Genomic DNA, 72,089 nt, shown 5'->3' with positions numbered 1-72,089 from the left:
ACTGTACCCCTGCTTCCTCATTGATCGATTTTTCTTTCGGAGTGGCACGGATCATCATCACTGTCTGTGAGGGTTTCTTCGGCTCCCCTCCTTCGTGCACAAGTTCGATCATGTGGGCTTCAGGGTGCTTTGGCAATGGGTTCTGGTTAATGTTGGGTGCCTCCGGTGCCTGTACCTCGATCTTGTTGGTATCAATAAGATCTTGTATTGCATGTTTCAGCCTCCAACATTTCTCGGTATCATGTCCGGGAGCTCCCGAACAATATTCACATCTTACCGAGTGATCCATATTTTGGGGTAAGGGATTTGGTAATCTAGGCTCAACAGGATTTAATAAACCCAACTGCCTCAATTTGTGGAACAAGGCAATATAAGTTTCCCCCAACTCAGTAAAAGTTCTTTGCCTCTGCAATCTTTCATTTCTGGCGGCCGGATTTCCCCTGAAACCCATCCCTGGAGGGTTCCTGTAGGCTCTTGGTGGTGGATAGGTGTTTTGTGGTGGTGGGTATGTGTTATGTGGAGGTGGGTATGTATTGTGGGGAACCGGCGCGCGCCATTGTGGGCGAACCGGAGGTTGGGTGTATGTCTGGGCTTGATGGACGGTGAAATGTTGTTCTTGTGGTTGGTAGTAGGGTTGTGGAGGGTAATTTGGAATGTGTGGGTAGTTTAGACGATGGGGTCTGGGTTGGTAATGAGGGGAAGGACCTCTAGATCTGGACCAATTGTCGGCCTCTAATGTCGTGACCTCCTCTCTCCTTTTCTTCCCTAGCGCACCTCCCGTGCCGCTCTGAATGGCCTGAGTTGTTGCCTTAATTGCCGAATAACTCAGGATCTTATTGGACTTAAGTCCCTCTTCTATCATACCTCCCATTTTCACCACTTCATTAAATGATTTGCCAACTGACGTCACCAAGTGACCAAAGTAAGTTGGCTCGAGAGTTTGTAAGAAGTAATCCACCATTTCTCCTTCTCTCATTGGGGGATCAACTCTGGCTGCCTGTTCTCTCCATCGGAACCCAAATTCCCGGAAGCTCTCTCCGGGTTTCTTCTCGAGCTTTAGCAATGTGAGACGGTCTGGGACTATCTCAAGGTTGTATTGGAAATGTCCTGCGAAAGCCTGTGCCAAGTCATCCCAGGTGTACCACCTGCTCGGATCTTGTCTTGTATACCACTCTAATGCCGACCCGCTCAAACTCTGGCCAAAGTAAGCTATTAATAGCTCATCTTTGCCCCCTGCTCCCCTCATTTTGCTACAAAAACCCCGTAGATGTGCCATAGGATCACCATGCCCTTCGTATAAATCGAACTTGGGCATCTTGAACCCTGCTGGTAATTGAACGTCAGGGAAAGGGCATAGATCCTTGTAAGCCACGCTGACCTGGTTACCTAACCCGTGTATGTTCCTGAAGGATTGCTCCAGGCTTTTAAATTTCCGCATCACCTCGTCCTGCTCTGGGCTCTTAGCCGGCTTTTCAATCTCCGCCGGGACCTCAAAGTGGGGATTATAGGTATGTGGCTCGGGTGCTTTGAATGTGAGTTCAGGGGGGTAATATTGTGTATCGTGAGCCTGAAACAGTGGCTCACTAGATGATCTGTGCAATGGGGCTGGGGGAGGTGCCACAAAGACGGGAACATTTGGTGGAGGAGGGTTTTGAGTGGGTGGTGGAGCTTGGGAATCATAAGCCTCTCTTCCCTGATAATAGTGATGGCTTGGGAAACTTGTTGAAGGACCGGGAGAGGGGTATTCCGGCGTGTGTGTTGGTTGGAGGGTAGGAGTAACGGGTAGTTCTTGCCCCTTCTGGGCTCTAGCTAAGGCTATCTGCATTTCATTCATTTCTAGCCTCATTTTTTCCATTTTCTCCAGGGCTTCCTTCAGCATCTGATTGGCCGTTTTTTCTGACTCAACGCTGTTGTCTGACCCAGTCATGCTTTCTGGTATAGGACCTTTTGATCTTGTCTGATAATGGTACGGTGCCAGTACGCTCTAACAACTAACTGATATTGATTGGAAAAACAACAAACTTGTCAGTGTTAGAGTCTTAACAGATATTGTAATTGCACGTTAGGGGGATGCAATGCTCCTAGGCAGTTAATCATTTCTAACATGCTTTTGCTCTGACCGCATGCATCATCCCGGCTTATTTTTGCTCTGACAAATATATATATATATATATATATATTTTTTATTTATTTTTTTATAATTACGGTCGAATCCTATAGAGATTGCCTACGTATCGTGACCCCGCACGAATCAGACCAAGCGTAGTTCGTGCCATAAGACCAAATATTTTTTTTTCATTACTCAAAATAATGCTATTACAAGCCATCACACAAAACAAAAAATACAGACTTTATATATATATATATATATATATATATATATATATATATATATATATATATATATATTTTTTTTTTTTTTTTTTTGAGAATGTTTGAAGAAAAAAAAACATATGGGTAGACAACAGACTCGAAAAACAAACAAGTGCAAGATTGAACTGGGATACATTAAAGCTTTGAATTTTGGTGCCCGCGAGGCATCATTCGGCCTTTCCGCGGGCTTGGGGGCCAGGCTTCTTTGCAAGCTTTTTAGTTCCTCCATGATCTGATGGACATAACCCATGATTGAGGCAAATAGGACATCACGAGGCATCTCTTCACATGTTAGGCACTTTGTGGTGATATAGCGCCCTATATCATTGATCCTACCCCTGATTCTATCCCTCTCTATGCACAGTTGTTCTATCCGTTGATTCTTTAGTCCCAATATTCGAGTATTGTCAATGAGCTGCTCTTGGAACCTCTCCATTTGTTCTTCCATCCGGGCTATCGACTCATAGCAGTGTTCTCTATATGTTCTAGCATCCTGGGCTTGTTTGAGGACCCGATTATTGAGAATGGAGTTTATCTCTCTCAATGTCGCAACACTCATTTCGTAGTCCCTTTTTACTTGCCATAGGTGCTCTCTCCGTGATGTTGTAACTGTAGCCCACCTGACCCGCATTCTTGTTATACAAGCCTGGGATCTCTCCAAGTCTTCTCGGCTTTGGCTGACTTGATTTCTCAATTCCGCTATCAACCTTTCATCAGAGCGACGTTTCTGTCGGTCGCTATCACTCTTACTGACTTGGCGAATTCGGGCTTTCAGTGCCTGGTTTTCTTTGGCTAATTTGTTCTTCTCACCCTGCTCTGAGGCTACTTGAACGTTGTTTTCAAACATAAGCCTTTCAATTTGTCGCTTCAGCTTCCCGATTTCAACCCGGTAGCCTTCCTCTCTCACTAACCAGCCCCACTGTTCCTGCGAATCATCCGTAAATTGTTGGACGTGAGCTCTTTTGGCAGGCCTCTGACGAATCTGGAACCTTTTCCCGAACCAAACATCGTATTTTGGGTCTACCTCACCCTTAGCCAGCTCTCGAACCATAGTCTTGGGTTCAAGGAATCTACATTCGTGCCACAGCTTTCTAATTTTTCCTTCGGGGAACACGACTCCTGGACTCAACTCAATGGCGTGCTTGCTTAGATCCTCATCAGTGGGAATTACCTGAAATCTTCCTAGTTGGCGCAGTACCCGATGAGGAGCATATGGCTGGATGCTACGAAGTCCCATCAAAAGAACATGACATTCCTCGGCCGCCATGTATATTACCTCAGTATCATTCAACCACCCAAATGCCCATTCAACTTGGTCGGCTGTTGTTGACCTCAATTGTGCAAGCCATGCTTCGACGCCTTCGGGAAATATGACGCCTGTCATTCGTTTCTCAAAGCCGCTAATGCAGTTTTTCTCAGTCAACCCGTGGTTCATGTATCCCACTCGGTGATGGAGGTGTTCTTGCATCCACAACTGGAGTAACAGATTGCATCCCTGAAAGAACTTGCCTCCTTCTCGGCATATAGTTAAAGCTCGGTAGATTTCAGACAAAATCAAAGGAACCACAGTACTGTCGGTTCTTTTGATTGCAACATCAGCTATCCCTACAAGGCCTATCTCTATTTTTTTATCTTTGCAGGGACAGACCACAACTCCCAGAAATGTTGTGATAAATGCCAAAGTACGTCTTGCTTCCCACTTGATTCTGTTCCCAGTGTGAATTAATCCGAGGTTTGGTTCTTCCAAACCCTGAGGAATTCCGTACCGTTGATACAAGAATTGGAGAGTACAACATCCCTTCGACAAATCATCATTCTGTACCTTCCGACTAATGCTTAGCAAATCCAAGAACGCGTGCGGAGATACTGGTCTTGGTGAAAGTAAATACTGCCCTCTTAGTTTCCCATTCAACCCCGCATATCCGGCGACTTCCTCTAGTGTAGGTGAAAGTTCAAAGTCAGCAAAACGAAACACGTTGCGTGTTGGGTCCCAGAACGGTATTAGAGCCTCGATGATATCTGTCCTTGGCTTGATATTCAACAGATCGACAAAACCTCCCAAAACTCTTTCCACTATCTTTATACTATCCTTTCCCATATCATTCCACCACATGTGGAGTTGCGAAGGGACCTCGCTACACACTGAGAATGGTTCATTTTGACTTGTGCTCATCCTGCACATTTATTATAGTGATTAAAGAAGGAAAAACTTTTATTTGACTTAAAAACTATCTATATTCTAAAGAAATATTTTTTGGATTTTATTTTTTTTTTAAAAAAAAAAAAAATTTTAAGGAAAAAGGAAATATTTTTGAACTAATATTCTGAAATTATGAAAGAAATACTACAGAAAAAATATTTTTTGAATTTTATTTTGAATATCTTTTAAACAAATAATTGGGATTTTGAGATTAAAAGGAAATATTTTTTTTTTTTAAAAAAATAAAATTTTGAGGTCTAAAAGAAAAACTTTAAAGAAGTGAGTCATGTTAAATATTTTTGGATTTTTTTTTGAATATGGTGAGCCGAAACCAAAGAGGTTTGCCTCTGATCTCAAATCCGGTGAGAATCATACCCGCGTAGTTCAGGCTATAAACTAACTAATTTTTGAAAACAAACAAATTTTTCCTTTTTCTTTTATATCAAAAAAAAAACTATTTTCCTTTTTCATTTTTTGTTTTTTTTTAAAATAAAGCAAATTAAAATAAAAGACTTATTCCTACACACTTTCTGCTTTCTAGGCAAACCAACAATTCTAAAAGTAAAATATATATGTTTTTTTTTTTAAAAATTCGGCAGCATTTCGACAGTACTTGGACACTGATTTTTCTAAATTAATAACTTTCCACTTGCTATCTTTATTTTATTTTATTTTTTACACTCCCGAGACTCAGAAGCCGGTCAACATGCAAGACCGAGCAAATAAATGCACATAAAACAAATAAGATGCATCAGGATGGTCATTTTCATTTTTGGTGCACCTGTCCTAGACAGACCCAACCCCTGTGTTGAGCCTCCAAAGTCAGATGCACGTGATGCAAACAAACGTTCCTACTAGGGATCCGACATGTGGTTTTGTTATACTAGGTTCAGAACCTGGGTGTTTGTTCTAGACCTGGCTTACCCGAGCGGACAGCTCGAGCCGAGGGGGGGTAGCGTACCGGGAATACAGAAGCTTCACCGGCTTAGCAACTTGTCCGAACCTCGTTCTAAATTGGGATTTTACACTATACAGAAAAGAAGTCGTACGAAGTACACCCTTCTTCATGATTTAGAAGACTCAGAGAGGAGATGGGTTTCGGCACAGTTTATACACAGTTCACGTAATATCAAAGCGGTAAAAGCAGCATTTAGCACATTAGGCTCAAACATGTAAAAATCAGATAAAACCAAATATGACAATTTATATGAGCTCGAATTTCTAACCCTGAACCACTGGTTCTGGGTAAAGTCCCCAGCAGAGTCGCCAGAGCTGTCACACCTCCTTTTTCCGCACCGCGAGGTGCGTAGGGAGTTTTTCCAATTAAAGGACAATCAAAACGGGATTTATTTATTCATTTCAGAGTCGCCACTTGGGAGATTTAGGGTGTCCCAAGTCACCAATTTTAATCCCGGATCGAGGAAAAGAATGACTCCATATTACAATCTGCGTACCAGAAATCCGGATAAGGAATTCTGTTAACCCGGGAGAAGGTGTTAGGCATTCCTGAATTCCGTGGTTCTAGCACGGTCGCTCAACTGTCATATTCGGCTTATTTATCTGATTTTAAATACAATTATGAACCAATGTGCAAATTTAACTTTTTACCACTTTATTATTATTATTTTTTTAAAAAAAAATTGTGAACATCGTTTAAAACATGTCTTTGGATTACGTCACATGAAATGCACCCGCAATCCGGAACACATTTTTATTCAATGTTTTAAGATTTAGATTTGGGTCGCATGAAATGCGCATCCGAGTTTAAGAAGGTAAAATTGATTAAATCGCGCCTAAAGAGTCTAGCGCGTCATTATCTTTGGGGAAGGAAGTGAAATTCACTAAACAATCCATCCCAAATTCTATAAAAAAAAATTAAATAAATAAATGAGATTGGAGAATCCTGTAAATTTTTGTATTATTTACATCTATTTATTTTTAGCGAAATCCTTCCTTATTTTAAGAATATCCTTTAATGACTACCTTTTTATTATTACTAAGTTTGTTTATAAATATAAAATCAATATCTACATTCTTGAAAATGACATATTAAATAGAAGAGAAAAACAAATATTAACAGAAAGTAATAAAATTATAATCATAAATACAACATGGAATTATCGAAAAGTAAAAAAATAAAAATAAAAAAAAAAACTAATTATCCCATAGTTGGATTAAAATTCAAATTGTTAGTAAGACTTAAGCTTATTGAAACTAATTATTTACAAATACTGAAAATTGAAAGAAATAAAAATAAAAACTTGAGTACTAAATCATATTTCTAAAAATTTAAACAATTTAACATTAACTAACTTTGTTTTAATTCATCATGTCCTAATACTTGTTCGCAAACTAATTCATGTTATAACTGAAATTGACTACATGATTCTGATTAACTTATCGTTGACGAAAAACCTTATGAATAAGGAACTTAGTTAATTTTTGCCAAACTGATTCAATAACGCCATTTTTACGTTATTTCTTCTATTTTTTGTTATTAAACAGTTTTAATTAATAATCAAGCTTAAATATATTTCCTAATAATCTGATTAAGGCGTTATTTAATATGTCGCTATAATATGCCTAGTTATGCCAAATGACAGTGATTTACAGAATAATAATACATGAATAACCTAAATACAATACAAAAAATTAAATTAAACTAAATTAAAAATTTAATACTCCATTCTTCATTTCAGCTTACAAAATGCCAAAATTACAGTTGTGTACCTGATATTGTCAATATAAGAAGAAGAAAGTCAGCAACGTAATACGTAACACAGCAACAGCAACAATAACCAGCAATAACCAGCCAACGAAAATCCCAGTGACAGCTTTGAAAAATTCAAAATAAAATCCAAGAATGCCGAAAATAACGGACAGAAACCAAGGGAAATTTTCAGATTTTTGAAAGGCTATTTAATCTTCAACCTTTAATTTCTACACCTGTATACCAGAATATTTATCAGGTGTGTACTACTTTCTCTTCTAATTTTCAACTCTTTTTTTTTTATTTTCTCTTTGTATGTTTTTCTTTTCTTGAGAGTTTGAATGTTTTTTCGGAATAAATGTTCAGCTCTTTTTTTTTTAATCTCTCTTTTTTTTTCCCCTCTGATTTTTTCAGACCTCTCTATATATAATCCCCACCCTTTAATCAATTAAATCAATACTTTTTCTCTACCCAACCCATTATCTTTCCACTCATCCCCATTACATTAAATAAACATATCACACCACCCCATTATATTTTGTCCCCCATGCTTTATTTAAAATAATGCAAGATTCCCCTTTAATTTAAATCTTGTCCCCCCTTTATATTAAATAATCATATCACAACCCACCCCATTTCATTTTGTCCCCCATGCTTCAAATAAACAATTTCAAAATGTACAATTCCTAAACTACCCCTTCCGACCTTACTGAAATTACCAAACTACCCCTGAACGTATTACAAATTTACCAAACTACCCATCAGCTATAACACATCAATTAATCAAACTTAACCAAAATATAGACAATATGATCAATTTCTAACAATGTTCAAACAACAATATGAACACGGATGAACATCATAACAACAATATCATATGAACATGATTTTAACAACATTTCAACAACAAATCACATGAACACAAATTGAACAACCAAGAACAACTAAAATTTGATTGAACAATATTTTAGCAACAAACAATCCTATTTTCGGATTCAACACCAACAACAAACAAAGTATGAAGATTTCTAAATTCAATCATATTGAACTTAAAATCAACTCTAACAACATTACAACAAACAATTCTTATATTAAACTTAAAACAAGATTATGAGACAATAATTCAAGAAATAATCATAAAGGGTAAACAAGAAATCAAACTATACAAAATTCGGATTCAAGATCATCCAAACAAAGTATGAACATGAGTGAATCTATTTTAACACAACAAACATGACGGATTAAACGATTAAATCAATATATTCCTTTAACACAACTAAATTCTTTAAACAAATAACAAGATCGACGAAGAAACAATTATTAACTTAAACTTGAACTTAACAATACTAACAATTTCTAACAATTCATAAACACATGAAACAAATTGAAGAAATAGTTAATTAAATTTCAATTTGAATCTAACAAACAACAAACTAACAAATATTCACTTAAACAATAATACAAACATGAAATAAACATGAAAACAACTAATTAATCGTTTATTTGAAATCTGAAAAATTAATTTAACAAAACATATGAACAAACTAAAAAAAAATTAATTCAAACGATAGACATGAACAAAACAAACATTTGCCGTTTTTAGATTCGAGAAATATCAAAACAAAATACGGATAAAATAAAACTCAAAATCTACCAACCGGATTGAAACGAAGGTGTACGGACTGTTTTGACAGACCTCGATCAAAGCTTGACCAAACGACGACGAACATGAACAAATGAAGCCGCGCCGAAGCAGCAACAGTAGTTGACGCGGCAGAAACGGAGGAAGCAACATCGCTTCACAGTAGAGCTGTTCGACGCACCTGTGCGTGCTCGTCCATGGCGGAGAAGCAGCAGCTCGGAGGAGAAGAAACAGCAGCAGCACGAGCTGAAGAAGCATGGACGCCGCTGGTCGTTTGGACGTGACGACGACGAAGATAACAATGAAGCTATACGCGGCCAGCAGTTCACGTAGCTCGCGACTAGCTATATCGCGTGACAGCAACAGCTCATGCGTGGGCGGTAACCTGGCGACTGGGTTCGTCTGGGATTCTGTCCGGCGATGAGGTCATCAAACAGATGGTCGTTCATGGGACGCAAGGGGGAGGAAGAAGAAGAAAAAAAAACAGCAGCGATGGAGTTTTCTTGAGGTCGTTTATGGAGTTTGAGGTCGTTCGTCAGTTCATGGGAGGTCAGCTTGGAGGTGTTTGGTGAGTATGTGTGTGAGTGTGATGTGGGGATAAAGGGAATGGGAGAGGGGCAGCCATGGTTGGAAGGGAGGGGAGCTTGAGGAAGAAGAAGAAGATAGGAGAGGGGGGGATGGTTTAGATTTTTAGGGTTTTCCTCTTTTATTTTTTTTTGTTTTGTTTTTGTTTTGTAAGATAGGGGTGTTGGGTTATGGACTGGGTCGACCCAGTTCGAAATGGACTGGGTCGTAGGGAAGATTGGGCCATTTTTTGGGCCTATGGCTTGAAATTGAAGAAGAGGCCCAATTCCGATTTTCTTTATATTTTCGCTCTTTTTTCTTCTTTTATTTCTCTAAAACTAAATTATAAAAATACTTAAACTATTATTAAGAATTAAATTAAGTTATAAAAGCGCAAATTAACTCCCAATAACAATTAACGCACAATTAAGTAATAATTAAGCATAAAATTGTATATTTGGACATTAAATGCTAAAAATGCAAACGATGCCTATTTTTGTAATTTTTTAATTTTTGTAAAACAAATTTAATTACGAACAACTATAGAATTAAATCCTACATGCAAAATGCGACATATTTTTGTATTTTTTATTAATTTATCAAATAAACACGCACAGACAAATGCAAATAATTATTCAAAATATCACAAAATTGCACACCAAAGAAAAATCATTTTATTTTTGGATTTTTTGGGAGTAATTCTCATATTGGGCAAAAATCACGTGCTTACAGTAGTCTCAACCGTAACCCCAACCGTGACGCACGGCTGAACCGTGGCGAATTCCACAAGCTTATTTTCTTCGGCTCCTCAGGCTCCTCTTGAACCGTAGCCAACGGTTGGTGAAACCGTGTCACACGGTTTAACTTGGGGTCTTGTTTCGTCAATTCTCAAGACTCCAAACATAGTATTCTTTGCATGAATCCTCCAAGTGACACTCCAAACATCTTCTAGTCAATTGTTGAAGATCATGTAGCTCCTTCACGTGCATCTCTTGGACGTTCTTGGACTTGGAGCGGGTCAACGGTTCACTAAATAATTTGGGGTCATTCTCAATATTCTCTGTTTTGTCCGGACTATCTAGGATCATATTATGCTGGCTATTTTTCAATTATCAGTTCGAAAATTGGCTAGCCCGTGTTATTTTTACATAACTTTTGTGACCCGCCCAATTATTGACTCAACCCATTTTGATCCGTCCAAAATCGATCCAACTCGCCTATTTGACACTCCTAGACGCGACCAAATAGGAAAGCCGTGCAATTTTTACTATCACAAGGTATCTTATTTCTGAGCTCAATGACCAAAGAGAATTAGTAGAAATGACACCTCTAAACTACCAAAAAGAAAAGAAAAAGATTGACGCTGATTTGAGGTCATATGTGTCCGCTAAAAACCCCACGCCGATTTGTTTTACTAGTCGAGAAAATCAATAGGCATGATTCATGAACAAGGATCAAATTGAGAAATGAGAATCCGAGAAATAGTTGAAGAATAATTATAAAACGACAGTTTAGTGTCAATGACGGAATTAAGAGAATTAAAATATAAAAAAGTAAATATACGAAATAGTTAAATGAACTCAACATATTTGCATATATACATAAAAAAATTACCTATATATCTACCATTCTACCTTGTAGTATTTTGGCAAGAGTTGGCTCCGCCACTATCCAGTGCTAAATCAAATGTATGCATTATGGAACCCATATTGGCTACTCGATACACAACAGCTTCCCGCCCGCCGGTTTATATGTAGGGATTTTTATCCAAATAGTCTGTCATATCCAATGTTTACTTTTTTAGCCTATATATATAAATTATACATTAATTATATATAGTTATATATATATTATATATAATTTATATATATATATATACTATATATTCACCGACTACTTTTAATTTAAGAGTTTAGGTGGGAGGTTAATTTTTCTTATATGTAAAGAGATGAAAAGCCCAACAAACACGTATTGATGCTTTCTCGCAATGCAGTCTTGTTTTCTTCAAGTAAATGAAGCTTTTTCTATAATTCTTTTATAAGAAACTTTCAGAAATCACTATGTTTTAGTGGTTATTAGCTAGTTGTAGCTACCATTTACTATATTACTTCCTATAGTTATATTTTAAAATTTTTAGAGTGTATTCGATGTATTTAAGTTACTGTATCCATGAATACAGTAGCATTTCTAGGCGTGAAACAGGGGATTACAGCTAGACAGATTTTTGTATTCGACTGTATTCGAGTGTATTCGACTGTAACGACCCGACTGGTCGTTTTGCTTTTTAGAACCAAGTCCTCCTAAATAAGACTTCTTGCGCTTGCTTTAACTAATTTACGACCTGCGGGGATGGTTGGTTCAGGATTTGGAAGAGTTTGGGTTGAATAGGCACACTTGACTCCCTAAGATTTTCTTAAAAGGCTAAGTTTGACTTTGGTTAATATTTCTAGTAAACGGACCAGGACTTGCGTTCCGACGGTCCTGGAGGATCCTAGGAAAATATGGGACATGTGCGTATGCCCGGAATCGAATTCCGAGGTCCCCAGCCTGAGTAATGAATTTTTGTTAGAAATTGTTATACTGAAATTCTAAGGATTTAATGAAATTGAATAATGCTTGATCATGTTGGTATCGGACCCGTATGTTGGTTCTAGAGCACGGTACAGGTCCAACATAATGTTTAAGACTTGCACGCAAAATTTGGTGTCAATCCGAGTAGTATAAGTACGTTTCGGTGCGTTAGAAGTGAACTTAAGAACTTGAAGTTCATAAGTTTGATTCAATTGGTTTTAGGGGGGTGATTCTTAGATTTAGCGTTGTTTCGGGCGTTCCGAGGGTTCGAGCGAGTCCGTTTTATGATTTCAAACTTGTCGGTATGTTCGGATGGGGCCCGAGGGCCTCGGGCGTCAATCAGACGAGGCTCGAGTGAAGTTGGAAAAATTGGCAAGGAGATGAAGCTCCAGCTATCTGTCATAACCGCACCCGCGATTTGTCAGACGCAGGTGCGAGACCACAGGTGCGGTCGACTCATCGCAGAAGCGGCCAAGGGGAGGAGTCTAGGAACCGCAGAAGCGGCTGCGCAGGAGTGGCTCCAATACCGCAAAAGCGGTCCCAGCCCCTGGCCCAATTTCGCAGATACGGACCTCCTCTCGCATAAGCGAGACCATAGATGCAGTCTCATAGCTGCAGGTGTGGAAATTGCTGAAGGCAGTGCCTTCATTTAATACGAGAATGTGTCATTTTTGACACATTTCCACCATTGTTTGGGCGATTTGGGAGCTTCCAAAGAGAGATATTCCATCTAGCATCTTGAGGTAAGTTCATCCTACTTAATTCTAGTTTAATACTTGAACCTTAGGTAGATTAACAAACAAAGATTAAGGAAAAATCATGGGGTAAAAGCAAAACCTAGAGTTTTGATAGAAGTTAGATTTAACCATGAAATTTGTTATGGAATGAAGTAGAAATCATATATTATTGATCCTTAGGTTATAAAGAACAACTTTCTTCAAAAAATTACAGAATCCGGGCGCGTGGGCCTAGGGTCGGATTTTAGGAAACTTGTGTTTAGGGTTGGGAAATTACGTTAATAGTTAGAATGCGATCTTGTGAGCTTGTATTAACTAGTTTCTACCTCATTGAATTAGTTTTGGATCGTTCGGCTCCGAAATTGAGGGTTTGAGCACATTCTCGGTATTGGAAGTACGCTTTGGAGCGAGGTAAGTCTCCTTTCTAACCTTGTCAGAGGGAATTGTCCCCATAGGTGAAATAATTGAATAAATTGCCATTAAATGTGGGGGCTACGTACGCACTAGGTGACGAGAGTCCGTGCATAGCTACTATTATATTAATTATCCAGGTAGATTAGGACTCGTATCATGCCATAATTGTGAATGTTTATATCCTTTTATGCTAATGAGATCACTTAGGATATGCTAGAAACTTGGGGAAAAAGAACATATGTGAACGTATACACTTGCTTGCACACTTGTATGAATTTATTTGAATATAAATGCACTTTTGTATACTTTTTTGATAATAATTGATATTTGTGGATTGAGCCGATCGCCTCGGTAGAAATAGATGCATCAATGGTTCGCGTCATTCGACCCTCTGGCAGTGCACAATTTCTTTTCTGTTGGACCGGGCCGTACGACCTCGGCATAACGTACGCATGATATCTACGTGAAACCTTATGCATGACTTACTTTGTTAAATACTCTGAAAAGTAAATGACTAACTGTGATATTATCTAGGACATGACTTATCACCTCTTGCTATAAATTGTTATTTATTTGTGACATCCATGCTTAGCATAATACTTTCTTATATTATTTGACCCTAGTAAGTATCAAGTCGACCTCTCGTCTCTACTTCTTCGAGATTAGACGGGATAGTTACTGGGTACATATTATTTATGTACTCATACTACGCTTCTATACTTAATTGTACAAGATCTAAGACAGGTACATCTGGCTACCAATCTGGTGCGCGTTCTTGATCGTAGTCCGAGACTTTCACGGTGAGATGCTCCCTTCCTATGCCGTTCAGCAGCATGATGGAGTCTCTTTGTACTTTTGGATATCTATTCTATTTCAGACAGTAGGGTAGATTTATTCTTTTGTATATTCTACTAGCTGCCCACATACTTGTGATACCAGGTCTTGGCACACACATTGGTAGACTATTCTTTTGGGGTTGTATAACTATTTTTGTACGTTACTAATTATCACTTGTTTTAAATTCAAATTAATAAATTGTTGTAACTGTTTTAGTAAAGTAAACCTAGAAATTATTACTACTTCCGCGTTGGCTTGCCCGACAATGGTGTTGGGCGCCATCACGACGTATAATGAAATTGGGTCGTGACAGCGTGAAACATGGGATTACATTTGGATAGATTATTGTATTCGACTGCATTCACGGCGTAAAACAGGGTATTACACGGCTTTTAAACGGAAAGTGAATCAATTAACATAATAGACTCCTAATATAACTCAACAAACTCAATTATAACATACAAATTTTGTATTTTCAGTTATTAAAAAGATTCTCAATCGAAAAACACCCCAAAAACATAGCAATCTTCAGAGAAATTATATAATTACATTGAATATAGTTAAATATATAATATTACATCTAAATACATGAAGTATAGCTTGATACATACTGCAGATACATTTGAATACATATATACATCTGAATACATAAATTATATTAATTAAAAAAAACATGTGAATACATTCATGGAATATAGCGAGACAACGAATACAATGAAATACAACGAGATACACTAAAATACAATTAAAAAAGACAATGAATACAATGAAATATATAAAAATACAGCGAGATACATTGAAATATACTTAAAGAAAAGGTAACAGAATCCTCAAGTTGCTCAGCCCCAAACTTTGTCGTCTTTGTTCAAGAACAACCTAATGTCGTCTCGTCGAGAGGGCCACGATTCTGACTCGAAATCTCATTTTTCCAGTTACTGTGATACTATTCTGGCCTCTCCATCATCTAACCTTTAATCAAAATGACCACACAGTAACCAAATTGCAGCTTTGCAGCATTTTCCCGAAATAGAGAGAATAAATAAAATTACCGTTGAAACTCTCCTAGAAGAAGACCTCAGCGGAGACGACAGCGACAGGCAGAGAGAATACAATAATTAGATGGAGAGAGCTAGGGTTTGCCCTTCGTTGAGTAGCCATAACCACTGTTGTGAGATCGAAATACTGACTCTCAAAGATCTCTGATGAAAGATCTTTTATACTAGCGAGAGGATTTGTTTGAAAGCTCTTTTATTCATACAGTATTTGTTTGGTTATATGTGGCAACAACAATGGCAACCCTTTGGCATGGCGTGAGAAGAAAGAGCAGAGAGAAGAAAGAGCGGAGATTCGCGGAATAGGGGAAGAGAATGACGTGTATCAAATGAGAGAGAGAGAGACCGTGGAGTGAGAGGTCTATATCAAATACGGTAATTATGTGAGAGAAAAATCTGAAAAAGGAGAGAGAAAAATAAAAAATAGCGTATATAGTGGCTTAAGGGTAGGAGGTAACCAAAAATAGATATTTTGCTATAAACATTAAAAGGTATCTATAGAATATAATTTTTTTAAAATGGTATTTATTTAAAATAAATAAGGTGTTAACCTTTGCTATAGGAGGTAAAAATTCCCTCTTTTATCTAAGTCTTAACGCATACATTAAACAACAACAACCTAGTATAATCCCACTAATGGGGTATAGGGAGGGTAGTGTGTACGCAGATCTTACTCCTACCCTGGGGTAGAGAGGCTGTTTCCAAATAGACCCTCGGCATCCTTCCATGCAAGAACTCCCCACCTTGCTCTTGGAGTGACTCGAACTCACAACCTCTTGGTTGGAAGTAGAGGTTGTTTGCCATCAGAGCAACCCCTCTTGGAAGTGGACTCGAACTCACAACCATAACGCATACATTATGGTTGTCAAATTTATCTCTTTTTTAGTTTATCTATTAGTGATCTTGATTAATGAATTTGTCGCACTAATAGCCACTTTTAAACCTGTTATTTAAAATATATCTACAATTTACAATGTATTTAAAGATTAACTAATTTTCCTAAACTTCAGGACCAAGTATCCTGAATTTTGTATCCTAAATTTTGAGCTGTTAATTTAAATTTCAGAACTTAGTATCCTAAATTTTTGAGTTGTTAATTTGAAATTTCGGACTAAGTGTCTTGAATTTCTAAACTGCTAATTTAAAATTCAGGACATAAAATTTTAATTTCTAGATATAATATTCGAAATTTAGGACATGATACTGCAGTTTGAACCTTGGCTATTAAATTTCAAGATATCGTGTCCTAAGCTAATCTTTAAATATATATCCTAAACTATGAATATATTTTAAATATCATACTTAAAAATGGTTACCGCTGTCATTTCCACCAATTTATAAGTGCGGATAATAGGTCCAATTGCATCCTTATTCGATTTTTTTCTCTTTTCTTTTTCTTATGACGGGTTTGTTTATCACATGTTTTGAACCGAAAACATTTTAGTTAAAAGGTGCTTATATCAATTAAGCAAATATCTTTTATTCCTTAGCTTAGTGGTTCCTCCGTTTTTATTTTATGTGTTTATTTTTTCTTTATTTTGCTTCAAAAGTACGCCATCTTTTTATATATGTTTAGTAGGTTTTTATTTAATATTTTTATTTTATCCTTAATAATATTCCCTTGTAAAAATAATATGGTACGTTTAAGATCATAATTTTCAAAGTATTTTCATAAATTATATGCACGTTTAGTTTAAAATTACAGGATTCAAAAAAAATTCTTAAAATTTGTAAAACTTTATGATCCAATCAAATTAAGACATATATATTTAAGGAGAGCTAGTAAGAAAGGATAACGATAAAGTAAATGAAAGTACCACACAAAATATAAATTTGCGATAAAGGATTGTAGTGGGTGTAGTGTAAGAGTGTAATATAATTGGGCTACATGCGATTTAATAAGTGGCCCATGCCGCTTAATTATGATAGAAAGGTAAGTAATCTTTCATTCTTAATCAGAAATTTTGAATTTAAGCTCTGAAAGTAAAATTATCTTTATTAGAAAATTTTTAGCCGAGACTTCGCAATATCTGATAAAGCTCAAATATAAACAGTGAATAACGAATGAGAAGCCAAACAAAAAAAGTGGCCCATGGCAATGTCATCTTTGGATTGCATCCCTCCAACTCCAGTTCAATAATAAATGAAATGACCCACCTTTTCCAGCACCCAACACCAACTGCTTTCTGTCCACTTCTCTGTCCCATATCAGCAAAAGAAAGTATATGACATAAATCTTAGGAAGATTTCATTTGTGGAATTAATCCGTAATAATTCCACTCCACAACAGCTTCTAAAGTTTGATTTCTCAAAATGGACTGGTTTTATTTTTTAATAAATTAGGTTCCATAATATGGGAACGCCTACATTTGCAATTTTTGTACCTATATAGATCAATAGTTGAGGAGAAAATATTGTGCATTTATAGGATCAAATATACTACTAATTTACATGTAATAATAATTTGAAAATGATATATACATTAATATGTTGATAGTGAAAGATTGACTGACTGTGTATGATGATGTGATGTCACGATACTACATTGATGGGCAATTTTTTTCCTTTGGTCTTTATATACTAGAGATAATATATAAGATGTTCCCTGAACTTGTCCCTAAAATTCAGTTTCCCATTCAACTTTGGTGTTTCTTTTCCATCCTATACTTGTCCGAAATAAATTTAATACCACCCTAAAAGCTGATATGGCAAAAAATTAAATTAAATTAAAGTGGAGGTGCGTATTATCAAAATTTAAAGTAAAAAATTGACTTTTTTTGACAAAGAATGCCATCCCCCTTTTCTCTTCATCTTCTTCGCCCTTCCGGCACCCGATCACTAAACATGACCGTGCGAACTATCTGCTCTTATCAGATCTATTATAACTTCAAATTTTATATGCCAGAAGGCAACTGTAACCAAATACTTTAATAGATTTAAATATCTAAAATAAACCAACTCCAAAACTTTATTCGTAATAACCAATGAAATACTGCTAAGTTATTATCAAAAACATCTGAATCTTAATCCAACGACTATGTCTATGAAACCTCTACTGATAACTGACGCACTACTCAGGACATGAGATTTCCTAGCCAGTTCTCTAAGTATATAAAGAAATAGCTAATTAAAGATGACTCTAAAAAATACTTCACGAACAAAAGCGGAGCTCACCAATAGCACTGCAAGAGAGGGAAGTCCTAATCCGTAGCCTGCTCGCCTGTAAAATCGGTTCTTATGTTGTACCGCAGACCAACGTATGTTCCCAAAAGAAAACATCAGTACCATCCATTGTACTCAGTGAGTCTCAACGACGGGGGACGAAACTTTAATAACATATATATTACGAGCAAAGATTCTAAATGCATGTAAAACAAAAGGCTTATAAGAACAATTCTAAAATAATTGCATAGTTGCAGTTTATGCATATTCTAAAAGAAATTTTTTTCTTTTTCTTTCTTAAAAAAAATACAGACTTTATACTTTGGGAGTTCCAAATATCCTGACCTATTTCTGTCTTAGTCACCGTGTGATCGGCATGGGTTCGATCCCAACCCGATCGAATAGGCTCAATCCACCAGGTGTCACTCGCTTCATAGTTCTCTGCACTCATGTATCATACCTTAGCCTGGCTAAGTAAATTCTCAGCACGAGACCCTCGGCTCGTGTGCTCCCTACTTTGGCACAAGTAGTTTCAGGAAGTCAACGCCTTGCTCAGAACCCTCGGCTTGGACGATGACCCCTTCTCAGAATAAAGGATACTCCCAAAAATCTTTTCTTTCTAAAATTTCTTCTTATGACTTTTCAGGTCTAAATATTGTTTGAAAGTGATCTATCAGTATTCACAATAATATTCTTGAGTGTATGCATAGCATAAGCATAAAATAAAATTACTCAAAGTATTTCTAAAAGTTCTATCTAACTCTTGAAACTTTAACATGTAAGATCATATAATAAAGCATAAATAAAATATGAAAAATAGACGATTATACTTTCCGAGTAAATATATAAGCTTTAACTAGAATATACTTAGTCAATATGTATTCACTCGTTTCAATTAAGCACATGTTGACTCTTTAAAATATTTTATCAAACACTTTGTGCGCATATTTTTGTGAGTAGAACTACTTTAACAAAGGGTTATATCCACTCACCTCAAAACTCCTCGAGCAACAACGTAGGCTCCAGTTCAATTTATACCCGTCAAATAATTGATTCTACAACAACTAGTGCATTTTAATTAATTTTAAAGTTTCACACCTAAACATGAAATTTAATGTTGATACAAAGAAAGAAGGGAATTAACTATTTAATTCTTACCTACACTACTTTAGGATAATTGATAATACAAAATTTTATATACCTGAGTTCAAGAATTAGTAATTTGTAAAAACTCCTAAAGCTTTCGTTGCCTGCGTGTGTAAGTTTCGTAGCCTTTGTGCTTGCTACGTGAACAACACAACGTTCTGTTTCTCTTTTTTTTTTTTTAACTTAACTAAAAATTAATGATACCCACTATTAATAATTAGTAATACTAAAATTATTAATATATTATTAATATTACCCTAATTGTATATCCATTTATTTTAAATAGAGAAGTAACTCAAAAATTAATCACTGGGGTTTAAATCCGTAATAGAAGTATAATTTTTTGTATGCACTTACGGCAAGATAAAAAATTTAAATTCTATAATTAGCGCGTGTTGAAAATTTTATAGATTTGAGGAGTGTTACAATCTTCCCTTCTTAAAAATATTCGTCCTTGAATGTTGCTAGCACTACTCACTTTAATTTCTTAAGTTTTCTTAGCACTACTCACTTTCCCACGGGACTCAAAATTTTGGCTAACTCCCTAAATTTTCAGAAATTTCGGCAGAGTCTCCCTGTAAATTGGACTATCCAAAAAATATCCTTGTCACCAATACCACATCTACTACAACAACAACTAAATATACCATAATAGGTCATTCATGGGGACCATACACAGCTCATAAACTTATTACTTACACTCTGTTAAGAAGGTACCACAATAGCTAACTAAAATCTAGAGCACAATACTTCAGCAAAAAGTAAATAACTTTAATGAATTAAATATACTCTGGCACGGCACTAAATTATTAAATAACTAAATATACTCTGATAGAAACTAAATTACTTCAACAACTAAGTATAATCTAACAAGGACATAAACACATGCTAACTTGTATTTAATAAATAAAATATAAATGTCAAGCCAAACCTAGGTTCACATATCTTTTTCCTCAAATAAATATGGATACTTCCTCCTCATATATTCATCGACCTCCCATGTAGCCTCTTTTGAATCATGATTACTCCACAAAACTTTTACCGATGCTATATCTTTTGTTCTCAAATTTCTTACTTGCCTATCAAGAATTTCTATAGAATACCTCTTCATAAGCCAAGACTTCTTTAATTTCTATGGCATCGGCAGGTATTAAATGCGACTCATCATGAATGTACTTCTTAAGCATAGACACATGAAAGACAGGATGAATAAAAGACAACTCAATGGGCAATGCAAGCTCATAACGTTTTCTTTCTTTTCTATAATCTCATAAGGTCCGATAAATCTAGGACTAAATTTCCCCTTCTTACCAAACCCCATAACTCCTTTTATTGGTGAAACTTTCAAAAACACCTTGCCACCAACCATGAACTCTGAGTCACGATGCCTCTTGTCAAAATAGGACTTTTGACGACTCTGAGTCGCTTTCAGTCTTTCTCTGATGAGCTGGACTTTCTTTAAGGCCTCACAAAAAAAACTCTGGACCAATTAGCGGCACCTCTGCTGGTTCAAACCAACCCACTGGAGACCTACATCTTCGCCCATAGAATGCTTTATAAGGAGCCATATTAATGCTGGCCTAATAGCTGTTATTATAAGCAAATTCTATAAGTGGCAAGTGATCATCCTAATTACCTTCAAAATCTATAACACATGCTCGCAACATATCTTCGAGAGTCTAAATGGTCATTTTTGCCTGGCCATCGGTCTGTGGATGGAAAGCGGTGCTCAAATTGACCTTGGTACATAATCTTTTCTGAAATGCCTTCCAAAAATACGTCGTGAACTGAGGGTCTCTGTCATATATGATTAAAACTAGAGTACCATGCAATCAGACTATTTCTTTGATGTACAACTGCGCATACTGCTATGTGGAATATGTCATCTTTACTGGTAGGAAATGCACCGACTTTGTTAGTCGGTCTACAATAACCCAAACTGAATCATGCTTACGGTATGTGCGAGGTAGACTTACTAGAAAATCCATATTAATAATCTCCCATTTCCAATGTGGTATCTCTATATCTTGAGCTAGGTCACCAAGCCTCTAATTCTCGGCTTTGACTTGCTGGCAATTCAAATATTTGGCCACATGATCTGTTACGTGTTTCGTCATGCCTTCCCACCAATACAACTCTTTCAAGTCCAGATACATTTTGGTAGCACCTGGGTGGATAGAGTACCTCGAACTATGAGCTTATTCCATTATGGCCTTCCTAAGACCATCTACATCAAGCACACATAACCGATCATTCAACTTCAAAACCCCATCACTTCCTAGGGTGAAAGTGTTGCGCCCCCTTTTTTTCCTTTTTGACGGGGAAGTCCGGGTTTCGACATTCATGGGGGAAATAACTCATTCCCTTTTGGGAATTGGGTATTTGAAGAGTCATCACCTAATGGATTATGGTGCTTTAGGGCACCTTAGATTGATTAACTCATGAACTAATTTGCATTATTAGAGATTAGGGTAAAGGCTCAAAATAACCTTGAGGGGAAGGTGTTAGGCACCCTTCGCGGTCCATAACGGTGGGTCCCGGCCGAACTTAAACTATGTGAATTAGTCATTTGACAAATAAACAGTTTTAACACATACTTGCAAGTAAAGACATGTTTTGTCATTTCTAAGCACATGTATGATTCAAGTAATGAAACAAGGGAAAAGGCTTGAACAAATTGTGCATATATAAAGAAAAGTAAATTTATTTAAACAACAGGAGTTGGGAAAGAGGGGTCTTAGGTTGGTTAGCCTACAGGACCATACCCACACAATGCCCGGTAATCACTCCTCAATGAGGGGCTATATGTGACACTAGCGCGTATTCATCATATCCTTAATACCCAATTCCCTCCCCTTGGTCATAGCCTAAAGTGTTCTAGCAACCTTGAGAGATATCTTATGCGTGCACTACCCGTCCCTTCCTTGTGGCCCTGGAGGTATTTAGGACCTCTAATTTAGGTAGTTCTAGACCATCCTAAGGTATTTAAAGGAGAAAAGTCTAAGCGTCAATCAAAACAATTAGGACTGCATTTAAAGAGAGAACGATTAAAGGTTCACATTTTTACCTCTGCAAACAGAACAACTTAGTGCACGTCTCAAACAACAGTTTCAGGGATTTAAGAGAAAAAAACCTTAGAATATGATATCTAGGTGAGCAGAGAGTATACGGGATTGAATTAGGACCAAAGTGTCAAAGAACTGAATCCTACTTGCCTACTGACTCTTTTAAACATGTTGAATGTGAGCAGACTCAAATAACAAGGCGCAATTTTATAGTTTGCAGAATTTTAATCGCCCTACAGGCTTTCCTAGGCGTATAACAGTGATGTCCTATGAGCATGGTTTCTATTATTGATCAGGGATGCAGTAAAACAGTAAACGATTTAAAGCGAACAACTTGAGATCCTATAGGCATGATTTCTAGCAATATTATTTAAGGCAACGTTGAAAACTTATTAAAGAAGCAGACAGATTAGTTAACTAAACTGATTCAGAATAAACATGAATTAAATCGATTTTCTAACCAAACTGGTTTTAAGTCCTATAGGCATGATTTCTAATCAAATATAATGTGAAGCAAGCAGAATTCATTTGATCAAAGTAAAACCCATATAGGCATGATTTTTATTAAAGCTGATTTTCAATCCTATAGGCATGGTACATAATTATTAAAATTTAATTTAGATCCTATAGGCATGGCTTCTAATTGTGTGGAAGTAAAACAAACAGAACTTATTTAAACCAAAGAAGATCCTATAGTCATGTTATCTAACAAGCACATTTGAATTAACATGGACCCTGTAGGCATGGTATCTACCCAATTTTACCCATAGTATATAACTACCCTTCTTTTTTACTAGTCACCCCGCTGTTTGTTTACAATAATTATTACAGACCAATGAATTAAGCAAAAATATATAAATAGAACAGAAATTAATCTATAGGGAGCCTGAGGTAGGCCTAAATGATTTCCAAGCCTCCAGTAGTCTCAAATGCTAAAGTTCCATACCCTATTTCATGTCTAGGTGTGTCAGAGTTCCCTAAGGACCTCGAAGATCCGGGGCAGTGCTCACACCTAGACCTTTCTCAAATAACAACTGATTATTGTGCAGTATGAAAGTGTCAGCCCTGATATGCCAGAGTTCAAAGAGATCTCAAGGGTCTCTAAGCAGTACACATATCGGAGGGGCAGGACCTAGTATTCTAGGAGTAAGTGAAAGTGCATAATGGTTTGAAAGAGTTTAAAAGAAAGGTCTTGTGACTGAAAAGAACTTCTGAAAACCATTAGTGATAAAACAGTTTGAGGAAAGTGTAAAAAAAAAATTTGCAATCAGAACACAAGTCATAGAACAAACAGTTTTAGGAAGTACTTTGGCAAGCAGCCTTCACACAAGGGAAGAGGGATTGGGAACATGGAGAGTATACCTTAATGGAGCATACAAACAACAGGATACATAGAGTTTTGAGGGGGTTCTATAGAACTAGTAGGTAGAATGCATGTCATGCAGCAAAGATCAATCAACTGATAACTGGCGCACTGCTCAGGACATGAGATTCCTGGCCAGTTCTCTAAGTAAAAAAAATAGCTAAGTAAAGATGACTCTAAGGAATAATCCACGAACAAAAGCAGAGCTCACCAAAAGCACTGCAAGAGAGGGAAGTCCTAACCCGTAGCCTGCTCGCCTGCAAAACCGGTTCCTACGTTATACTGCAGACCAACGTAGGTTCCCAAAAGAGAACGTCAGTACCATCCATTGTTCTCAGTGAGTCTCAACGACAGGGGATGAAACTGTAATAACATATATATTACGAGCAAAGATTCTAAATGCATGTAAAACAAAAAGCTTATAAGAATAATTCTAAAATAATTGCATAATTGCAGTTTATGAATATTCTAAAATAAATTCTTTTTTTTTTTCTAAAAAAAATACACACTTTATACTTTAAAAGTTCCACTATCCTGACCTATTTCTGTCTTAGTCACCGTGTGATCGGCACGGGTTCGATCCTAACACGATCGAATAGGCCCAATCCACTAGGTGTCACTCGCTTCATGGTTCTCAGCGCTCATGTATCATACCTTAGCCTAGCTAAGTAAATTTTCAGCAACGAGACCCTCGGCTCGTGTGCTCCCTACTTTGGCACAAGTAGTTTCAAGAATTCAACGCCTTGGTCAACACCCTCGGCCTGGACGATGACGCCTTCTCAGAATAAAGGATACTCCCAAAAATCTTTTCTTTCTAAAACTTCTTCTTGTGACTTTTCAAGTCTAAATCTTGTTTGAAAGTGATCTATCAATATTTATAATAATATTTTTGAGTGTATACATAGCATAAGCATGAAATAAAATTACTCAAAGTATTTCTAAAAGTTCTATCTAACTCTTGAAACTTTAATCATGTAATAAAACATAAAAAAATATGAAAAATAGACGATTATACTTCTCGAGTAAATATATAAGCTTTAACTATGTAATATACTTAGTCAATATGTATTCACTCGTTCCAATTAAGCACATGTTGACATTTTAAAGCATTTTATCAAACACTTTGTGGGCATGTTTTTGTGAGTAGAACCACTTTAGTAAAGGGTTATATCCACTCACCTCAAAACTCCTCGATCCAAAACGTAGGCTCCAGTTCAATTTATACCCGTCAAATAATTGATTCTACAACAACCAGTGCATTTTAATTAATTTTAAAGTTTCACACCTAAGCATGAAATTTAATGTTGATACAGAGAAAGAAGGAATTAACTATTCAATTCTTACCTACACTACTTTAGGATAATTGACAATAAAGAATTTTATATACCTGAGTTCAAGAATTAGTAATTTGTAAAAAACCTGGAAAAAAATTCGCTGCATGCCTGTGTAAGTTTCGTAGCCTTTGTGCTTGTTGCGTGAACAGAACAACGTTCTGTTTTTCTATTTGGAATACGGCTTTTTTGCCTTCCGCGTGAATGAACAGAAGTCTGTTCGTATAAGGCTTTTAAGCATTGAGCCCTTTTTAATTTAATTTGTTTAAGGTTTTAAGCCTTTTGAAAGCTTGTCCTCTTCTTTTTTTCCTTTTTTTTTTGTTTAACTTAACTAAAAATTAATGATACCCACTATTAATAATTAATAATACTAAAATTGTTAATATATTATTAATATTCCCCTAATTGTATATCCACTTATTTTTAAATAGAGAAGTAACTCAAAAGTCAATCACTAGGGTTTAAATCCGTAATAGAAGTTTAATTTTTTTTTATGCACTTACAGCAAGATGAAAAAAATTAAATTCTATAATTAGCGCATGCTGAAAATTTAATAGATTTGAGGAGTGTTACTCTCCCCTCCCCCCTCCCCACACACACCCGAAACCCCTCTTTCTTTTTCTATCTCAACGCTATATCTCTCTTCTCCATTTTTACTTCACTCCTTTTTAAGAGCAGATTTTCTTGCTCTTTTCACTTTCCTTTTCTTTCTCCAACTTTTCCTCTCTCCTCCTTTTATTTTTCATCAGTAAAACCTCCATTGCCGCTATCCCCCTTCCTTTTTCCGGCAGAAAATTAAGATGAAAAATTAGTCAGAGATTGTAAAAATCATCAGTTGTATTCTCACTTTTGACTATTGAAAACCCATAAAAATGCATTAACATGGAAAAATTTAATTAAACTATAAAATCCTACTGGCCAAATTTCGGTACCGTCGAGCTTCCATTTTCTTCCGTCAACCTCCAACCACAATCATTTTTCACTTCTCAACCCCTTTTCTATTGGTATTACAATGCAAAAAATCTCAATTAACTTGAAAACTAATTTATCTAAATCAAAATTTTGTAATTGGGGTGAAGGATTGCACTGTGGGAAAGGAGTCTGAGAAAAAAGATTTTCAGAACAAATATAAGGAAGGAGATGCAAATTTAAAAAAGAAAAATAAGAAAAAGGGCAATAACACAATAATATGCAAAATAAAAAGTAGTGTGAACACAACATAAACCGCTAGTAGTCTTAGACAAAACTCTATCAGACTATCAGTATAAAGAGGAAAAACGCTCGACTACCCCTAGCCACAACCCTAATGTTCAACCTCCACACCTTCATATCAAGAGTCATGTCCTTGAAAATCTAAAGCCGCGCTGTGTTCTGCCTGGTCACCTTGCCCCAATACTTCTTAGGCCGCCCTCTACCTCTTCTCGTACGTGCCAAAGCCAACCGCTCATACCTCCTAACCAGGGCATCTATGTTTGTCCTTCGCATGTGCCCGAACCATCTAAGCCTCGCTTCCCGTATCTTGTCGTCCACATGAGCAACGCCCACCCTCTCCCGAATATCTTCATTCCTAATCTTATCCAGCCTAGTATGCCCGAGCATCCATCTCAACATCCTCATTTTATCTACTTTCATCTTCTGGATATGTAAATTCTTGACTGACCAACACTCAGCCTCATACAATATTGCCGGTCTAACCACCGCTCTATAGACATTATCTTTAAGTTTCAGTGACATATTTTTGTCACACAGGACTCCAGACGCTAATAGCCATTCCATCCACCCCACCCCAATATGGTGTATGACATCCTCGCCCATCTCCCTATCTCCCTGAATAATCGACCTTAGGCACTTGAAACTTTCTCTTTTGGGGATGACTTGTGAGTCGAGCCTCACTTCCACGTCCGCTTCCCTCCGTCATGCCACTGAACTTACACTCTACATATTCCGTCTTAATTCTATTCAACTTGAAACCTTTGAACTCCAAAACCTACCTCCATGCCTCCGATCTCACGTTAACGCTGCCTCACATCTCATTAATCAAAACTTACTATAATAAAACACAATTTTTCAATATTTTGTTATGCTATAAGATAGTATAAATATTATACTGCTTGGTGTAACTAACTAAGGATTTGTAGCGTTGATGGACTCAATCTTAGTGAATTGAGACATTATTATATCTTAGTAAATTGACACATAATTGTATCTGTGAATTGAGACGTTTTAAACAATGCAACTACCAAAAAAATCTGGTGACAGTCGTAAAGTAGTTGGCACTTGGCATTACTTGCTTTCGTAATTATTATTATTTTTTTAAAGAAGGAGGAAGAGAGAAGTATCAAGGGCAGTGTTAGTGAACAAGTATAACAAATTGAAAAATTTAAATTAGATAGTTGGTCTAGAATCAAAAGTATTATCAACACCTAACTTTAATAAATTCCTCGCACCAAAAAAGTTGTATACATATTAATTATTAATAAAATGAATATATACTAAAGATTTATTATTAGAAAGACATATAACGTTAAGTGAATTTCTTTTATTTGTCCAACGCTGAATGGAAAGTAGCTGATATTTGATAGAACAATTAAGCAGCACAACAACTCTACAAGTTAGGAATAATTAATTTTATAGTGTAATATTAATTTAGTTATACAAATCACTTTACCGACGATTAATAACTAAAATTATAGAATTCTTATGAGATTATTTTTTAGTTATTTAAATTATAACTGATTAGATAGAAAATCATTTCTTCATAAGTTGGTTCAAGACCACAACCAATTTTTAATCCAAAAAAAAGAAAGAGCTTTAATTTGTTTATTACCAAAATTAGTTCCATCGGGTTCGACAGCGACAAGAGGCTGCCGACACTTATTTCTGAACCAACCATATTGCTTAGGCTCGGAATCAGGTCCGGTCTCGGGACACCTTCCAAACCTCCGTCTACTTGTCTCTCAGTCTTCATTTACTCTGCTGCTTCTCTGTTTCTTTACAAAGCATTTCCTTACTCTGCCGATTTAAAAAATTCCCATGCAAATCATACAAAACACACTATAAATCGCACAATTCATGTGGGTTTTTTTTCGCATACGAAAAGAATTCCAATTTTCCCGAGCTTATTCAAAATTAATTGAGTATAGTCTTGTTCAGAATTCTACTACTACAATTATACAAGGTTTAATTTATTGAAAAATGTTGCACACAAAATCAGAGTCAGATATAACAAGTTTAGCTCCATCTTCACCGTCAAGGTCACCAAAAAGGCCAGTTTACTACGTACAGAGTCCGTCAAGAGATTCACACGATGGGGACAAATCAACATCTATGCAACCGACACCCAGTTTCAATAGTCCAATGGAATCTCCTTCGCACCCTTCATTTGGTCGGCACTCTAGGAATTCTTCTGCTAGTCGATTTTCCGGCATTTTTAGGTCTTCTTCCGGCCGGAAAAATGGCCGGAAAAGGAATGATAAAGGGTGGCCGGAGTGTAATGTGATTATGGAAGAAGGTAAGTATGACGAATATGATGAGGATAAAGGAGTAACTCGGCGGTGTCAAGCGTTGTTAGCTCTATTGGGATTCATTGTTCTGTTTTCTATCTTTTGCCTTATCATTTGGGGCGCTGGACGTCCGTACAAAGCAGAGATTACTGTCAGGGTATGTTTCTTTAATCTCTAAGAAGGCTGCTGAGATAGATTAATTATGCTGCAATTAGTTATTTTAATATTATTTCTTGATAGTTGTTTGGTAAGTTGTATTAATTTTTGGGATGTTAATTTTACTGCTTTATACTTAAATTACTATTCCACTTTCTAACAACTATTATTCCGATACTACTTTTAATCATGGATAACTTGAGTAGTAACTAAACAAGCATAAAGCGGTACTAAATTTTTATTCCATGATTATTTTTGCTTACCATCTACCAAATGACCCTTAGGCCATCCCCAATCCTAACACCAAATTTCACACCAAAATTTACTCCAATCCTAACATCATTTTTTACACCAAAAAAAAATATTTCTTCTATATTATATTATTATCTTCTATTTACTTTTTATTTTTTATTTCCTTCAAACAAATACTATCTTTTTTCTTTTTTCCATATTCATTATATATAATTCACATTCACCACTTATATAATCATTTATTACAAAATTATTTTAAAGGATAAATCAAGAAATGGAGCTTCGAGACAAAAAGAATACAAAGAAGAAAATAAATTTTTATTGACGAACTTAAATCCATTGACGATCCAAATCTTCGTGAATTTTTGTGACAAAACAAAAACGAATAATCGATAAAAGAAGTCACCAATTTCAACAACCACAACCACAACAATCTTCTACCTCGTTCTCTTAGTATTTTGGTAATTTTGGTGCACCTAGAAATGACATAGGAGATTACTAAACTTATGTTTTATGTATTTTTAATGTAATTTCAATTTTAATGTATCCTCCTTTTATGTACTTTAATTATAATGTATTTTTATTTTATGTATTGTTAATTTTCTTTTTTAAAATTTGAGTTTTCACTTTTCAATTTTAGCAACATTAGATATCTTACATTTGCATTTTTTATTTTTAAATAATGGTTATATTTTTTTATACAATTATAATAATAATAAAATTAACTTATAATTTTATATAAATATAATATATACAAAAATTAATATATCAAAAAAATAGGATATAAAATTAAAATTATAAAGATCTTAATATAAAAATTAATTATATACACAATATATGATAAATTAAAAGTCCAAAAAAATAAAAAGATGAATAAAATATTAATAAACCAAATTTGGTGTGATGAATAGTGTTGCACCAAATTTGGTACAACACTATTCATGCTCTATAATGATGCAAGTTTTGGTGTTGCATTAGAGCAAAAAAACGCCAAATTTTGCACCAAATTTGGATTTGGTGCAGCCTTGGAGATGGTCTTATAGAATGAATTTGATTTATTAGGGAAAAGAAGTGGGTTTGTTTCCTCTGTTTTAAAAGTTGTAGTGTTCGGAATACTGATACAAGTGTGAGACATGGGTAATATAAGCTGCTGGGAAAGATGCTAAACTGTCTGCAAAAAATTTCAATTTTGAGAAATGACTCCTAGATTTAATGTCTGTAAAAATTAATTGAGGAAGTTTTCTCTGTTTTTTTTCCCCTTCTTTCGTTGTCAATACTTTTGGCTTTTGTGCGCATGGGTAGTAGGTAGTAGGCACTACTGCTTTCAGCAATAAGCAAAATAGTATTATTTGGAATAGGGGATTAAAAATATTTGAACTTGCTACCTAAAACAATTTTTTTAAACAACATTTGTCACTATAATGAAAACTTCCCTCATGTCAAGAGAAATCAAAATTTTATATACATACAGAAAAATTATTTATGCCCTAATTGTGCAGTAGAATTTTTTAATGAAGGAATTACATTAAACCTCCTTCACCACTGACCACATCAACAATTACACCTCAAAAGTCGAGTTCGGCTGTGTAAATCTGCAATGTCAACCATTTATGTTGGTTGTCAGCCTACCACAATTTTCCTCTTTTATGGAACTTGGAATTGACAATGTGAGCAAGCTCATACAAGTGAAGATGTTATTCAAATAAGGATTAAAAAAAATAGCGTAGATAGGAATGTAGTTTTGTGAAATTCCTGCGTGATTACTTATCCTAAATCCTAATACAACCGTCACTTTCATCATCCTGACACTACTTACTGAACTACTCCTGGATTAGTAGTAATCAAATCCAAAATTGACATGGTTATATTCAACAGCAAGTCCCCAATTAGTATGTTTCAATGGAAAAATCAACTATTCTGAGTTCAGTTCAAGAAAGTTGACTTATTTTATATTTGTATGTTTTTCTCTTTTCAGAGTTTAGCTGTGAATAACTTCTATATCGGTGAAGGTTCGGACTTCTCTGGAGTTGTAACTAAGATGATGACAGTGAACGGCTCGTTGAGAATAAGCGTGTACAATCCTGCTACATTCTATGGCATTCATGTTAGCTCCACCCCCATCAATCTCATCTACTCAGATATCACTGTTGCCTCTGGTCAGGTAATTTCTCGGCATATTTCTTCGCTTCCTTTTCTTGGTAACAATCTCTCTCCTTCTTGGTGTTTTACCTTCTCTTTGCTAAATCATTTGTATGTACCTGTACCAAGTTGTGGACTAGAGATGTCACCAATGTCATTCTCAGTTTCCTGTATTAGGGGTTGAAAGATGAAGAAACAACAATACTAAAGTTGACCTTTTTTTTTATAACGGTAATGTTCGGACCAGTTTGCGAGCACCGGAACTATTCTACTGGATAGTTGTTACCTCCTACCAGCACAGACATTGAGTAGTCTGCCCACCATTTCGAGAAATCACAGTGTTTTTTGTTTATGATGGAATTCAAACTTTGATCTCCCGTGGTTTTCATCAATTTCATGGACTGCTAGGTGACCACTTAAGTTGATCTTAGGTTCCTCGTTTTGACACACACCTTATTTTATAAATATTTGAAGTTTGTGGAGAAATTCAGCCAATGCCTTTATACCTTCACAATCTTCATTTCTTTTTTGGTTTGCAGTTAAAAAAATATTATCAACCCAGGAAGAGTAGGCGGACTGTGTTAGTGAACATAGAATCAACAAAATTTCCCTTGTATGGAGCTGGATCAGGTCTTGATGCATCAAATAATGGCGGTTTTAAAGTTCCATTGAAGTTGGATTTTGAAATCAGGTCGCGTGGAGATGTGGTGGGGAAATTAGTGAGAACGAAGAACAAAAGGCAAATTTCATGTGATTTGGTCATTGACTCAACTAGCACTAAACCCATCAAGTTCAAGAAGAATTCTTGTGTTTACAGATGAATTCACAATTACTGAATGCCTACTTTGTTTCCAGTTTGTGTGCAGCAACCTTCTGTAAAATTATAATATTAGTTCAATTTTGAGAATACTTTGGTACGAATAAGAGAGCTTTTCCTCTTGAATCCTTAGATGTTACTGTAAAAGTTGTTGCCTATAAGCTGAATGGTGTACATAATAAGTTTGATTGGATTTTTGAATGAGAAGCATACATCAGGTTTATTCCACGTATCATTTACTATGAGAAATCTTACAAGTGATCTAGCAATTCTAAAGCTCAAAGCTGAAGACTGCATTAGTCCTCTTTCTAGTTTTACGTTCTCTGGGACATGTAAGCTCGATCCATAATCTAGTCCTAAGAATTTTGGTATCGACTTAATTTCACACTTTTGACTTGTACACTAGTTTGGATATGGGATGATGGCTATTTTCTAAGACTTTATTTCCTATCCCAAATTAATGTTTGCATTTATAACCTATTTATGTTTATGAATATGTCTCTTCTACTTTTTTCCATTTTTCATTATTTCATTCAATCTTACACTTCAGTGTGTTTGTGACTTTGGTTAGACTGGGGTGAAGTCAATGGTCTAACTTGAAAAGAAGAGAGCACAGTCTAAGCTCAATCCAGTCCGATCAGAGGTCCAAATTTCATAACTGTAATCCTAAACTAATTATATTAACCTAAATTGGAATTCGAAACAACATAAAACATACAGTTATAAGTTGGCCATTTCAACAAATGATTATTCAACTAAATTGAAGTAATATACCCGCAAGGCCACAAGTAGGGGTGTTCATAAAACCCAAAAAATCAAATCAAACCGAAAGCCGAATAAAACCGACCAAAAAATTGGATACTTTTTTGGTTTGGTTTTGCTTTTGAATTATAAAAATCGATCAAATTTGGTTTGGTCTTGGTTTTAATCAAAACATCACCGAAAAAAATCGAACCAAACTGACTAATGAAGTAGCTATTTAAAATATATTATTACACCTATATATATGTATAATTTTATACAAAGTTTCTAAAATCTTATGGTACATGTTAATCGTTTGCACTTTTAGTCTAGTTCTTTGCTTATAATAATCTAGTTATTTGCCTTTACATTCTAGTTTGATTGGTAATTTTTTTTTTTCCGGAAAAGGGCCAAAACTACCCTCAAAATATTGGATTTGGTATAAATATGCCCTCCGTCCACCTATTGAGCCAAAAAGGCCCCCGCCTTTATCTTTCTGACTCACTTATGCCCCTACGACTATCTGTCAATGCCAAATAGAAAAAAATATTTAAATTACACGTGAATTTTTTTTATTGAACTATGATCCCTGTTAAATAAACCCACCCTTAATCCTTCTTTTACCCAAGCCTAAAATTCGACCCACCTAGAAAAATGGCCAAACTCTTGATTTTTAAAAAAATTAACTTCTTAATCTTTTCAATTCTACCATCACCATAGCTGCCACCACCCATTCCCTTCATAACAACCACGATGCCACTACTATCATGATTCTCATGTTTGCTCCATTCCTCCATTTTCGAACAATAACAACGAGAATATTATGCTAATCGAAAGGGCCCGATTAGAAAATCATTAATTTTTTTATATTAGATGTCCTTTTTTTATTGTAAAATTAGGATTCTGTTCAAGGGGGAGTACCTAGGCCATAAAATATTTATTTTTTATAATAAATTACCATTTGGGTCTAACAATTTATTAAGAGTTTGAAAAATTTACAAAAATTATGAAGAAACTACTCGATCATTCCGAATTTAAAGTCCATGAATTCATAATGGGTTCTTTTGATTATCTTACGTGATGAGAAAGAAAAAAAAGGTTTACCATTGTGATTTACATTTGAATGTGAAAATTAAGGTCTTTTAACGAACATTTTTGAAAAATTACAGCGCCAATGGTAAATGTAAAATGAAGAAGATAATAAAAGAATGGAAAAGGACCAGTACTGCCTAAAAATGTGGTGGCAGCATGGTTGCTATGGAGTGGTGGCAGCTATTATTTAATTGGGATCATGGTTTAAACTTGGACCAATAAAAAGTTGTCATGTGTAATTTAAGTAAATCTTTTTTTGTTTGGCATTGACCATTAGTCGTAGGGGCATAAGTGAGCCAGAAAGATAATGGCGAGGATATTTTTGGCTCAATAGGTGGACGAAGGGCGTATCTGTACCAGATCTAATAGTCTGAAGACACTTTTGGCTCTTTTTCCGTTTTTTTGCTAATTACAAGAATTTGTTTCATGTTAAAAGTGATCTGTTATTAATTGAGTCATTTAATTATTTATCACTATTTGATTCGATTATCATCAATATATTGGTAAATGATAGATTTCTCAAAAAACAATTGGTTTGATAGTATTACGTTGAAAATATGGTCATCGGAATACATGTTTGGTAGTGTACGTCCCATATTTTAAAAAAATTTAAAAACTAACAAAAATCGAATAAATAAAAAACTGATTTAATTGGTTAGGTTTGATTCCAATATTTGAAAAATCGACTTTCTTGGTTTGACTTCTTTTAACTAAAAAACCGATCCAAACCGAATAAAGTTGAAAAAGAGAAAAAGAAGGGACTGACGAGAAAAGTTTTCACGGGATTGAAGACTCTCTTTTAAGCATTCTTAAGTAGGAAATAAAGAATTTTAAACTTATACAAGAGAGTACTAATTCTTCACGGGGTTTTAACTTTTTCTAATTTCGGAGAAATTCAAAAAATAGCCAGATTTACAAGTGATCATTCAAAAATAGCCACGCTTTTAAAAGTAATCAAAATTTAGCTACTTTTTATGTAAAGATAAATCTGAGTGAAAATATTGTTCAAAACCCGCAAAATACGCCAGTATATTATGCTGGAGTTCCAACATAAATATACTTGAATTCCAGCATATTATACTGAAGTTCCAGGATAAGTATACTGGAGCCAACATAATATGATGGAGTTATAGCATAAGTACACTAGAACTCCAGCATAATATACTGGAGTTCCAGCAAAGTATACCGGTCCAGTATAATATGCTGGAAGTTCATACACAAGTGCTCGAATCTCCAGTATATTATGCTGGAATTTTTCGTGTGTTGGAAGTTCCAGCATAATATGCTGGAGGTCACCGAACTCTAGTATATTATGTTGGTCTGATTTCTATTGCAGCAAAATAATAATTACTTTTCAATGATTTGACAAATATTGACTATTTTTGAACGAGCAATTTACTCCTAATTCTCCAAATTTAAATCTCTAACTCTTCTCCATTCAATTACAGTTATTTCCGCCTCTAGTTATTACAAGTCCTAATTTGTCGAGACGCTTACGTAAATAGTGGAAGATGTCCTAATTATGGAATTGGGAGTTTTCTAATGTCGGTACCATGGTGTAAGCTGTAAAATCTCTTAAAATAAATGTTAGTCGACTCGAGGGATAGCGCTAAACGGTGGCGCGATTGACGTTCAATTTAACTACTGTACTTATATATAATCTCCGGTCAAACTGTTTCAGCGATGCGCCCCCCACTTCTCCCGTGTCCTCACCTCCTTTTTCATTCTCTCTCTCACTTCATCACTTTTAGATCTTCAACATTTTCCCCCACATTTTCATCACTCAAATCCTAATCCAAGTTTCAGCCTTTTTCAGTAGAAAACTAGAAATCCCAACAACAACTGACTGATCTTTACTCTCAAATACTTTATCATGTATAATCCAAAACCCACTTCAAAATTTATCCTTTTCTCTTTAGTCCTCCTCCTCTTGCTCAGCTTCTTGGCTCTGTCTATATGTTCCGAATTAGATTTATCTGATGACGATGGTGATGACGTGGAAGCTTTAGAAGAACTCATAGCATTGGACGAAAAAGAAGATTCACATCAGCAAAATGCTGAATCTGAGTTTGTAAGTAAAGCCCAAAGAATAGTACTTGAACTTAACAATGACAATACTAAAAGGGCAATTGATGGAAATGAATACGTACTGGTTTTGGGTTACGCGCCGTGGTGCGTTAGGAGTGCTGAGCTAATGCCGAAATTTGCTGAGGCTGCTACTGCTCTTAAGGAATTGGGAAGTCATCTTTTAATGGCTAAGATTGATGCTGAACGTTACCCTAAGGTTGCTTCAACTCTTGATATCAAAGGGTTCCCCACTCTGCTTCTGTTTGTTAACGGCACTTCTCAACCTTATACTGGTGGATTCTCTGCGTAAGCATTTTATTTATGTTATATACACTCACAGTGTAAATTTTAGGGATCTTTACGCAAATAGCCGATTTGATTCACTGTTCACTTTTCCTAAGCGGTACATAGATTATATATATACACATGTTATACATCCACAACTATTTTTAGTTTAAGCTGTTAAGGGGGCGACTATTTAGGTTAATTCTTCTAATTTTAACCTGTTAGTTATACTATTTCTACCAGATTATCAATTAATGCTAATTGAGAGATTTACATTTAATTATCTAATAAATGACTTGATTGTGTAAGTATGTTTTACTGCGTCAGTGCACAGAACTTAAATTCTTTCATTATTTAGTTGGGGTAAGTTAATAAAATTAGGATGACAGACTTATGTAGCTGCTTTATGTTGTACTTTTTGTATGTGCATCAAATTTGTTGATTTATATCTGTGGAATTGCATGTCAATCAGGGAAGAACTTGTTATCTGGGCAAGGAAAAAGACAGGGGTACCTGTTATTAGAATTAACTCGGATGCTGAGGCGATCCACTTTCTCAAGAAGTATTCCATGTTTGTGGTTGGTCTTTTTGATAAATTTGAGGTAACATTTTAGTTCCTGAAATCTCTTACTTGTTCTTTCTTCTCTTTTGGCATCTAGTTGGTACAATTAAAATAATTGTCGGGAAACTTGTGTAATTTAATATATGCGTACGAAACTGAAAGCAAGAATTTATCGTATCTACTAAGTTAAAATGTACTACGTTTTCTAGGGGCTTCAAATCTTAAACCGAGCATTAGGTTTGATCGAAAGAAGACCTTTTCAACATCTTGGCATCGGGAATTATCAATCAATCAATTATGCCTTTAACTTTATTTGGTATCTTCCTATCGGTAGCACATGAGCATAGTACTGTAACACTCCTCCATTTCAATCATTTAACCACTCTGGTTTTGGTTAAAATCATTTCGTATATAGTCTTCTGCTTTGTAATGCATAAAACATAAGTAATGGCAGTTGCGGTGTTTACGTTTCTTCTTGTTTTAGTCGAATTTCCCTCATCTCACAACATATAAACAGGTTACTGAACAAAAAAAATTGTGGAATTTGCTTTTGACATGCAAATTGCCTCATGTATAATCACACAGGGACCTGATTATGATGAATTTACAAAAGCAGCCAAAATGGACAATGAAATCCAGTTTGTGGAAACTAGCAATGCAGAGATTGCCAAGCACCTCTTCCACAATTTTAAGGCAACCAATCTTTTCCTTGGCCTTGTTAAACGTGAGCCAGAGAAATACACTGAATATGGTATGTTTTCTATTTTTAGATTCTAGAGTTACTTTTTACAGCCCTTTCTTGCTCAAGCATTACCATTCTCTCACAATGGATGGTTGTTCCTGACTATGCCTGAAGCGGAGCAATTAAATCTACAACTACTTATTCATTGGATAGCTAAAAGCTTGTAAAGATAGATGAAAATATCATTCCTTGATGACTAGGAAAATTGCTGTAATTTTTTAATCTAAACTTGATTTCTTCTCTTTCAGTAGAATTATGTTTCTTAATATAACCTCACTATTCGCATCATTGATGTGCTTTGCAGAAGGAACCTTCAGTACAGAAAGAATCTTGCAGTTTTTGGATGATAATAAGTTCCCCTTAATTACAGTACTTACTGAACTTAATGCTGCTAGAGTTTACTCCAGCTCAAATAAACTTCAGGTAACTGTTGTGTCTGACTCTTTGTACTTTATATCATCTTCTGTTCCCAAAAGTATTTGACATCTCCATGTAATTAGAATTCTTATGCTCGAGCACTTCATAGGTGTCTCATAATACAAAGACTTGTGTTTCTTTATGAAAGAAAGGTAAAGAAAACAAAAGGCTTGATCTCAGGAGTATGATTCTGTTGTCCTATACTGTTGAAACAATGTTAGTCCTTTGATATTTGTGGAGGCACTTGTATATCCAAGTGTTGATTTCATCTAATTCATATTTAGGCTGGTATAGAGTTAGCAATTTTATCCATGAGAAGCCGAAGGTCAGCCGTAACACCAGTAGTCTCTTCTTCTCTTTTCTTGTGTGGACATTTTAATTTCACCAATATATGTTGAACATCTTTAGTAATAGGAATTCAGAAACAACCTCTCTACCTTCATAAGGTAGGGGTAAGGTATGGGTATACATTATCCTCCCCAGACCCCACTTGTGGGATTTTACTGGGTTTGTTGATGTTGTTATTGTTGTTGTCTTTAGTAATAGCAGGAAACTACCGAAGAAGTTCGTTTAAACCACGGGGTTTGGAGAAGCAATTGTAAGCCTCTATAGTTGTTTAATACGAATCCTGGACTTAGCTTTTGCTATCGGATAGAGATTTTGTGTCTATTAAACATTTTTATGAGGAAATTTTCATCTCTCTAGCCAACAAGTATAATGTATATCTAGTTCTTGCATTTTTTAAGCAGACTGTAATAATGCACTAATATGCTTGTGATAACTGTTGGATCTACCTATGCTTCAATGCCATATAGGTATTAATCATTTCTGAGCCTGATAACTTCAAGAAACTTGTAGAACCTTTGCAAGACGTTGCAATAAAGTTCAAACCACAGGTTTCTTTCTTATCTTGATCTAGTGAAGCAGATTACTCTTCCTTTCTGCAATCTGTGTAATTGACATCCAGCTTTTGATTGCAGATAATGTTCATATTTGTAGATGTTAGGGAGGACAATCTTGCAAAACCCTTCCTTACTATGTTTGGTCTTGAAGAATCAAAAGACTCTGTTGTCAGTTCTCTCATGAATTATTTTTCACTTCTCTATACAAACTATTTATTAAGTTTGCTCAGACAATCTTTTCTGTTGTATGGATGCACAGGTAATATCTTTCAACTACCGTAGCAACTTGAAGTATTTGTTAGAGTCAGATGCCACACCAACAAGCATAGAAGTATTAATATCTCTCTATTTGCTATCTCTTTCTAGGCTTCTTTGAATTGTGATTTGAAATTCACATTGTTAATTGGTTTCTGCAGGATTTCTGTTCAGGTCTTCTGAGTGGGAGTGTGTCAGCATACTACAAATCACAACCAATTCCTGATAATGTAAGTTCTTTTAACAATAAATCTCACGATGTCAGTTTATGTTTCAGCAATAGGAAAACATGATACCACAGTTTTTGTAGCTTGCCTAATTCAAGTTATTTTAGTAGTATTGCTTGTATCTAGCATAATGGTGTGGTAATTTCCTAAATAACTGACTGTAAGATGCTCTGGATTTAAGGAGAATGTATCCACTTATTGGAATGACTTATTACTTAATTTTAATTATTCAAAATCTTACTTGTGGACTCTCTAGGTTTCTCACTGCTATCCAAGTCCATCTTATTCCTTGGAACCATATATATATATATATATAGGGGAATATAGTTATAAAGGACCAGTACCTTGAACAATCTCCGTCTAGATGGAGCAATAAACATTCAAGGATGTATTTTGAAAAAAAATGGAATGGGTTAATGTTTATTTTTTCTGATAAGGGATAGCCTATGGATTAATGTTTTCCCTAGTTGTCTTTTCCTGCAATCCTTTGTTGTGCAGAGAAATCTTGACTAACCCAAATTGGACTGTGAGTTGGAATCATCTTCAAGCAGACAAATCTGGGCACCTGCACTAGATTATCATTTATAATGGCTAGTATTTTCTTAGGTTTCACATATATCCGCGCTTGATGAATAATAAGTCAACAATGGGGAGCAAGTTAGATATATTGCAGGGGCAGATCCAGAGTCACTAGGATGAGGAAGTGAAGTAGGATACTGAAGTAGCCTTAAGGTAGGCATTTCATAGTTTTTCTGCAAGAATGCAAAGGAGGCAGCGGGAACTCCTTTAATAATGCAGTAATTGTGCTGTGTTGATCATGAGAAATTATCAAAACCAATTTGATAGGCAATGGCTGGTTGAATGGGATGATAATGCAATGAATTCCTTTAGCTGGCATTGACGGTGCTCGCAACGTCAAAAAAAAAGAAGGTTACTTGACAAAACCTCAATTTTCTTATAACATGGCAAAAAGTGTTATGAGTGTATTAGTCCTTCGGAGCAACGCCCACATACAAACCATCCATTCTGTCAATGATGATGTCATACTCGTAATAATAGCTCAGCAGGCTTACTTGTGTTACACTATATCAGTTCATTGTTTGAGCATAAACTTTACTAGTTATGATCATAATTTCTACTGGAGCATCAATTTATCCACATGTTCTGGAAACTCCTTTAGTGCCATAACGTACTTTGTGGTTTAACTCATTTCTGCGCCAGCTTTTGTTATGCTGTTTGATCAAGTTCTGTTTCTGGTCTAATCCGAAATTGTTTAATCCCACAATTTCTATTAGGGATCCAACTTATGTTTTTTGTTCTGTTCCTTTTGCTTTTTGCTTGACATTAGCCAAGGAAAATTTGAAATATAGTTATGTTTATACAAGAATATTCTATTAACTCCAAAAACTCTGATCCGTAATTGCAGAAGAACATGAGCATTCTGACAGTTGTTGGTAAGACCTTTGATAAATTGATCCTGAACAGCCCGGAAAACATTCTTCTAGAGGTTTGTTTTGTCTTGCACAGATCAGACACTTGTTAAAAGTTCAGTCTCATATTCCTATGTCTCTGTTAGAGTTCTAGAGCATTTGGTTATGAATTATCTGTGGAGGAAAAATGACAGAAATATGTTGGTAACCATATTTCTTCATTTATTGTATAAATCACATTAAAGATGTTCTGTTTAGTTCCGTAGTAATGTATCTTTGCTCGTGTATTGAAGGTATATACACCATGGTGCATAACTTGTGAAACCACAAGCAAGCAAATGGAGAAGTTGGCCAAGCATTTCAAAGGTTTGGAGAACTTGATCTTTGCAAGGATAGATGCTTCCCTAAACGAACATCCAAGATTACAGGTGAAGATAGCTAGCACTTTAGTCCTTTGCTTTAAATTGATACAGTGCTCAGATCTTTAATGATTAAGATGAAAACTTTTCCGTCTTCAGTCTAGTCTGTAATTTTGCATAAGTTACCAACAACCTCAGTCCCAGTTAGGGTCGGCTATGTGAATCCTCATTGATCATCATTCCCATTTAAATTCTTCTCTGGCCAACGTTATTCAGAATACGCATTAGGTTACCACTAGCAGAAAAAAGCTGGTAGTAGTATATGCTTCGTGTGTTAGGGAGTTTGCGGACGACTCCCTTAGCATCTGTAGATATATGACAAAAGGTTAAATTTTCCACTTCAGAAGGGATGTCAAAATTGACAAAACATTCCTCCAGAATTTTCTTCAGATGGATGGGACTCAAAATCAATATCCACCACTAATAAGAAACTAGAGTGATGTTCTGTGATAAGCTATGCTGGTAATGAAATGTTTTTGGGCAGGTATTTGCTTCCATTAGCAACCTGAGATCAATATCTTCAGAATATTTGACTGTGAACTATGTTTATTGACACACAATTTCATCTCTAGAATCATCACCATAGAAACCCAGATAAGGAACAGGGACAAGTCTCCTCTATTAGAGTTTCTTCCTTTCCATCAATTCAGAGGATTCTGCCTTCAACTATTCTTGACTCTTTTTGTGTCCACTGCATGAATTCTTCTGGCAGCCAACTCCTGGTGTGCATTTGTTGATTGATTTGTTATGGTTACTTCTTTCATCAGCAGATCTTGCCTAATTGGACTGTTACATTATTTTATACCTTGAAACAGTCTTGCACCAATTCCGTCATTTTCATTCGTGCTGAGATACAGTTGAATTATTTCTTGTCAGGCATGAAGTGTCCGTTATACCACAGTTTTTTATGAGGCATAAACTGCAAAGATCCCACTTTTACGCTGATAAATATGGCCATAAGCAGTATGTTAAAAATGCACTATAATAAGGAAAAAGCAAAATCGAAACAAGTGCCATCAAATGGCACGAAGATGGCTAGTATCTTAAGAATTTGATGAGCTTTTAATATTGAATTTGCTCTTACCAACATGCAGGTTGATGACTATCCAACTCTCCTCTTCTACTCAGCAGATGACAAGACAAAGCCGGTAAGTTCTAATGACAATACAATTTGATGGTTTCTATTAGTCTTGCTCGCCTTTTAATGGTTTCCTAATTGAATTTCCTTATGCAGATAACATTTCCTACAAAATCAAGCGCAAAAGATTTGGCTGCTCTCGTCAACCAGAATTTGAAAGCACAAGATCCTGAAATCAGAGATGAACTATAGGAAAAGGTTCCATGCAGATAAGCTAATTTTTTTTTCAAGACGAGGAGAATTATACAGCATATAGAGATGTGCCAGTTATATGCGTAGATATTTCATAGAGTTGGTCAGTGAATGATTTTAGTTGAGTAGACTAGTACTACTTCTCCAATTAGAAAATTAACTTTATCACATGAATATTTCTGTAACCCCTTCCAAAATCTGAATTTAAACTCATTTAAAAACCTGCAGACATAATATATCTCGTTGGAATACCCAAAACATTGTATCAGATATCCGGTCAGTAATTTTCTCTATTCCAAATATTTACAAACCAATCTGTTTGCTTTACCTTTTTTTTTTTTTAACCTTTTTTGTGGTCAACCGCACAAGTCTAATGGAATTTGCTTCTAATAGAACAATTCTTTTTCATCTTCCTTGTCAAGGTTGACTTGACATCTTAATAGCTGAGCCTTCTTCCATTTAGGGGTCGTTTGGTTTGAATATAGGTTATGCTGGGGTAAGTTATGCTTTGATTGTTTTTTATCTACTGTTTGGCATGTATTAAAAATGACATTTTCATAATTTCTAAGAAGAAGGTATAAGTTATCCTGGCACTAATTACCCCACCCCCTACAAGGTATAAGTTATCCCGGGATTAAAATGTAACTTATCCCAGATTTGCTAACCAAATAAAGAATTAAGGTGATATTAAATTTTTATCCCAGCACTATTTGTACTTATACCACGACCCCTTAATTCTATTAGTGCCACCAATCTTCAATTAAATATTTTAGGAAAAATCTAATTGACCCTAAAATACATAGTGGGTTTTGCATCGTTTGATTTGACTTTCAATAATCACCAAATATAAATCGTTTTAATTGTCTAATGACAGAGTTGGAACTTTATAACTTAACCATGTATTGCATATCCCCTTGTGGCATATTGTCATTCAATTTGTTTATGTACCACACAAGGCATATGTGGCAACTTGCAAGAACAATATTGAGGTGTTATAGATCCAAATTTTGGCTCTATTCGACTATATTATTTGTTTTACTTGATCTTCAGTTATTCTTGAAATGCAAATCATCCTATTACTTAAAGTTGTTGGGATTCCATTACACGTGAGGCTTATATCTAATGGTCGATCAATTTTAAATTTGAGTCACATTTTTTTCCTGTGTTTTGGAATTAAAAATAACAATTCATCTCAAGTCCCTACCCGTGCCTGAGAACTCCTCAACAAAGGGAATATCAGACAGACAATACTAAAATGCTATAAGTTGTTAAAAAATAAAAACTGTAAAGTAAATAAATCAAAGACAAGTATAGAGATTGATATATTATTCAAACTTCAAATTGATGTACATAATGAATTAAAATCTCCTCTGTTTATAGAAGAAAGGAAGTTGCTATGTAAGCTGCTGTATAAGTTCCTTGTATGCTTCCACTGCAAGCTGCTTATTTCCAATAGAGTACTAAATAGATAAATATATTTATGGTGGGGTCCAATATGAATAAGCTTCTTCAGGAAATTTATTTACAACGGACCACAATATAATATATTTGTAACATAAGTAACATACTAATAAACATTTTTTTGTTTGCTCCTATCAGAGAATATGCTGTCAACAAAAATGCTATTAAAAATAATACAATTTTTAGCGCAAAAAAGTTATAAAACATATCCTTAATGAAACTTCCCAAATACATTGTAAAATTCGAGTGATAATTTCGAACTACTTAATGTATTATGGCTAAATTTCAAAGGCGAAATGATTTGAGAAGCAAAAAATCTTCATGATTGCATAACAAGCTTATATATTGTATTATGGCTATATAATCACAGAGCTGACTAAAGGGAACATCAATAGTGACCAAACATCTAAATTCCTCTAAAATCAACATTTGATACAAGAATTATAGGAACAAAATGTGGAATACAAAAATTTCGCCTGAGGATTAATAACATTAATTATATGCACAAATATTATCAAACCCCATATGTTGACCTTCCTCGATCTTTTTAATTGTGTCTGCTATGCCAACTCCACCTGCACCCATTAGCAGATTAAATAAGCAAATAAATAGGATAGCTGAATGATTTCCTTACACGAAAATTATTCGAGTGAATAAATGAAGAAACTTGCCTAATGATATAGCGCTCACAAAGATTGTGAAGGCTAAAATGAAGATAATCACAGATGCTCTACCCACTATACTAATTATTCTTCGTACAACATGCTGCCCTACTAAGGCTGCAATACCGGCCACAGCAATAAAATACAGTGCTGAAACATTTCCAGAGAAAATAAAGCAGGTTAGCAAACAAACAAAAAAATGATTCTTAGATTTCTTCATTATCAATCATTACTAGGAGCTTTGGATGAATTGTTCAAATGAGGTAACTGCCATAAAAAGTGAGATCAGTAATAAGATCAGAGTACAACAACAACAACAAAATCAATGAAATCTTACAAGTTGGGTCTGAGGAGGGTAAAGTATACACAGACCTTACTCATACTTATGATGGTAGAGAAGTTGTTTCCGAAAGACCCTCGGCTCAAGAACAGTGAAAATGAAGCAATAAACAGACAGTAACAACAATAAGGTAATAAGACACGGAAGCAAATGGTGCAACGTGCAATAACAAAGATTTAAGAATACGATACTACAAGAATAAAGGCAATCCTACTGGAAATAATGACACACCGTGTAATAGCAAGGGGTATAGGAAAATACAAGACTAGTACTAATACTACTGGAAAAACTCGACAAAGCTCTAGACTGCTTGTCAACCCACAACCCTAATTCTCGGCCTTCATACCCTCCTATAGAAGGTTATGTCCTCGATAAGCTGAAGTACTTCTTAGGCCTCCCTCTCTCCCTCATCTGACTCGCCATGGTCAACCTCACACACCTCCTAACCGGGGCGTCAGAGTCTAACCTTTTCACACGTTCGAACCAGTCGGAATATATAAGTTAAATCATTGCTTGAATACCATTTAAGGAGACACTTTTTAAGACGTTGAAGTTTCCTCCTTACCGTATGGTACTGGAAAGCGTCTGAGCAGGTAATATTGTATGACGGACATGGAGGAGGAAAATATCATAACAAAGGCAGCAGTGGCACTTGATACCTGCAGCAATTTCATTATCAGATGGACATAAAACAGAACTAGAGGTAATATTATAAGAAGTGAAATGCACCTGGGGAGGAATTCCTAGCTCTAAAAACAATGGACCCAAAATGAATCCTCCACCTAGACCGAGTAAACCACCAACTATACCAGCCAAAATGCCGCAGCAACAGTAAAGAATCAACTGATGCACTTTCCATGTTATCACTGTTTCTCCGCTTGACATAATCGTCCTTGATCCTTTATACAAGCAAACTGCTTCATATGCTGAAGCTCCAACAGCCACAGGGACCTGAAAAGTAGGAAGAAGAACATTCAACTTTTGTAGTCAAAATTCTCTAAGTGAAAGTGAAGCTCGTGGATCATTTGACTTGACCAAAAAGCAGGAGCGAGCAACAAAATTATCAATTACCATGTAAGCTAAGATCACACAACTTACGGTCATTCATTTCTGTCCGTGTACCGTGAAAATGGTAATAACAATTAAATTTGATTATGTGACTCTAAAAATACGTAATCTATTTTTATGCTAGTTGTTAAGCAGTTGATGCTATGTATGTAAGACTTAGAAACGAAATAGGAGTTAAGGATAAGGCGATAATCAAACCGATAGGTTGACAATCGGGGCCTTGAGCTTGTCGATTCAGGGGCCTCGAGGTCGATTTCGGAGCTCGGTTGTGAGCTATCGAAGGTGGTCGAGGTGCGACTAACAGTTATAACAAAATCAACGAAGGCTCTTTATGGCAAATGATAGACAATAAATGATGAACAATAATGAAGATAATAAAGGGAAGTAACAATATCAAGAGAATGTGTTATAGAGCAAAGCAAATATTCTTGTATATTTCGTGTGGAGCAACTGAAGCAACAGAGGTTTACAGAATGGCAAGGATCCCTTTTATATAGGAGCGGGATCCCAACATAGTATAAAATACATTAATAACAAAGATATGGGGATGAGACAACTAGATGACACATTGATTCAGGGTTAGGGTAGTCCACTAGGCTCTATCAGTCCTAGCCGTGTACCTTGGGAACTCCCCATTTCTGCCATAGCTGTGGTTGACATTATCCCAAGGTCGGGCGTCGACGAACCTCGAAGGGGGAAAACTCGACCATAGTCTTGTAGCCTCGAGGCTTCGAGATGATCTTCTGAGGTGCTTCGATGACGAGGAATTGAACCCTCCGATTTCACCGTATACAGATAGTCCCCGCGTTTCTTAGAGAGGAGCGACAAGAAACGATTTTGACACCCAACTCTTCGGACTTCCCGCAATGACGTCACATTGATGATATCATACTTAGACCATCTCCAAGGCTGCACCAAATTTTGCACCAAATCCAAATTTGGTGTTTTTTTTGCTCCAATGTAACACCAAATCTTGCAACATTATAATGCATGAATAGTGTTGCACCAAATTTTGGTGCAACACTATTCATCACACCAAATTTGATTTATTATTATTTTATTTATTTTTTATTTTTTGGACTTTTAATTTATCATATATTGTGTGTATAATTAATTTTATATTAAGATCTTTATAATTTTAATTTTATATCCTATTTTTTTGATATATTAATTTTTGTATATATTATATTTATATAAGATTATAAGTTAATTTTATTATCTAATGTTGCTAAAATTGAAAAGTGAAAACTAAACTTTAAAAAAGAAAATTAACAATACATAAAATAGAAATAAGTGATTATATATTTGTTTGAAGGAAATAAAAAATGAAATTTAAAAGAAGATAATAATACTTCCTCCGTTTCAATTTATGTGAACCTATTTCCTTTTTGGTCCGTGCCAAAATGAATGACCCCTTTCCTTATTTGGAAACAATTTACTTTTATGCAATGATTTATAGCCACACAAAATATATGTGCTTCATTTTACACCACAAGTTCAAAAGTCTTCTCTCTTTTCTTAAACTCCGTGCCTAGTCAAATGGGTTCACATAAATTGAAACAGAGGGAGTATAATATAGAAGAGAGAGAAGAAATATTATTTTTTGGTGTAAAAAATGGTGTAATGGTTGGAGTAAATTTGGTGTTACACCATTTTGGTGTGAAATTTGGGGTTGGAGATGGTCTTATGACATAAGCCTTCACGATAACCGGGATATCCCATGGGCTTGTCTTTTCAACGTCATTCAATGCGCTGCCGATTCCCATTCTTCAAAGCGACCGTATCGCCGTCGATCTAGTTTCCAATGACGCATTGTGTGCCTGCCGATCCGTCTTTCAAAGGCATTGATAGCATTGTTGGCCATACTATCACCCCCTATAAATGGGGGCTTTCCGGTATTATCTTTTTATCCAAGTGTCTTTCAACACCTTTCCATTCCTTTTTCCCCACTATCCTCCTCCATTGCTACCCACCATGTTTGGGGTCTATGGCGACGTTCTCATCAGCCACGCCATGGCCTTTTGCCTGGGCTTTTCTTTGCCGAGCGAGATTATATTGTCGTGTCGGTGTTGTTGTTGTTGTTACGGTTGTTACTGCTGTCATTGATGGTTCGAGGTGATGAGATAGTGGGGCCGACTTCTTCCGACTTAGGAGGACGTTTGGACTCTACACCGCTGCTCGGGAGAACGTTCAAACTATACACCGCTGCTCACTCTCCTACCCTGGCCTGGTGTGGCACTTCATCCTCTTGGTTTTCCAAGGAATAAAATGGCACCACCGGCCATTAGACTTGCACGGCACAATGTCTCGAAAGGCAGACCCGGAGCAGCCGTGCAAGTAGGGTTGATGCCCGCCGAATCTTCAATCTCTGGCTTCGGCGGGCTATGTCTCTTTTTTCTGCTTCTTCTGTGTCACTTTCCTCTTCTTCATCTTCGCCCTCGGAGATATTATTCTAGAGGATCGAGATGAAACCCCAGAGGAGGTGGCGATTGAAGATATTGTCACCAGGGATGTATGCCCGAAGAGATGGCGCTCGAAGATGCTGCTGCCGAGGATGCATCTTTGGGAGTAGGCTAGGCTCTAGGCTTTTTACTATATGTGTACCCTTTTGCTTCTTTGTTTCTGTGAAAGGACCCTTCGTGGGTTTTTGTAATCATATGTTAAGACCCCTTGAGGGCTTCTGTAATCAAGAGTTTTCTGAATACAAATACGTTTTCCTAAGTTTATCTTCGATGCTTGCTATATTTCCTTTCATTTGAACTTATGGAGACCCTGAATGTGTGACTCTATCGGCTACTACCAATATCGAACCCAGATGCGAGTGTTTTTTCTGACCTTTGATTGACTGATACGACCTCTTGTGGAACCCTTCGCCGTTTCTTGGATCGAGCCTGGGTTGAAACGATAAACTCGGGTCGTCGGGACCCTTACTTCGAGTTGAATGAAAGCAATGCTTCGAGCCTTGAGACCGTGATTTATCACCCAGGCCCCACGGTAGTCTTTGAGGGGAAATTTGCTCGGAGGTCCGAGGATAGGGACTGCTTTTGAACTTTCGAGAGCAGTCCCCGAGTGGAGGTTCATTCAAACTCGGGCCACCTGGAAACTTGCTCCGAACTTAGCGTAGATAGCCTGAAGGCGCTGTAGACAGATCCCGGAAGAGGGTTTGTCCGAACTTAGACAGTACCCCGAGACCAAGCCCATACGGGTGGAGTTTAAGTGCTTATTTCCTTGGAGCCTAACTCCTTTTTGACGAAAGTCCCCGAGGTCGGGTACCACATCGAGTCTTATAATAATATCATTGGCTTCCTGGAGTCTAACCTTTTTTCTGATGGAGGTCCTCGAGGTCGGGTATCACTTCGGGACTGGCAATGATGTTGTTGGCTTTTTAGAGCTTAAGTTCTCTTTGATGGAGGTCCTCGAGGTCAGGTACCACCTCGGGACTGGCGATGACGTTGTTGGCTTCTTAGGGCCTAACTTCTCTTTGGTGGAGGTCCTCGAGGTCGGGTACTACCTCGGGACTTGCGATGATGCCGTTGGCCTTTTAGAGCCTAACTTCTTTTTAATGGAGGTCCTCGAGGTCGGGTACCACCTCAGGACTGGCGATGATGTCGCTTTTTCCATATATAGGGTTGCTTCTGCTTATTTGGAGATCCCACCATTCTAAGTAGTTACCCTTCTTTTTCTGCATTAAGTCTTTCATTAGTTCAATACTAACGTATTTGCACGGATTTCTGCTTTAGTTCTCTAATTTTGCCATAGCCATGACTGCTGCATTGGGGTCTGTTCAATAGAGAGGGGAGAGTTTCGCCTCCGACATTCAGGACCAACGAGAGTATAACTTGAAAATTACTTCTTCGATAGGAGAAGAGCGCCTTGAGTTAGTGAGAAAAGACTGCAGATAGAGGGAGAAAGTAGTGTTATAGACATTTTCCCCGAATGAGGGCATCACGGATCGTGCCGATGGGTTTTTGAATGTGTACACGTATCCTTTCACACTGGCCCCCCTTGATAGGGTTGTGCTCGACTTTTGTTTAAAGTATCAGGTTACCTTGGCGCAGATCCACTCGTCATTTTGGCGAACAGTGTTGATGATGAGATTTTTCGCGGAGAAGGTAGGGCTTGAACTTACGCTCAGTCATCTTATTAGGCTGTACCAGCCCTTTTACCATCGAGGTCTGCTAACCTTGCGATGTCGATCGACCACACCCTTCGTTGTTGATGATGAGGAAAATGGAGACCGGGAGTGGATGAGTCACTTCGTCCGAGTGCGGACCGCTGACATTATCCCCGTGGAGCTTATACCATTCCCTGAGGAATGGAACTATACAGGTGAGTGGTGTATTTCGTGCCTTCTTAGTTTTGTCTATGGCGAAAGCCGATTTCGTAACCGTGCCTTCTTTTCTTTTTTTTTGCAGCGGTTTCATGGGCACCGGGCGACATTCCTAATTTGCCAGATTTGATTCAGAAGTTGGCAACCCACTCGACATGTGATGAGCGCAAGTGGCGAGCTTTGTCCCTGGGAGATGGGAAGCAAAACATCATGGTGCGTGTTGTGCTATTTTTTCCTTTCCCTTCCTTCGTTTGGAGAGGCATTTTCCCTTTATACGTATTAATCTTGCTGTTGTAGGCATCGGAGAGCCTTCCGAGGCGAGGCCGCGCTCCTCTGGAGAGGGGGAGGGTTGCCAGCTTCCGGGTTAAAGAATGATGACAATAAGTGAGAGATGCTTTTACGGGGCGACGACGCTCAAAGCAAGACAAAACGGGACCAGGGCTTCGGAGCGGAAGCATCGTCCGAGCCTGCCACGTCCATGGTTCCTGGTTCTGGAAAGATGGTTTCTCTGTTGGTGTCGCCTTCTTTTTCCGTTGACAGTACTTCAAGGGATGTTAGAAACCTGGGATCACATACACCGAGCAACCGTGCCTTGACCGAAGTCGACCCTTTCAGAGCTGAGGGAACTAGGTTGGCAGATGTGCGCTCGGCCTTCGAGGAAGACCAGCGACTTCACTTCGTGGTGAGTTTCGGTACAGGCCTTACGGGTTTCACGCCTTCCTTCCTTATTGGGTTTTCTTTTGCAGGCCTTCGACAAAATTAAGTCTGGGCTGCTTCGTCGTGAAGCCAAGTTGCGGAAAGCTGCGGATGAGGAGAGATCCCTTAGGCTCCTTTGCAATGAAAAGGAAGTCGAGTTGGTACACTTGCGGTATGAGGTGAGCCGGAGCTTGAATTATGAAAACTACTTGAAGGAGTAGTTAAGTAGTTGATGCTATGTATGTGAGACTTAGAAACGAAATAGGAGTTAAGGATAATGCGATAACCAAACCGATAGGTTGACAATCGGGGCCTCGAGCTTGTCGATTCGAGGGACTCGAGGTCGATTTCGGAGCTCGGTTGTAAGCTATCGAAGGTGGTCGATGTGCGACTAAGAGTTATAACAAAATCAACGAAGGCTCTTTATGGCCAATGATAGGAAATAAATGATGAACAATAATGAAGATAATAAAGGGAAACAATAGTATCAAGAGAATGTGTTAGAGAGCAAAGCAAATATTCTTGTATATTTTGTGTGGAGCAACTGAACAAACATGGGTTTACAAAATGGCAAGGATCCCCTTTATATAGGAGGGGAATCCCAACGTAGTACAAAATACATTAATGACAAAGATATGGGGATGGGACAGCTAGATGACACCCTAATTCAGGGTTAAGGTAGTCCACTAGGCTTTGTCAGTCCTAGCCGTGTACCTTGGGAACTCCCCATTTCTGCTATAGCTGTGGTCGACATTATCCCAAGGTTGGGCGTCGACGGACCAGATAACTAGGGATTTTGATACCTTTTATACTCATTCTTGCTTATGTTTTGAATAGGAATTTGTACAAAATAGTCCCAAAAGGCTCACAAGTTGTGCTTGATTGTAGATTTGATCAACAAAGTGACAAGATCTCAAAGATCAACTCAAAAGGAGTGAAACTTTGACAAGTATCAAGACAAAACAAAGCTTAGGCAAAACAAGGCCAGGGCGGCCGCACTACATCCTGTGCGGTCCGCACTGTAAGGTTCAGAGAGCATGACATTAAGGCACGAAGGCAATGCGGCCGCACTAGGATTTGTGTGGTCTGCACTGAGATCAACGCGGCCGCACTCGATTTCGTGTGGTCCATAGTGAGGAGAATCAGAAAGCTGCAAATTCCAAGTGTCAAGCCAATGCGGTCCGCACTCCATTTTAAGCGAACTGCACTATAAGCCTCCGCGGCCACCGTCCATTCTCTGCGGTCCACAGTGCCCGGATTCAGAGAGTTAGATCTTCAAGTTCAGAGCCCTAGTGCGGCCGCACACCATTTTGTGCGGTCCGCACTAACCCCGCAGGGGTATTTTTGTCCAAATTTTCCAGCTTAGTATAAATAGTTTCTTTTCCCATTTTTAGGACATCGGATAGTTTTTCTCTGTAAGCTGCGCTCGTGGGTTCGAATATTTTAGCCATTTTGGGCCATTTTATCTACATTTCATAATTGAATCTTATTGTTTATCTTAGTAATTAATTTATATGAGTTGCTCTTCATCTATTTCTTGTTTTTCTTCTTTAATTATGAGTAGCTAGACCCATAAGCTAGGGTTGTGGCTCAACCCTAGTGTGGGTAATTGATGGGTCTTGAATTTTAGGGCTAGATTGACTATGGGTGTTTGATATTTGGGCCAATTTCATGGTTAGTTGCTGAATTAGTGGTTGCAAACACTAGCTTGTATTTAGTTGACTTGAGCTCTTCTTGAGAAAGAGATCCTAAATCTCCAAAATTGATCCAACAAGGAATTGGGGCGTATTCAAGAGATTGATAGCTCCAATTAAAGGGTTAAACCTCTAGAGAGTAATACCCGACTTGAACCTTGATTGCTTATGCAAATTTGCATACCCAATTGGTCTTGAGAAAGTCAATTCGGGCAAAATCATTCAAACCACAGAGAGGTGTAGACTGGGTAATAACGTACAACAGTTATATCGTACTCCCCAATTATGTCAATCATGTCTTAGATTCAATTACCCGTCAATTGACCACCTAGGCGAAAGTCACTACCCTAGTGCCTTTTAAACCATTTGAACAACCCTCTTTAGTTTTACTCTTAGCTTAATCTAGTTTCATTTACCACTGTAGTTTGATAAAAGTAGAAGTAAATCAAAAACCGCAAAAATGATTAGAAGTGCAATTTGGAACACATACGCAATCCTAAACTAGATAGATACTCGATTCCAAATTCTAGCTCTCTGTGGAAATCGATCCCGACCCTAAATCGGGTAAAAGCTACTCCGACCCTCTCTTGCTACTCAATAGTAGTACGGAGTAGGCTGCGATCACTTTTTGGCACCGTTGTCGGGGAGCTAACGATTTTGGCTATCTTTTTGGTTAGTTTTGTGTATTGTTCTTTTTTCCTTATTTGTTACTAACTTGTTTGTGTCACAACTTAGGTACCAAATGGCAGCGAACAACGCTAATGACCCTCTTGGAAATGTGATTACGGGGGAGAAGATAGATGAAGAGGTGCCTCTTGTACCTCAAGGACAACGTAGAGGCCGCAATGCCAATGCTAATCCCAATGGTGATATCCCAAACCCTCCTCCGCCACCTCCAAGAGTGGCTCCCAGAGTACTTCCGAACCAGGGCTATGCGAGTGGTATTGTCCCACCCCGAATCTGGGCGGGCAATTTTCAAATAACCAATGTGATGTTGACCTTACTTGAGCAGCATGGGTATTTCACGGGTGCTGCAAATCAAAATGCTTACAAACATCTCAAGGGGTTCGTGTATACATATTGGGGGAGCAAACAGACGAATGTGTCCGAGGATGCTCTTAGATTGAGACTCTTCCCATTCTCACTTAGGGGGAATGCATTGGATTGGCTCGAGCGACTTCCCAACCATTCCATCACAACTTGGGATGATTTGGCGGATAAGTTCATTGCTAAATTTTTCTCACCAGGGCATATGGCGGCATTGTGTGATGAGATATTGGCTTTCAAGCAAGAGCCCACGGCCTTTGCAAGAGATTTGGGAGCGGTATAGAACGATGGTGAAGGAATGCCCCAACAATGATATGACCGAGGCTATGATACAACAAACCTTCTGCCGGGGCATCAATACAACAAACCAATGCATAGTGAACCAACTTGCTGGGGGCAACTTTATGAAGCTGCCGTATGATGAGGCATGTGATATTCTTGACGAGATGGCTGACACTTCTTCGGCTTGGCAAAGTAGAGCCAATGTTCCCCAGGGTGACCCAACGGTTACTCATTTGCACAAGGAATTGCATGACCATGGGCAAGCTATAGTGGAGTTGACAACTACTATGAACCAATTGGCTAAAGCACAGTTGCAACAAGTTCAAAATCCTCGCCAAGTGAATGCCATGGAGGGTGTCAATATGCTTGTCAACAAGAGAAGGCAACAAAATTAAGGGAATTCTGAGCAATTTGATAATGGCTGTGATGGATTTCAAAATGATGAACAAAGTGAAGAGGTCCAATATGTGAATAATTATCAAGGCCAACGGTGCAACTCTTCCAACCAACAACAATGGAGACCTCAAGGCAATTGGGGCAATCAACAACAAGACAATGGTAATTGGGGCAATCAACAACAAAACAATGGTAATTGGGGGAACAACAACCAAAACAACAACTGGGACTATCAGAACAACAATCAAAACAGCCAAGGGAATTGGAATGGTAATAACAACAATTAGGGTGGCAATAACAATCAAGGTGGATGGAACAATGGAAACCAAGGGAATCGGGGGCAAGGCTTTCAAAGGCCCTCAATGTTCCAAAAACCGAACAATCCACCCCCATTTCCATCTCAAAATCCTAGTTCTTCTGGCAATGATATGTGTAGAATTGAAATGATGTTCGAATAGATTATGAAGAAGAATGCGGATTCTGATGCACAGTTGGCTTCCCACAATACCTCTCTCAGAAATTTGGAGGTACAGTTAGGCCACATCTCACAATCTTTAAATACTCTCCCTAAGGGTGTTCTACCAAGTGATACGGTAGTGAACCCGAAGGGTGGAAACAATCATGTCATGGCAGTAACAACAAGAAGTGGGAGAGGCGGTGATGTGAATGCCTCCAAACAAAAGCAAATCTTGGATGATGTTGTTGAGTTGCAAGAAGATGAAGTCCCTTTATTAGTTGAAGATGTGGTTGAAGAAAATGTGAACAACGAAGTGATGATTGATATTCAAGATGTCGAGGTGGAAACTCAAAATGATGTGAACCCGTCTAGGGAACACATAATAGACATGCCAGAGCCGATTGTGCCTAAAGCCAAGGCTCCTTTGCCAAGACCACCACCACCTTATCCTCAAAGGCTCGCGAAGCAAAAAAATGATAATCAGTTAAAAAAGTTCATTGATATGATGAAGAGCCAATCCATCAATGTGCCCTTGGTGGAGGCTCTTGAACAAATGCCGGGCTATGCAAAATTCATGAAAGACTTGGTCACAAAGAAGCGTTCTATGGATTGTGAAACTATAAAGATGACTCACCAAGTTAGTGCTATAGTGCATTCAATGGCCCCGAAGCTTGAAGATCCCGGTACTTTTACCATTCCTTGCACCATTGGGAGTGCGGATTTTGCCAAAGCTCTATGTGATTTGGGGGCTAGTATCAACTTGATGCCCTACTCTGTTTTCAAAACCTTGGGTATTGGGCAACCTAGGCTGACTTCCATGAGGTTACAAATGGCGGATAGATCTATGAAGAGACCATTGGGTATTATTGATGATGTGCTTGTCCGGGTGGACAAATTTATCTTGCTAGCTGACTTTGTGATCTTAGATTGCAAGGTGGAATATGAAGTCCCTACCATTTTGGGAAGACATTTCCTGGCTACGGGGAAGGCATTGGTTGATGTGGAAGCAGGGGAACTCACCTTCCGGGTGGGTGATGAAAAGGTGGTCTTTCATGTGTGCAAATCTATGAAGCAGCCCAATAGTACCGAAGTGTGCTCTTTTGTTGACCTCGTCACAATGGTGATAATTGATGACACCAGTGCAATGATCAATGTTGAGGACCTATTGGAGGTCGTATTGTTGAATCTTGACGTCAATGAGGATGCAAGCCGAGTGGAGTGCGTGAATGCTTTACAGGGAATGGTGTCACGTCCTTAGTCTTAAAATAAGTACACGTGCGGCACTTGACAACTCGCTCACGATCTTGCACACCCTGCTCACGTTCTTGCTATGCCAAGTCAGCCTTACTACACTCAAGATCGCTAAGGAATGTTAGAACACATGAGAATTGCCAAAGGAAGCTTTTGTATTAGAGAGAACTTGATTGTTTTGCTTGGTTCATGAATTACAAATGAATGGCCCCCTTTATATACTAGTCTCATAGGGGCTAGTATGTAAATATTAATTATTACACAAGTCCTTGATATTTACAACTAAGTCCCTTCTCTAGAATATTCTACACATCTAGATTCTTCTAAAGAACTTTCCTAACAATTCTATAGGGTTCTAGGGTCTTCCTAAGGAAATCTCTATATTTCTCTAGAACCTTCCTACAAATGCATAAATATCTAGAACTTTTCTAAGGAAATTCTCCATAGTTCTAGAATATTCCACCAAGATCTAGTCCTTAACTTATGTAACTATTCCATATGGCAAAAATATATGCCAAGTGGCACCTATGTGGCATGATGGTGTGGCAGGTCATGACACTCTCCCCTACCAAATTTTGTGTCGCCTTCGGCACAAAGCATCGACACATATGCACGCATCTTGCCTTGGCGTCGCTAGAGATCTTTGTCCATTAGCATGAAGCCCTATGAAGCGGTTCTCCTTCCCATTTAATAAGGTACTAGCTAGTATCTACCTTTCTTCTTATGTGTTTGTACTTTGGATGGCTAGCAATGCTGGCCTCCATCCTCCGCCCATTGGATGCCCCTCCTTGCTCTTGGCCTGAATCTTCCCATGACTCAACCAAGTCTAGCAGCTTTTCAAGCATTGAGTCCATGCTTCCACTCCCTATTTGGCTGCCCTCTGTGGTCCAACCTTACTGGCAAACTTGAACCCTCTGCTTGGTGCATCGTCTGAGTCCGATAGCATGCCATCACTTTGTAACTCGGCATCATCTTCAACTATGTCCATCCAACTTTTCTTGGTGCCACCATGCTCTATTTACATGGTGCCAAGATAGGCTTTGGAATCCTCTACCTTCGGCTTAGATTCCAAGCGCATCCCTCCAATACAGGCGGTTCCCCCTATGTCATCCTTATGAGTTTGATCAAAGTTCCCTATCATTGTTGCAAGCTTCCCCAGCTCTGATCATTCACTTGCCCGATATGATCCTTCATAGAAGTAGCACCCTCCCTTAGGAACGTACTCCCTATCATTTTCCGGTCCCTTACCGTTTCTCTTGGACCCCTGTCCATTATGGGATGGCCCCTTGCCATTGCCCTTGTATACCTCGGCTATGCATTTCCCGTTTTCCTCATCATGATCTCCCGCATCCGTCTCGGTGTTGCCTTCTTTGGACTTGGCAGGCTCCATCTTGAAGTCAACAAGTGACTAGGCTACTCCGATGGCCCCGTTCACGTTGGCTATTTGATATCTTCTTAACTTATATTTTGCCCAATTTTGCAACCCATCAATGAAGTAGAAGAGGAAATCTTCCTCGGACAATGACGAGATTTGCAGCATTAAGGTAGTGAACTCGCATACATACTCCCGAATTGTAGCCTCTGTCGGAGCTCCCTTAGCTTCCGCCAGTCTGCCACCTCGCGTGCAACCCGTGCACCACAATACTGCTTTCGCTTAGGGACCTTTGTGTTGATCCCTTCTGCAAGTACCAAGTCCTTGGTAAATCCGGCCATGGTTCCCTACGAAACTTCCTTCTAGCAATCTCTTGTATTCTTTCTAACATTCCTTAGTAAAAACCTTTGCTCTGATACCACGTTGTCACGTCCTTAGTTGTGAACTAAGTACACGTACGACACTTGACAACTCGCTTACGATCTTGCACAACTTGCTCACGTTCTTGCTATGTCAAGTAAGCCTTACTACACTCAAGACCGCTAAGAGAATGGAAGAAAGAACACAAGAGAATTGCTAAAGGAAGCTTTGTATTAGAGAGAACTTGATTGTTTTGCTTGGTTCATGAATTACAAATGAATGGCCCCCTTTATATACTAGTCTCCTAGGGTCTAGTATGTAAATATTAATTATTACACAAGTCCTTGATATTTACAACTAAGTCCCTTCTCTAGAATATTCTACACATCTAGATTCTTCTAAGGACTTTCCTAACAATTCTATAGGGTTCTAGGGTCTTCCTAAGGAAATCTCTATATTTCTCTAGAACCTTCCTACAAATGCATAAATATCTAGAACTTTTCTAAGGAAATTCTCCATAGTTCTAGAATATTCCACCAAGATCTAGTCCCTAACTTATGTAACCATTCCATATGGCAAAAATATATGTCAAGTGACACCTATGTGGCATGATGGTGTGGCCGGTCATGACACTCTCCCCCACCAAATTTTGTGTCGCCCTCGGCACAAAGCATCGACACATATGCACACATCTTGCCTTGGCATCGCTAGAGATCTTTGTCCATTAGCCATGATGCCCTATGAAGCGGTTCTCCTTCCCATTTCACAAGGTACTGGCTAGTAGCTACCTTTCTTCTTACACGTTTGTACTTTGGATGGCTAGCAATGATGGCCTCCATCCTCTGCCCATCGGACAATGACGAGATTGTCATGACCTGCCACATAGGTGTCACTTGGAATATATTTTTGCCATATGGAATGGTTACATAAGTTAGGGACTAGATCTTGGTGGAATATTCTAGAACTATGGAGAATTTCCTTAGAAAAATTCTAGATATTTATGCATTTGTCGGAAGGTTCTAGAGAAATATAGAGGTTTCCTTAGGAAGACCCTAGAACCCTATAGAATTGTTAGGAAAGTCCTTAGAAGAATCTAGTTGTGTAGAATATTCTAAAGAAGGGACTTAGTTGTAAATATTAAGGACTTGTGTAATATTTAATATTTACATACTAGCCCCTAGGAGACTAGTATATAAAAAGGGTCATTCATTTGTAATTCATGAACCAAGCAAAACAATCAAGTTCTCTCTAATACAAAAGCTTCCTTTGGCAATTCTCATATGTTCTAACATTCCTTAGAGATCTTGAGTGTAGTAAGACTGACTTGGCACTGCAAGAACGTGAGAAGGGTGTGCAAGATCGTGAGCGAGTTGTATAGTGTCGCGCGTGTACTTAGTTTAAAACTAAGGACGTGACAACGTGGTATCAGAGCAAAGGTTAGTATCTTGAGTGTAGTAAGGCTGACTTGGCATATCAAGAACGTGAGCAGGGTGTGCAAGATCGTGAGCGAGTTGTAAAGTGTTGCACGTGTACTTAGTTTAAGACTAAGGACGTGTCAATGTGGTATCAGAGCAAAGGTTATGACTAAGGAATGTTCGAACACATGAGAATTGCTAAAGGAAGCTTTTGTATTAAAGAGAACTTGATTGTTTTGCTTGGTTCATGAATTACAAATGAATGGCCCCCTTTATACACTAGTCTCCTAGGGGCTAGTATGTAAATATTAATTATTACACAAGCCCTTGATATGTACAACTAAGTCCCTTCTCTAGAATATTCTCCAAGGGCATGATGGTGTGGCGGGTCATGACACTCCTGCAAAAATATTCTTCTTGTCTTACTAGCCTGCAGGTTGATGCCACATTGGCGGTGCTTCAAAAGCAAAAAAAGCAATTGGATGGACTTTAGCTGATATTCGGGGGATAAGCCTCGCATTCTGTATGCACAAGATTATTCTGGAAGATGATGCAAAGCCCTTCTTGGAGCATCAAAGGAGGTTGAACCAGGCAATGCAAGAAGTTGTGAAAAAGGAGGTGATCAAGTGGTTGGATGTTGGGGTATTGTGTACCCCATCTCTGATAGCTCTTGGACTTCGCCGGTGCAATGTGTACCGAAGAAGGGTGGCATGACCGTGGTTACAAATTCATAAAATGATTTGGTTCTCTTGTTCAATTCTCGATTACATCTGTTTAAGGAAAGCTTAAATCAAAATGGAGTGGACCGTTTGAAGTGGTGTTGGTGACCCCTTTTGGTGCTCTTGATTTGAAAAACAAAAATGGAGAGGTCTTCAGAGTTAATGGGCACCAGGTCAAGCATTATCTTGGAAAAATTAATGACAGCCACGTGGTGGCACTTCTTCATTTCAAATGATGTGATGGTAACCTGCGTCGTGCACGACGTTAAATCAGGCGCTTCTTAGGAGGCAACCCATGTGTTTTTCTTCTTGTTTTTATTTGATTTTCATTGTAGTGTAGGATTGATTTTTTGGGCTAACTGGTTATGAGATGTTACAGGATTGTGTTAGTGCAGTGCAAGACATAGTGGAAAAAAGTGTAAGGTCTCTGAAGTTGTTAGTGCGGCCTCACTCCATTTAGTGCGGACCGCACTGGTGAAGGGTGAAATATAGACCTCTCTGAAGTTTGCCACTACGACTGCACTACATTTTGTCCGGTCCGCGATGGACCACTGCGGCCACAGTCCATTTTGTGTGGACCGCATCGTGTTGCCTCCTCAAGCTTGCAAATTGTTGTGTAGTGCGGACCGCGGTCCATTTTGTGCGGTCCGCACTGGGGTAGGTAAGCTGGGGCCCAAGACTTTTTCTATAAATAGTCCTTGAGGCCCAACATTTACTCTTTTCGAACCTTTGAATCTTAGACCTCTAAAGCACTGTTCATCACTCCCTTTGCTCGTAATTCATTGCTTTGACTTGTGAATCTTCATCTCATCTCACTTCTGGTAACTTAATTTCTTTTTAATTTCTTTAATTTTGTTATTCTCCTTTTATTTTTGTTTTTCTTGTCTTCTATTTTATTCCTTCCGTAGCTTCTTCAATTAGTTAGGTTAGGGTAGTTAAATTCTTGATTAATGCAGAATTAGATAGTTAACAACACTAGATAAACCCATAGGGACATTCCTTAGGTTAAAAATTGGGATTAAAATCAATTTATTTTGAAACCCTAACTTAGTACCACAGCTGGGCACTCAGTGCGGACCGCGGTGCCCCTGTGCGGTACGCAGTAATATTTTGTACGGACCGCATTGCTAATTGTCCTGGAAGCTGAACTTTGGGAACTGCGGCTGCACTACATTTTTGTGCGGACCGTAGTGGTCCCTGTGCAGACGCACTACATTTTGTGCGGTCCATACCGCCTGGATACAAAGAGTGGGTAGTCTGAATCCCATCTCTGTGCGGACCGCATGGCCATTTTGTGCGGTCCGCATTAACCCCTATGCGGCCACACACCATTGTGTGCAGTCCGCACTGTGTGACTGCTGAAAACTGTGTGCAACTTTTCTTTCCTGTTCTGCGACTCTATTTCTTAACTGCTTCTATTAATACTAACAAGCTTATTGGATAGTGTTTGCAGATAATGGTGAAACAATGAGGTAAAGGTTCTAAACAACTAGGCAGAGGTGAATCCTTCCGGAGAGGGAAACAGAAAATGATTAAACTCACTCCCCAAACCAGGCAAAACATCAAAAACATGATTAAAGCAGCTGATAGAGCCATTGACATGTCGGGGAGTGAGTACGAGCCCTCCCGAGAGATCTCTTCAGACTCCGTGCCAGAATACATCCCTGACTAGCCAGAGCGGAATAGACTAAGAGACATACCTCCAGCATCCCCCACTGCCCAAGCGTCAGTAAATATATCTTCTAGGTCGTTTGAGGGCTCAGCAGCAGGTAGTGGAGATGAATACTCCACCTCTCCCACAACTTCTTTATCTGGAGAGGGTGCAATAGGAGACTATGAGGAAGTAGGAGGTGAAGAAGTAGTTGGAGAAGGGGGTGAACCTCAGGTTGGCGGGGTGGCTAGAACTAGGAAACCGGAGGCGTGGCAAGACCGGTTCGTAAGTGAAGTAGCATATCACAAATTCAGGGAATGGTGGCCGGTGAGGAAATTAATCCCGGACCAGAGTTTTGTTGATAGAGACTTGCTACCTCACAACCCTAATGTAAGGAGGCAGTTTAGGGAGAGAGTTGGCTGGGAACATTTTTTGGATGAGTGTGTGGATGCCAACGAGCACTTGGTCAAGGAATTCTACACCAACATTGCCCACATCAAAAAGGGCTCCAAAGTGACCAAGGTGTGAAACCTGAAAGTGCTATTTGACGGAAAGACCATAAATGACTATCTTGGCTTTAATGAGGAGGATGAGGCGTTGTATATGGCGAAGATGGAAATGGGCAAGGAGGTCCGTCCCTGGTTGGCACAGTATCTGGCAATCCCAGGTACCACCCCCGATTGGTTGACTGTGGGCCTCAAGATTCTGAGACGTAGTTTGAATTTCGAGGCAAGGGGGTGGGAAACATTTGTATGTAGCAGGTTGGACCCTACGACTCATGACAACTCCCTCCCTCTTCACTGGGCAGTTTTGGTGGCTTCGATCATGGCGGGGTACTCTATCAATGTGGGAAATGTAATGTCGAGGATAATTACAATTATGGGTAGTGAGAATGACAGAAACCTCCCTTTTCCCAGCTTTCTGACTATGTACTTTCGGGACCTAAAAGTTGAAAAGAGGCCATTCGACATCAAAGTCAAAGCGAAGGCCCCATTCTCTTGGTACATCATGCAGGGGGATGACAACCCCAAGAGCAAGAACTTCAAGGGTACAACCACTGCTCCAACTGGCCAGTCTGAAGAGCCAGTTGTGGTAGTGGCTCCTGCTGAGCCTGCCTCCACCTCTACTGATATTCTTCCTGGTCAATCCACCTCAGCAGACCCGGAGATACCATCTTCCCATGCCTATCCGGTGACTGCCTACCAATTGAGTAAGTCTCTCCGCAGTATCAACAACTGGATGCAGACTACATCATCCAAGTTGTCTACCCTCACTACCACATTAGAGGCTCAGTTGGTACCTCCGCCTTCACAGGTCCCCCAGTCCATAGAGGATGCTCTCAAGGAGATTTTAGCCAACCAAAAGAAAATCCTCAACACTTAGAAGGTGCTCACAGATGCAGTTATTTCACACAGCCAGTCTCTCAAGGAGCTTGCTAGGGAGCACAAGAAATTGAGGAAGACGCGGGCTTCCAAGGAGTCCGTGAAGGCGCCGAGGGTTGATGTTGACCGGTTGAAGGCAGACCAGCTTCCTTTGGACTTATTGCTCGATGATCCTATGCCAACAAGTCATCCCCAACCAGAGTAGTCATAGAGGCCTCCAAAGAGAAAAAGGATGATTCCCAGAGCAGACGATGCAATCATCCAGTTGGCAGACCCACCGGAGGCCTCCTCCAGTCAGCCACAGGATGCATCTTAGGAGCCTGTCCAGGCCCAGGTCCCAGCATCACAATTGAAGGCCACAGGGAACCAGTCTGAGGTTCCCAAACACAGTGAGGACCCAGGGGCCACTCAGGAGCCCATGCAGGCAGACGGGCCATAGGGAGTTTCTATATCATTTTTCCCTTTCTCTTTTTGATGTTTTATTTAGTTTAGTTGGCATTGGGGACAATGTCAGCTTTCATTTGAGGGGATAGACCCTACTTTTGATGGATTCATTCGGATGATTGTATATATTTGATAATTTTTATGCTTTCTTTATTTTTCATCTTTGGTTTGTATATAATTTTAATATTTCATTACATTTCTCGCACTTTTATTTTACGTTGGGTCTGTATATAAAGTTATGTTACATTGTATATATTCATCCCGTCTATTGTATATTCGACAAATCCCCTTTTGTATATATTCATTTTACTTTGTGCAACTTTTCGTTCTTAGCTTCTTATTTATGCTCATAGCTTCTTGTTTTGAAAGTTTCAATAAGCCTTTGGTTTTCTTAATGTCACGATTCTTTCCAAAGGTGGAGTTTTATGTGAACCGAGTGGCTCTTCCCAATGATGGATGGCGTGACAACCTTCTTAAGGGTTTGAGTCCATTTTTCTTTTTGTTTTTAGTAGCTAGTAGTTAAGGGTGCCTCAAGCAAAGCTTCACTTGGTCCTAGCACATTTGCCTTTGATCTTATGGTCAAAAACAAATTGTTGTGTTTAGGATGGTGAAAGTAGTGACCTTGAGACTCTTGTGTTGACCGATAATCATCAAGTGGTTTTTTGGGACCATTGGTGCTCAAATCTTATCTAAGGTCGTTATAGGCCCCCGACTCTATGTCTTTAGCAATCCCATAGCTTGTGTTGTGAGTAATCGCATTGCAAGTCCAAGTCCCGAGCCACTGGTCTAGAACTTGACCTGAATGTTTGTTGAGGCGAAATCCTAAGTGAATTTTGACTTGAGACATGATTATAGGCTCTCCTTGGTCCAAATGATAGCTTGAACACTTCCATAACCTACCAATGATAAGATCCCTAGTCAACCCTTTTGAGCCTTAGACCTTTTCCCTTCAAGACCCATAATACAAGCCTATACCCGTTCTAAAAGATACCATCTCTTGGCACCCGATATTTTCTTAGCACATGGCAAAAGTATACGTTTGGGGGGAGAGACGAAGATTGTAGCAAAGTGGTAAAAAGGCACAAAAATGAAGAAAAGAAAAGGCAATGAAAAAGAAAGGAAAGCAAAAAGACAAAAAGAATGTTCAATATGAAAAAGAATAAAAAGAGATTCAAGAAAAGCAATGAATGAAAGGTGTGGAAAGTTGAAAAAGGAGAAAAGATTTGAAATGTATAAGAAAGAGTGACAGTTTGTCTCTTTAACCCCTTATAAAGAAGTGAAATGACTCAAAGAGTCAAGTGAATGTGAGCCAAATGAAGCAAAAGAAATGCTTAAGGGAAGATGGAATCTACTTAGACCAAACATTTCCTACCCTGAACCAAAAGCCTTCACCATGACAACACAAAAGCCCTATTTGATCTTGAGTTGAATGAAGCTTACATTAGTGGTGACTTACATAAGGGGCAAGCATATTGTACTTAGAGCCGGACTTGTGACTTTTTCTTGAGAGAGATGAGTAAACTTCCATTAACCTCATTCTGAGTGCCACTATTCTAAAGGTGAGGTTTGTTTAGGGAGAGTTGAGGATGTGTGAGTTTGGGTTCCACAAGGACCGAAGTAATATAAAAGAGTTCTTTGATGTGTTGAGTCAACTCTTGATGCTCTTGTGTTGTACTTAATCCAAGGTGTTTCAAAGAGTAAATGTTGTTAATGATTCATTTTTATTGAGGGCAATTGTTAGTCCCAATTGATGCTAGATGAGGTCACTTTAGGACAGCTGAAATGTTCTTGGATGTTCTCTTAAGGGGTGAGTCCTATTTTGTTTGCTTGAGGACAAGCAAAAGCTTAAGTTTGGGGGAGTTGATAACTAGGGATTTTGATACCTTTTATACTCCTTCTTGCTTATGTTTTGATTAGGAATTTGCACAAAATAGTCCCAAAAGGCTCACAAGTTGTGCTTGATTGCAGGTTTAATCAACAAAGAGACAACATGTCAAAGATCAGCTCAAAAGGAGTGAAACTTGCACAAGTACCAAGACAAGACAAAGCTTAGGCAAAACAAGGCCAGTGCGGCCGCACTACATTCTGTGTGGTCCGCACTGTAAGGTTCAGAGAGCATGACATTAAGGCACGAAGGCAATGCGGCCGCACTAGGATTTGCGCGGTCCGCACTGAGATCAACGCGGCCGCACTCGATTTCGTGCGGTTCGCAGTAAGGAGAATCAGAGAGCTACAAATTCCAAGTGTCAAGACAATGTGGTCCGCACTTCATTTTATGTGGACCGCACTAGAAGCCTCCGCGGCCGCAGTCCATTCTCTGCGGTCTATAGTGCCCAGATTCAGAGAGTTAGCTCTTCAAGTTCAGACCCCTAGTGCGGCCACACACCATTTTGTGCGGTGCACACTAACCCCACAGGGGTATTTTTGTCCAGATTTTTCAGCTTAGTATAAATAGCTTCTTTTCCCATTGTTAGGGCATCAAATAGTTTCTCTCTGTAAGCTGCGCTCGTGGGTTCGAATATTTTAGCCATTTTGGGCCATTTTATCTACATTTCATCATTGAATCTTATTGTTTATCTTAGTAATTAATTTAATGAGTTGCTCTTCATCTATTTCTTGTTTTTCTTCTTTAATTATGAGTAGCTAGACCCATAAGCTAAGGTTGTGGCTCAACCCTAGTGTGGGTAATTGATGGGTCTTAAATTTTAGGGCTAGATTGACTATGGGTGTTTGATATTTGGGCCAATTTCATGGTTAATTGCTGAATTAGTGGTTGCAAACACTAGCTTGTATTTAATTGACTTGAGCTCTTCTTGAGAAAGAGAGCCTAAGTCTCCAAAATTGATCCAACAAGGAATTGGGGCGTATTCCAGAGATTGATAGCTCCAATTAAAGGGTTAAACCTCTAGAGCGTAATACCCGACTTGAACCTTGATTGCTTGTGCAAATTTGCATACTCAATTGGTCTTGAGAAAGTCAATTCGGGCAAAATTACTCGAACCACCGAAAGGTGTAGAGTGGGTAATATCGTGCAATGGTTATATCGTACTCCCCAATTATGTCAATCGTGTCTTAGATTCAATTACCTGTCAATTGACCACCTAAGCAAAAGTCACTACCCTAGTGCCTTTTAAACCATTTGAACAACCCTCTTTAGTTTTACTCTTAGCTTAATCTAGTTTCATTTACCACTGTAGTTTGATAAAAGTAGAAGTAAATCAAAAAACCCAAAAATGATTAGAAGTGCAATTTGGAACACATACACAATCTTAAACTAGATAGATACTCGATTCTAAATTCTAGCTCTCTGTGGAAATCGATCCCGACCCTAAATCGGGTAAAAGCTGCTCCGACCCTCTCTTGCTACTCAATAGTAGTACGAAGTAGGCTGCGATCAGAACCTCGATGGGGGAAACTCGACCATAGCCCTGTAGCCTCGAGGCTTCGAGATGATTTTTTGAGGTGCCTCGATGACGAGGAATTGTACCCTCCGATTTTACCGTATACACTGTCAAAAGAACATTTATAGGCGGATCTAGGATTTTAACATGACGGAGCAACACTATTTTGCTCAACTAATACCCCTAAATTAAAGTCTTTAATTATTCAGGGTGCTAAGTTATTTATATAATCATTTCAAGGCATATATATATATATATATATATATATATATATATATATATATATATATATATATACACACACTACCTGCGAGAGGTTTAAGATCCAATATGTCGTTGAACAAGTTGGTGCATAATTCTGTACAAAAATAGCTCCAAATCAGTAAGCCAATATTGCATGAAAGCACATAATGCATCATCAATTTCTTGAAAAAAAGGCAAGGACTAGTAAAAGAAAGAACCTTGGAGATATGCAGAACTAGGATTATGATCCAGACAGCAACAAGTCTAGAGATATCCTTCCAATACATATTGTCAAAAATTGAGACCTAAAGTAGCTCCATATAATGAGCATTCGAATAGATTGGGACGGATAAAAAATTATTTGGGACAACGGGAGTATTAATTACCTCAGTTGCTTTATATACTTCATTTGTGAAATTAGTAGAACCATTGTTTGGACCTCCAGGTATAATTTTGTATGCAACTTCTTCGCCGCCAGCAACTGATTTTCAGTTCCAGAATATTACGCAGAAATAACTCATCAAATATTTCTGTTGTAGTGTAGAAGATAAAGATATATAGGTACTCACCATTAGATGTCAAGCGCCTAACTGCTTCCTGGACATGAAATTAGAATTTAAAATCCATTTTTATCTTTGTACTCTACAACTACAGGAAATTAAACAACAAACAGACAACCTTTTTAATAATAGTTTCTTTCTTCCATGTCTCGACACCTTTGAAAAATGCCTTTGTTGATGCAGCTGCAAGTAGTCCCATAATAACAAATCAGAATACTTACTCTGTACAAAATTGATAAAATAAAAAAGGGCAGCCTGGTGCACTAAGCTCTCGCTATGTGCTGGGTCCGGAAAGGGCCGGACCACTATTGTACGCAGCCTTACCTTGCATTTTTGCAAGAGGCTGTTTCTACGGCTCGAACTCGTGACCTCAAAGCTCCCCTTCACAAAATTGATAAAATTGCAGCTGGAAATTAAATAGCAGTGCTTACCTGAGAAAAGAATGATTAATAAGGTCGTAACCATCCACTCGGCGAAAATTACATTTAGTACAACTCCAATACTGATACCTAACAACAACATTGGTTGGAAAAGAAGAGCTAAATCATAATCAATGATGGGAAGTTCAAGCAATGGATGCCTCAGCTTAAGACTGTAGTATACAGTTGCACCCGCTGCACCAGTGATCATACCTGATCACAACAAAAGCAAAAAGCTCAAAAATGGCGTAATTAAAGATGACCTAAGATATGACGCGTTGACGTTTCTCTGTAGATAAAAGTAGATGGATTCTTACATTTTGATATTGCAGTTGATGTTTTTGGATCAAATCCAATGATCAAAGTCAGCATGGGAACAAAGATACCGCCTCCTCCAACGCCTCCTACGCTCCCAAAAGCAGCACCAAAGAATCCAATTACTGAACCAACAATTACTCTCCAACCACACTCCAGTTCCTGAAATACATACAAAGCTTCAGTGACAACATCCATCCCCTTCATTACAACGTCAATATCTTGTCCAAAAACTCAAACATCCAACAAAAAGAAGCCCCTTTGAGCAAGTCAACCCCCACACGGGTGGATTCAGCTTTATGCATTACGCGTTCAACTGAATCCAGTATTTCGACACGAAACATATGTATGTGTGTGGGTGAGTGTGTGTGAATACCCACTAAAATTTCAGCAAGTAATAAATTTTGAACTCATAATTTCATTACAATGAGTAAAGTCCAAAGAGCCCTAAAGATTGAACTCTTCATGTTTAAATTATGGATCCGCCTCTGGACCGTCAGGGCAGTTATCATTTCGTGTCATAAATATGCCCTGCTGCTCTCGAAAACCTAATCTTGGAAACAGTTAATGAAGGGAAGACTTGATATAGCATTGGCAAAAAAGAAAGAATGAAAACTATATAATACAATGACTTCAGTACTAAAAACCTTATAGATTAAACCTTCAAGTTCAAATTATGGATCCGCCTCTGGACCGTCAGGCCAGTTATCATTACATGTCATAAATATGCAATACCGCTTTCGAAAAACTAACCTTGGAAATGGTCAATGAAGGGTAGAGTTGCTGGAGTAAGAGAGAAAAGGATAAAAAGATGCTAGTAGTAATAGATGAACTTACAGGCCAAACATGGTGGTAATGCATTTCACTCATTTTCTGAAGAAGATTGAATAGGTCAAAGAAGTAATATGAGTCCGTACTATGAGTTGTTCCATTGTTGCTCAAAGTAGCCTCATGTGGAATTTTCTCCGCAGATACAACGATAGCTAAAGCTAGAACAAGCACAACAACTGTATATGCTGCCAAACCCTCCATCAGTTGCTAAATTCCCACTTTGTTTTTGCTCCTAACGGTCACTCTTCTGAGATAATCAAGACTAGACCCAAAGTCAGAAATCTCAAATTAGGAGGAAGAAAATCAAGAATTATCTAAGTAGATGTAGAAAGAGAACAACTTTAGGGAATAAAATAAAGAAAAAAGGAAGTAACTTGAGGCCTCCAATCTTTATATAGAGGAGACAGAAATATCTCTGTATAAAGAAGTCTTTTCATTGCAGCAGACGTAAACTAAGATAGGGTAGCCTTAGCATAGTTTTAGGAATATTTTTGTTTTGGACAAAGACTGGATGAGTCATTCTCGTACATTTGCGCAAAGTCATTCACTAATGGCTATCATTAAGTAAGATTTATATCTCTAATTAGGAAAAAACAGAGTAAGATTTATATCTCTAATTAGAGACAGAGAGAGAGAAAGATCAAACTGATTTCTTACTCCGTTGTAAACGTAAAATAATTTGCAGTAAAGAGTGTGACAAAACCATTGATGCAGTCGATTTTATGTTAATTATATAAACCCAACATTAATTTTAGGCCTATATTTGATGAAGTCAACAACATCTACCAGCTAAACCCAACCAGACAAGTTTCATATGGGATCATGACCCCACTTTCACTATTTTTAATTTAGATGGTTACTAGTTGATATCCTACTAACCTGCAGTTTTTGTTTATGGAAAAATACTTGACTTCTTTGAGTGCAAGATGTGTGAATGTTGAATATTCAGTAATAAATATATGGATCTCTACTATCACTGCTGAAACTGAGTTACTACGTACAAAAACGTGTTCCATGTTTTTGCACTTGTTGGCCAAACATGAATTGACACTCTTAACTTAAGAAAACTATTCTATGAGACTAGCAGTTGAGGATCATTATTGATTTGCTGTAACTCATGTATTCCTTTACTGCTGCATAAACACAGGAGCTTTCTCTTCCCTTTCATTTATTTAAGGAAGTAAAAAGTACGAGACAGCTATTCCTCCTGAATTTTGCACGTTAATTTGGACCCCTCCACCTTAGCACTTTAATTTAATGGCGAATTTTGGCTCTAGCCTTCAATGTCCGCCCCCCCCCCCCCACAACCCCAACCCCACCCAACTTTAGAGGTATGCGTTTCTCGCATACATTGTTGGCTACAAGTGTTAGAAAATAATAATCAAAATTGGCTTTGAGGCGTGAAAATCGACTGTCCTTAAAGAGTTATCGCTTGTATACTAATTTAGGGAAAATACAAAACGATTCTCTTCAGGATACAACAAAGCCTGTATTAACACTTGTGATTTTCTATTTCCACTTCGTTGGAATTCTTGTGTATTTATAGGCAACCAACAGGCCCTTTCTGATAGGATGTCTTGTTTCACAAACAGACACGACTATTTATTCGAATTTTGAATTTAAAATTCAAATAAATAATTAACTCTAGGATCTCGTGCCTGTTGAGTTAATCTCGTGTCTGTTGAGTTAATCTCGTGCCTGTTGAGTCAGTCTCGTTCCTGTTGAGACAATCTCGTGCCTGTTATGTGCTATTTCATAATGATCAGTTCCGAGGTTAACAGGCACGGTACGAGTAAGGTCGGTCCCGGGAGTGTTTCACATGACAGGCACGGAACTTCTTTCTTCCGATGTGGGAAGAATCCAACTTCCAACTTGCCAATAACAAACTATCTTACAATCCCCCACTAGTTTGTTATTTCACTTCATAACACTTGTGAATAATTGAAAGTATCTTTTACAGATTTGAACTTTCCTTTAGTGTAAGTATATTAAAGTTTTGACGAAGTTAATGGTATCTTAAGATTTGAACCACAAATCCTTGTGCCAAAACCGAAAATACCACACACACAGCGTTATCTAGTAGCTTAGAAAATCCAGTATTCGCTTTAGCACGTTTACGGCCATGTGCTCATCCTGAATTCATGAATATTTACAAGATCAACCCTTTAAATCTTGCTAGAAGCGGCACCACTTCAATATTCATATAGGTGGAATTAGTTAATATGTCCCTGTTACTCCAGACATTAATAATTCCATTAAGATCAATCAACCTCTTTATGTAACAGTATGCACTTTGGAGTTTGTCTTTATGCCCCTGTTATAACAAGCATTTAACAATTCCTTAACTCCTCATATAACAGTAAGTAGTACATTAGAATTAGGGCTCCTAAAGAGGAGATCAGTGCTTAAACAATACAAGTAACTTGTTATTACCCATTGAACTTATATTGTTAGAGTGTATACTAACTCAAAGTGGGGTTCCTATTCCTTGTATTTAATTTAAGGGTCTCAGCCCCATCCCTCCACAAGTTTGTTGTACTACATCTCTACCTAATGGCTTCGTAAGTGGATCAGCCAAATTCTTATTTGATCTCACATATATTATAGCTATAGCTCCATTTGTAATTAATTCTCTTATATAAGCATGTCTCAAGCTTATATGTCTCGATTTCCCATTATATATTTTATTGTGAGCAACACACATTGTAGTCTCACTATCACAGAATATGGAAATGGCTGGCATAGGTTGTGGCCACAACTTTATATCAAGTAACATATTCCTCAGCCATT

The 72,089-nt window shown here is 37.9% G+C and overlaps 3 protein-coding genes across 4 annotated transcripts; 2 read left to right on the top strand and 1 right to left on the bottom strand.

Moving 5' to 3' along the window:
* Positions 1-28,091: 28,091 nt before the first annotated feature.
* On the top strand, positions 28,092-32,262 carry LOC104246323 (uncharacterized). The gene is made up of 3 exons (XM_070171323.1): positions 28,092-28,827; positions 31,054-31,239; positions 31,757-32,262. Exons 1-3 carry the CDS (start codon positions 28,363-28,365, stop codon positions 32,036-32,038), a joined length of 933 nt encoding a protein of 310 aa, XP_070027424.1. The 5' UTR covers positions 28,092-28,362; the 3' UTR covers positions 32,039-32,262.
* A 3,187-nt stretch (positions 32,263-35,449) lies between these two features.
* LOC104246322 (protein disulfide isomerase-like 1-6) lies at positions 35,450-42,817 on the top strand. Its single transcript, XM_009802125.2, has 12 exons — positions 35,450-36,240; positions 36,692-36,821; positions 37,367-37,532; positions 37,828-37,946; positions 38,756-38,836; positions 38,921-39,010; positions 39,102-39,173; positions 39,259-39,327; positions 40,751-40,831; positions 41,048-41,182; positions 42,268-42,321; positions 42,408-42,817. Exons 1-12 carry the CDS (start codon positions 35,741-35,743, stop codon positions 42,501-42,503), a joined length of 1,593 nt encoding a protein of 530 aa, XP_009800427.1. The 5' UTR covers positions 35,450-35,740; the 3' UTR covers positions 42,504-42,817.
* Positions 42,818-44,359: 1,542 nt separating this feature from the next.
* Positions 44,360-69,748, bottom strand: LOC104246320 (sulfite exporter TauE/SafE family protein 3-like). 2 transcript variants are annotated; one of them, XM_009802123.2, is made up of 12 exons: positions 69,306-69,748; positions 68,471-68,630; positions 68,166-68,366; positions 67,853-67,917; positions 67,744-67,771; positions 67,561-67,655; positions 67,393-67,479; positions 67,239-67,289; positions 45,696-45,917; positions 45,532-45,625; positions 44,636-44,776; positions 44,360-44,539 (listed from the first exon to the last, which is right to left on the bottom strand). In XM_009802123.2, the coding sequence occupies exons 1-12, from the start codon at positions 69,498-69,500 to the stop codon at positions 44,457-44,459; spliced, it is 1,422 nt and encodes a 473-aa protein (XP_009800425.1). In that variant the 5' UTR covers positions 69,501-69,748; the 3' UTR covers positions 44,360-44,456. The 2 variants fall into 2 exon arrangements, with proteins under 2 accessions (XP_009800425.1, XP_009800426.1); XM_009802124.2 differs by lacking the exon at positions 67,239-67,289 and having other exon boundaries at positions 69,306-69,739.
* Between the last annotated feature and the right edge of the window lie 2,341 nt (positions 69,749-72,089).

The sequence above is a fragment of the Nicotiana sylvestris genome, chromosome 3, assembly GCF_000393655.2.
Source record: "Nicotiana sylvestris chromosome 3, ASM39365v2, whole genome shotgun sequence".
Classification (NCBI taxonomy): Eukaryota; Viridiplantae; Streptophyta; class Magnoliopsida; order Solanales; family Solanaceae; genus Nicotiana; species Nicotiana sylvestris.
This window is presented reverse-complemented; position numbering and strand designations above follow the sequence as displayed.

Bases quoted from the DNA above. Each gene is read 5' to 3' on its own strand.
- LOC104246323 (XM_070171323.1), top strand. From the start codon at position 28,363: ATGTTGCACACAAAATCAGAGTCAGATATAACAAGTTTAGCTCCATCT. The intron at 28,828-31,053 runs GTATGTTTCTTT...TTCTCTTTTCAG, and splicing joins AAGCAGAGATTACTGTCAGG to AGTTTAGCTGTGAATAACTT. The intron at 31,240-31,756 runs GTAATTTCTCGG...TTTGGTTTGCAG, and splicing joins TCACTGTTGCCTCTGGTCAG to TTAAAAAAATATTATCAACC.
- LOC104246322 (XM_009802125.2), top strand. From the start codon at position 35,741: ATGTATAATCCAAAACCCACTTCAAAATTTATCCTTTTCTCTTTAGTC. The intron at 39,328-40,750 runs GTAAGTTCTTTT...CCGTAATTGCAG, and splicing joins CACAACCAATTCCTGATAAT to AAGAACATGAGCATTCTGAC. The intron at 40,832-41,047 runs GTTTGTTTTGTC...CGTGTATTGAAG, and splicing joins CGGAAAACATTCTTCTAGAG to GTATATACACCATGGTGCAT.
- LOC104246320 (XM_009802123.2), bottom strand. From the start codon at position 69,500: ATGGAGGGTTTGGCAGCATATACAGTTGTTGTGCTTGTTCTAGCTTTA. The intron at 67,290-67,392 runs GTTCTTTCTTTT...ATTTTTGTACAG, and splicing joins TAGTTCTGCATATCTCCAAG to AATTATGCACCAACTTGTTC. The intron at 45,918-67,238 runs GTAGTGTGTGTA...CCTACTTTTCAG, and splicing joins GGATCTTAAACCTCTCGCAG to GTCCCTGTGGCTGTTGGAGC.